Here is a 72,089-nt window from a genome sequence, read left to right as displayed (position 1 = left end):
CGCGGGTGGCGACACCTACAAGGTGCTGACATGATGCAAGTTTCCAACCAATTTCTCATACACAAACAGCAGTTGACCGGCGTTGCCTGGTGAAACGTTGTTGTGACGCCTTGTGTAAGGAAGAGAAATGAGTACCACCACCTTTCCGAATTTTATATAGCTCGGATTGTAGCCGATCGCGATTGCGGTTTATCGTATAGCGACACTGCTGCTCGTGTTGGTCGAGATCCAATGACTGTTAGCAGAATATGGAATCAGTGGGTTCAGGAGGGTAATTCGGAACGCCGTGCTGGATCCCAACGGCCCCGTATCACTAGCAGTCGAGATGACAGGCATCTTATCCGCATGGATGTAACGGATCGTGCAGCCACGTCTCGATCCCTGATTCAACAGATGGGGACGTTTGCAAGACAACAACCATCTGCACGAACAGTCAGAGTTGATAGTCCATGCTGCTGCAAACGTCGTCGGAGACCTTGACTGCGGTTACCCTTGACGCTGCATCACACATCACAGACTGGAGCGCCTGAGATGGTGTACTCAACGACGACCCTGGGTGCACGAATGGCAAAACATTTTTTCGGATGAACCCAGGTTCTATTTACAGCATCTGCATCCGTGTTTGGCGACATCGCGGTGAAGGCACATTGGAAGCGTGCACACGTCATCACCATACTGGCATATCACCCGGCGTGATGGTATGGGGTGCAATTGGTTACACGTCTCGGTCACCTGTTGTTCGCATTGACGGCACTTTGAACAGTGGACGTTACATTTCATATGTGTTACGACCCGTGGCTCTACCCTCCATTCGATCCCTGCGAAACCCTACAGTTCAGCACGATAATGCACGACCGTATGTTGCAGGTCCTGTACGGGCCTGTCTGGATACAGAAAATGTTCGACTGCTGTCCTGGCCAGCACATTCTCCAGCTGTCTCACCAATTGAAAACGCCTGGTCAATGGTGTCCGAGCAACTGGCTCGTCACAATACGCCAGTCACTTCTTTTGGTGAACTCTGGTATCGTGTTGAAGCTCCATGCACACGCTATCCGAGGTCTGTTTGACTCAATGCCCAGGCGTATCAAGGCCGTTAACACGGCCAGAGGTGGTTGTTCTGGGTACTGATTTCTAAGGAGCTATGCACCCAAATTGCGTGAAAATGTAATCACGTGTCATTTTTAATATACTATATTTGTCTAATGAATACCCGTTCATCATCTGTATTTCTTCTTGGTGTAGCAATTTTAATGGCCAGTAATGCATATTAGTGATGAAGAATGAAAGTATTGTGCAGACACGTACAGCTGTTTGTTGCTATAGCTACTGCAAAGATGGAACTGTAGTCATCTGAAGCGAACTAGCGAGACTGCATTCCATAGCGTCTGTGGAAGCCGCTGAACGGCAGGAAGAAAATGAGTTCGTGTGCATTGTCTTTTGTGCGTTTTCGCGGATGCATCTCCATCTCCGATACTACTACACGGTAGCGACGTTGTCCACGGTTGACAGCGGTTTGCCTGGGTGCAAGCAACACTACCGGTGGCAGGACACAACGCGCTGATGGCCGTGGCGGTGCAAGCAGTGTCTCGTCCCGACTAGCGAGTTCTGTCTGGAGGCTACTGCTCGCAAATGAGAAAAAAATGATTGTTTCGCACTGTTGGCCGGGAGTCCCCATTTGGGGATGTTCGGCACCCTTACTGCAAGTCCTTTTTAGCTGACTCCACTTCGGCGACTTGCAGTTCAATGATGATGAAGGACACACAACACCCAGTCCGCTGCCGGGAACCGAACCCGGGCCCCCTGCGTGGTAGGCGGTAACGCTACCGCTACGCGGACAAAGCGCCAGGCTTGTGGTGTGCCTGTACGATCGTGGCATCTCGTAGATTTCCTGTGTACATTTTGCAATATACGCAGCATTCGCTAAATTTATGATCATCACTATTTTTTGTGAATAAAGCATAGCAGCTCATAAGCTTACGGCAACACAAAAGAAAACCAAAAAGATGTGGTAGTACGGAATATTGCGTCCTCGCCAATGGAGCCAAATGGAGCTGGCGCGCTGAAACAGTTTCCGACTGACGCCACGGGCAGTGCTTTGAGGTTCGCGTCCAGCCACAAGTGCGGTCCAATCAGCAACCTCCGCGCCGCCGATAATGAGACGGACTTACGCTTTGTGATAACCGGCGGGCACAGGCAGCAACGGTTCAATTGAGCGTTGGCTTACGACAGTTCTAGTACGGAGTTCCATGACTGCTGTTTATAGCTACAGTGTGTAGTGCAGATCACCCTGCAAGACTTAGTCTATAAATGGAGCCGCCTACAGCCTTCGCATAGGGTCAGTTAGTTAGTTAGTTACGTGTTACTTCGATCAATCTCACGGTAATCGTTATGATGTGGAACAAATTGTTGTTAAGCTTAAAATTTTTATTACGTACGCCATTCCTCAAAGTGACAGAGAATGCATATATTATACCTATAGATTTATTTTTTCCTATTCAAGAATTCGCCTATGGTACAGAAGATGTTGTCAAGGAGATACAACTTAAATTTAATTTTGAAACTGTTACTGCTCTCTGTCAGACGTTTTATTTCATCTCGTAATTTATCAAAAAGTTTTACAGCATATGTTACCCCTCTCTGTGGCAAAGATAGGTTAAGTAGAGGATTGTGTAAGCCTTTCTTCTTTCTGGTATTATAATCTTTAATGTCACAGTTGTTTTTAAACTGATCCATGTTGTTGAGAACAAATTTCATTACTGAGTAAATGTACTGTGAGGCTGTTGTATGAAATCCCAACCTTTTAAGCAGATTCCTGCAAGATGTGTTACTATGAGCCCCACGCATTATTCTAACCACTTTTTTTTTTAGCACTCAATAATTTTGCCTAAGTCTTGAGTTACCCCAAGGTGTTGTTCCGTATGACATCAGAGAGTGAATTATGCAAATTATGTAAGCTTACTAATTTCTATATCCTCAACATTGGCAATTATTCTGATTGCAAAATTTGCTGAACCTAGTCGCTATAGGAGATCCAAAATACGAATTTTCCAATTAACGTTCTCATTTATATGCACACCCAAAAACTTAATATGCTCTACGCTAGCTTCTGACTTCTGTTGATGTATTATAGTTATTGAAGGAACTGTACTGCTGGCAGCAGAAAATTGTACTGTGTTTTTTCAAAGTTCAAAGCAAGCCCAGTCGCTGAAAACCAATTAATAAATTTTCCAAAGACATTACTTACAACATTTTCTATTGGAGTTTTCTGCACTGGATTAATAATGATGCTTATCATCAGCAAACAGCGTCAGTTTACCTTCTTGCTTCAGATAATAAGGGAGGTCATTCATATGTACGTATCAAGAACGGAAGAGGACACATGATCGCACCCTAATGTAATTTCACCCCAGTTACACGAAGTGGCGAACTTAATCATATATAAAGAAACTTTTTGCTTCCTGTCCTGTAGATATGAATTAAACCACTCATATGCTGTTCCATTTATACCACAGAATTGTAATTTCTGTAACATAATGTCACGGTCAACACAATAAAATGCCTAGGCTGTCACAGAAAATTCCTATTGGTGACATTTTATTATTTAAAGACTCTATTATGTGGACAGTGAAGCTGTGTAGTGCTGTCTCAGTGCAACAGCATTTCAGATATCCGAATTTTGATTGACGAAGTATCACATTACTGTTGAGATGGCTAAACACTCTTGAGTACATTACTTCCTCGACGGTTTTTGTAAATGCTGTAATCAAGGATACTGGCCCGTAATCATTGAATCTGTGGTGTCCCCGGCTTGTAGAGAGGCTTGATAATGGCATATTTTAACCTGTCTGAGAAAATATCTTGAGATAGTGATGCATTACATTTATGGCTCAGAACGTCAACTGCAACTGCTCCACATTGTTTTACTATCTTGTTATAGATGTCAGCTACTCCAAGAGGACATTTATTTTTCAAACATTTAATGATTTTACTTGTTTCACAAGAGATTGTTGGACGGAAATTAATCTGACTAAAATTTCTCAAAACTTGCTCTTCCACGTATTGCATAGCTTTCCTTTTGAACTATTATCACCAATGTTTTCACCTAAACTTAATGGTTGTTAAATGTGTACTGTTGGTTAAGATGGTCTCATTCTCTGTAATAGTAAGACCAACAACTTCAGTAGTTACTTTTCCTGTCTCCCTTTTAACAACATTACTTATTGATTTTATTTTATTGCCCAGGTTGTTAATTTCATCTCTAATATAGATATTTTTAGATTTTCTGACAACTTTTTTCATTACAATTTTTATAGTGTAAAATTACTTCTAGGCCTTTACTGTTTCCTGTGCGTCATGAAGTTTTCTTTTTCTTTCTAAGACACTTTAATACCTGTAGTAATCCAAGGTTCCTCTGAAAATTGTTTGGTGTTACATTTAGTCACTTGTCAAGTGTTTACTACAGTGAGTGACAGTGTGGCACCCAGGACGGACGTCGTCTTGTTGACATTGTATTCAGTAACGCACGCCTTGATAGGCCACTGCTTAGTTGTATCTGTTCCCAAGCACATCCAACGAAGTTAAATAGTAAAACGGAGTTTCCCTGGGTGCAATGATAAAATCATAATCAGAATTTCAGATGTGAACAGTAAGTACATCCATAGTTTACCTAAATACAGGAAGAATTTGTCACATCTCCTTTCGAATTATACAGGGTGTTTGCGGTATAAGTACAGATATTGTGAGCACTGGTATATTAATATGAACCAGCTTCACTGAATTAGTTGTTTTTCTTCTTACATATAACAGTCTTCCCACAAACACGTGACATCATTTGTTACCTGGTGTTTTTTGCACGGTCGTAGCTGCACCACTAAGTGGTCAGTATATACTAGACGTTTTGCCTGCACACATCAACACTTCAACACCTCACCTCCTGCTCAGGGGAAAATAAGCATTAATGGCTTGTCACATGTACTTTAAGATACTAACGACCTAAAAAAAGTGATAAATATAATTATTAGTCCATAAATGAAGTAAATACTCATGTAACTTTGTTCAGTACACCTCAGTTACTAGCAAAAATATTTGCGCTTATAGCTCTAATACCCAGTATATGTATCAGCTGCTTGAAACTTGAGTTTTAAATATATTTTACACAAACGTGCAGCTGTGATTGTAAAACTTGTTTTTGCTGTTTTAGCTGCGTGTACCCCACATTACTCTGAAAAATACAATATTCAGTCAAATTTACAAATATTTGATCAGAGCCTGGCTTTTGGACGCAATCTAGTGTCTTAACTGTTGCTTGAGAGTTCATATCGACAGACAAATGAACTCAGTATAGAATGTTATACATGTTCGCAAGTGCCTAAGCTCTGCAACTTTTATATTAAGGCTGGTAGTAGAATTTGGAGGTAACAAATCACTTAGCTTTCCTATTATCTATCAACACCGTCATCACCCGCACTTGTCTCGCAGTGCACTTATTGTAGTGCACCGAAGTGTGTAGTTCGTTCCTAACAGCAAATCACTGTTCCAAAACTATAGTAACATTCTTAAAAATAATGCAACAAGGAGAAATGATGTACACTATCCACCACTCAGTCTAGGATGCAGGCCTATGTAACCACAAACATTTTTCACACTCACTCACTGATGTAAAGAACGTAATGGATAACATTAACTTCAAATTCAGACCGTAATAACATCAACCTCTCAATTTCTTCTAGTCTGTTTAATAACTTCTTAATTTGTGTGTGTGTGTGTGTGTGTGTGTGTGTGTTCAAAAAATGGTTCAAATGGCTCTGAGCACTATGGGACTTAACAGCTGTGTTCATCAGTCCCCTAGAACTTAGAACTACTTAAACCTGACTAACCTAAGGACATCACACACATCCACGCCCATGGCAGGATTCGAACCTGCGACGGTAGCAGTCGCGCGGTTCCGGACTGCGCGAGACCACCGCGGCCGGCTGTGTGTGTGTGTGTGTGTGTGTGTGTGTGTGTGTGTGTGTGTGTGTGTGTGTGTGTGCGTGCGCGCATGTGTGTGTACGTGAGAGAGAGAGAGAGAGAAACAGAGAGAGAGAGAGAGAGGGAGAACATATAAATAAATTACGAAATGCAAAAAGGAAAGAGTAATGGAAAGGCTTCCGATATGACATGTCTGTATTGGCCGATCAATAGAGTGGGTGCGGTTCTGTGCGATTTCATCTGAGGAGAGTATGCGATCCTTTAGAGAGCGAGCTGACGGAAGCGTAAATGAATGGAGTTCCCAGTGCTCCATGGTCGTGGAAACTGTGGCTGAAGCCGAGAAAGTGATGTATACGGTTGAGTGCACCAACTTTGATTAAAAGTTAACTGTGGTAAAGTCGGCATTCAGACACGTTCATTACAAAATAACACAATCAAAATTAAACGACGTAGGCTGACCGCGGTTGAATTCCACCGTGGCTCATGCGCGGTTTTTTTGGGATGATCAAGATTTTATAATCGTACAGTATTAGGGTGGTGGCACGTTTCCATGTACTGAGAAAGTCTCAGATCACCGTAGATCGTACCCTGTAGTTGAGATAAACCCAGAAATTTTCTTAACTCATGAATCAAACTTACTAGGTGTAGAATTAAATTCTGCCTCTACATATGACCACAATGCCTGTTTTTCTCTGACAATGATGATCACATGAGCATCAGATATTTGTAATTTTTTATGTTAATGGAGTTTAAAACCCAAATATGCCACTCCCAAATCAGTTTCATGTAACTCTCAAAAATCTTCGAGATAATCGACTATAAGGTTTTCCGACCAAGTTTAATATGCTAAAGTGAAGTAGATTTTCCGAGAAGCAATGTGGATCTGCAATAGCACGCTTGCTTGATGCATAAGGAGCCTGGGTTCCATTCCAAGTGTATTCAAATTCTTAAACAAAGTTGTTTCTTCTATGAGCATTTGTGTAAAATACAAAAAGATAGAAAAAATCAATTTGTAGTTTTTTATTTATACAGTCTTTTATAAAACATCGGTAACTAAGAAATACTTGTTTGGAATGAAGCTGCCGTCTTTTCAATGCTGCTTATTATATTGCAATCAAATGTGGCGGCTCAGTACACCATCTTGAGGCCTTAACTGACGCTGAGCGGGTGGCCTCGAATCGTATACACTATCACATCAGTGACCAGCATCTATGATCTGGATTCTGTAGATTACTGTAAGAGCGATTTTGTGTCTCCAACCACTAACCACCATCTCAATCATGTTGATGAATGCTGACACAACATGATCGAATGAATTTTCTGTCTATTGTGCTCTATTGAGAGGCTATGCAGAACACATGATACATTAAAACCATCGTCTTCACTTTTTTTCAATTTTTTTAATCCAGCCTCGAAAGTTCTTGGACTGACAGAGTATTTATCTCCTGAGTCTGTATCCAAAATGTACGACCTTCATGCAAAAAATACAAAGAAGACATTTTTTGTTTGTAAAGAAATGCATTTATCGGCATTTGTTTAACTGTGAGTATAATTTGCCATTTTGTAAATTGAGAAGTGATACTTGGAATACGTGTTGCACATTTGAAAATTTAATTAAAGCCGAGCCAGACCTATAGGCAAAAATCAAATTTTTGCCGCAGAGTTGCTAAGAAAAGTGATGTATCGGATGCGAAAGAGAATTTACTGCATGTAATCACATTTCACTACAGATTATGTGTGGCACACTAATGCTGGCCACAAATCTCGTGTACTAAAATAGATTTGTATGCTGTGTTTTCGAGTACATGTTTGCAACACAGGTCAAATTTTCATGGCCATGGGGGAACACTGAATCATGCGGACCTTCGGAAACTGGTTCGTGTCTTAAGAAATTCACCCACTAACAGCCTCCGTATATCTGTCGTATAGTTGCCTATTGCGACAACTACGGTGGGCGACGCAGAAATAAGATAATGGCATGCTTTTCGCTTTTTATTGTTGCTAATACATCCACTGAAACTGTCGATTACAAGTTTCTAGTAGCAGGGCACAAATATCTTGAAAACGGTACTGACTTTACTCACATTCGGAAAGGAGAAACCGAAACTACGTTAACATTTATTTCTCGGGACTGGATGCAGCTATTTGACAGAAGGAGGTCTGCTTTCCATGTCTCTGAAGTTTTGCCAGATAATTCCTTTTTGTTTAAGAAATCCAACGGTTTAATTTCAAGCAGTGAAGGAATGTGGTGGGTATAATATAGAAAGTTAAAATTAGAAGATAAAACAAAGACAGTTTAAATATCTACAACTAGCCCATGCATATTATAAAAATGGATGTACGTATATGTATATATGTATTCTGTATGTTACACACTTCCTCGAAAACCACTTCACCGGCTTCAGTCAACTTGTTATACATACCACTTACTGTCTCGAAAACTTCGCAGTGGTTGCTTGGGTGAAAAAGCAGTACAGCCCACGAAGGGCGAATTCCCGTATTTTAGTTAGCCAGTGTTTGAGATTAAGAGCACTTACAGGCTTGCAGCAAACATTACACACAATTTCGAATCCTTACGAAACTTTTTCTTGCTGACAACCCCCGCAAAATTGTGAAAGAAAATAGTTCATCCCTTATTACAGTAACTACTGCAGTACAACTATTGCATGACGTTTCAATTTATTATTTCTTTGTTACTATTTATAATCACGACGCATTTTGTGCTCAGTATTCTCACATGTCGCTGAATGTACTAGCAAAATTATATCCCTGTACGACTTATCTTTCAAAACGTCATAAAAACTGATATGTATGAAAAAACGAAGCATCATGCAAAACGATTATATTTAGTCTTCGTTGCTGCTAACGCCATTCGCAACGTTTTTTACAGACGGTATCCTCTATGCCTCTGAATGCAGCTATACATATAAGGGTGGTCAATTAATAGTGACCGGGCCAAATATCTCACGAAATAAGCATCAAACGAAATAACTACAAAGAACGAAACTCGTCTAGCTCGCAGGGGGAAACCAGATGGCGCTATGGTTGGCCCGCTAGATGGCGCTGCCATAGGTCAAATGGAAATCAACTGCGTTTTTTTAAATAGGAACACCCGATTTTTATTACATATTCGTGTAGTACGTAAGGAAATATGAATGTTTTAGTTGCACCACTTTTTTCGCTTTGTGATAGATGGCGCTGTAATAGTCACAAACGTATAAGTGCGTGGTATCACGCAACATTCCGTCAGTGCGAACGGTATTTGCTTCGTGATACATTACCCGTGTTAAAAGGACCGTTTACCAATTCTGAAAAAGTCGATATCGTGTTGATGTTTGGCTGTTGTGATCAAAATGCCCAAATAGCGTGTGCTATGTATACTGCTCGGTATCCTGGACGACATCATCCAAGTGTCCGGACCGTTCGCCGGATAGTTACGTTATTTAAGGAAACAGGAAGTGTTCAGTCACATATGAAATGTTAACCGCGACCTGCAACAAATGATGGTGCCCAAGTGTGTGTTTTAGCCTGTGTCGCGGCTAATCTGCACAACTGTAGCAGTCAAATTGCGCGAGAATAGGGAATCTCATAAACGTCGGTGTTTAGAATGCTACATCAACATCGATTGCACCCGTACCATATTTCTATACACCAAGAATTTCATGGCGACGACTTTGAACAATTCTGCCACTGGGCACAAGAGAAGTTACGGGACGATGACAGATTCTTTGCACGCGTTCTATTTAGCGACGAAGCGTCATTCACCAACAGCGGTAACGTAAACTGGCATAATATGCAGTACTGGGCAACGGAAAATCCACGATGGCTGCGACAAGTGGAACCAGCGACCTTGGCGGGTTAATGTATGGTGCGGCATTATGGGAGGAAGAATAATTGGCCCCCGTTTTATCGATGGCAATCTAAATGGTGCAATTTATGCTGATTCCCTACGTAATGTTCTACCGATGTTACTAAACGATGTTTCACTGCATGACAGAATGGCCATATACTTCCAACATGATGGATGTCCGGCACATAGCTCGCGTGCGGTTGAAGCGGTATTGAATAGCATATTTCATGACAGGTGGATTGGTCGGCGAAGCACCATACCATGGCCCGCACGTTCACCGGATCTGAAGTCCCCGGATTTCTTTCTGTAGGGAAAGTTGAAGGATATTTTCTATCGTGGTCCACTGACAAAGCCTGACAACATGCGTCAGCGCATTGTCAATGCATGTGCGAACATTACGGAAGGCGAACTACTCGCTGTTGAGAGGAATGTCGTTAGACGTATTGCCAAATGCATTGAGGTTGACGGACATCATTTCGAGCATTTATTGCATTAATGTGGTATTTACAGTTAATCACGCTGTAACAGCATGCGTTCTCAGAAATGATAAGTTCTGAAAAATACATGTATCACATTGGAACAACCGAAATAAAATGTTCAAACGCACCTACGTTCTCTATTTTAATTTAAAAAACCTACCCGTTACCAACTGTTCGTCTAAAATTGTGAGCCATATATTTGTGACTATTACAGCGCCATCTATCGCAAAGCGAAAAAAGTCGTCCAACTAAAACATTCATATTTATTTACGTACTACACGAATATGTAATAAAAAAATGGGGGTTCCTATTTAAAAAACGCAGTTGATATCCGTTTGACCTATGGCAGCACCATCTAGCGGGTCAACCATAGCGCCATCTGGTTTCCCCCTTCAAGCTAGACAAGTTTCGTTCTTGGTAGATTTTTCGTTTGACGCTTATTTCGTGAGATATTTGGCCCGGTCACGATCAATGGACCACCATATATATATATATATATATATATATATATATATATATATATATATATGTGTGTGTGTGTGTGTGTGTGTGTGTGTGTGTGTATGTGTGTGTGTGTGTGTGTTTGTGTGTGTGTGTGTGTGTGTTATTGTATCACACATAGTTCAGGAGATATGATGCCATAAACACTGAGATGCGTGAAAAACTGCCGCATCGTGCATGTCGTTTTCATTCATTACTTCTGTTGTAATAACTCAACTCACAACACATTCCGCAGCCACATATACCTCTGTATCTACCTGCAAAATTATATCATAGTTCAGTATATTGTACATTGAGCTGGATGAAAATGAAACTGCAGGGCGAAATTCGCTAGGGATAAAGTTGAAACATGTATACAAATGCGGGTGAAATGCGTTACGTGTATGCGAAAGATATTTGATGCGTAGATACGTGGGTTAAACCACAGGTAAAAAAGCTATTCCTAAGCCTATGGAACGATTTCAACGAAATTTGGTACAGGTGTGAGTTACTATCAGCAAAGAAATACTGGGGCGGTAAGAACTACCAGCCTCGCCAGAATAAGCGAGGAGGAGGGTACAGGGAGGGAGCAGAAAGAGATGGACACAGAAAGTGAGTGGGAGATTAACAGAGACGGGAAGGAGGAGCTGGGCAGAGAAAGTAAGGAAGATGAGGTGGACGGGGAAAGGAGAGGAGAAAATGGACAGAGAAAGGGAAGAGCAGAAGATGAACATTGGAGGGAAAAGCAGGAGATTGGCAGAGAGAGGAGAGCGGAGGAGATGGACAGAGAGAGAGGGGAAAGGAGAAGATGGACTAATAGAAAATTGGAATAAATACATACCAGGGCAACGTCGGTTGCTCAGTTATTTTTGTTAGATAAATCATGGACGACCACATAGGAAAGATGACTTACACACATGTCTTTGTCACCTATTCTCAAAGGAACTAGGACAAAAGAGCATGGTACTTGCTTATATTTCATTTTCCTTGTTCATCACACTTTTTCCAGGAGTTTATGGTTATTGCAGTACAGTGTTGCTCACAAGTGCCTCCGGGATTTCAGGCGATGACTGCACGAAAACTACAAGACCTACATAATAGTGACGCACTTCAGAGAATAATGTTTCGATTCGTAATATGCGCCCTCGCGTAGTTGCTGAGTGCACGAGTGTGGGGCAGGGTTATCGAAACATGTGGACAAGTCATCTGAATTAGTTCGTGCCTCTGAACAGGCAACACGATGATTAAATTCCGGAAGCGGGCTGCTGCCGTTTCTCACGCACAAATTGCATGCCCATCGCACGTACGTATTAACGTTGGCTTTATCGACGTGCTATGCTGAGAACCTGTAATCTGAGTTCAAAACTTTGTGAAATGCTTTATCCAATGACGTGTATCTGTTCTCTATGACTTGGGATTATCGCGCAATCGTCTTATGAAGCCCCGAGAACCTTACGAATAACTCGGTGTTATCCTTCATTCATTTCAACGCACCTTTCTCTGAACATAAAAATATTGCTTATACCGTTATCGTTTTCAACCCTTCAATATATATCAAAATCGTTAATATTTTCTCATTAGTTTATGTACTAAATGAGTTGTCAACGAGCGATATACTTTGCCCGTTTCCCCATTTCCGACTCTGATAAACAAACTCTTTCCAAATTGGGACTGTCTAATCTATCCTGGCCGTGCTGTTCTAGGCGCTTCAGTCTGGAGCCGCGTGATCGCTACGGTCGCAGGTTCGAATCCTGCCTCGGGCATGGATGTGTGTGATGTCCTTAGGTTGGTTAGGTTTAAATAGTTCTAAGTTATAGGGGACTGATGACCACCGATGTTAAGTCCCACAGTGCTCAGAGCCATTTGAACCATTTCTAATCCATCCTGTTTTGTTGCGCTTGATATACGTACATTCACAACAATATCTCTCCTTCTTATACCTTTACGTACATGCACCAGAGCGTCATAATTCCAAATATTATTTAGCCGGCCGGTGTGGCTGAGCGGTTCTAGGCGCTGCAGTCTGGAACCGAGCGGCCGCTACGGTCGCAGGTTCGAATCCTGTCTCGGGCATGGGTGTGTGTGATGTCCTTAGGTTAGTTAGGTTTAAGTAGTTCTAAGTTCTAAGGGACTGATGACCTCAGAAGTTGAGTCCGATAGTGCTCAGAGCCATTTGAACCATTTTTTAACCAAATATTATTTACTCTCTTCATCGTCAAAACTGTAGCACCAGCATCGTGAGATACGCGCTAACGCGCTCATCAAACGGTACGTCAATCGTAATTTCAGTATTAAAACCAATAACTTAAGTCCGCAATTATAAACTTACGAAACTGCGCCAAATAATCATAGACCAGACTATACTATAGTAATGTAATGAATAGGTGTCCAACATTAATCTACACTGTTTTTACGTGCAACCTACAGTGGCAAATTTAGATCTTGCTAATTGTTCGGCTTCTTCAATTATTATAAGTTTTAGTGACAAATTTGGCATAGAGCAAAATGCGCTGCAAATCTTGGAAATCAAATGCACCCCAATAAGTTATTCTACACGTATTTTAAGCTTTTTATAGCGCTGTTGCCAATTCCTACATCGACGTTTAGATTGTGTGCAAAATGGTTTATTACAAATAAATGTAAGTGTCTGTCTCTGTGTGGAGATGTGCGTAGTGTTACTCCTGAGGTCAGATGAAAGCACTCCACGATGGCTTTTATTTGAGCCCTTGTATCTTTTGTAGCATTATTATATGAACTGTTATAATTTACAAAGGTCTGCATATTCAACTAATTCTGTGTGCCTGTCATATGCAAATATAACAGAATGCGCGTTAATATTAGAATAACTATCTTTGAGTGTGCTTTCTTAATCTGATGCTTTCTTAATCTGACGATTCTTACTTGCAAACACACTGCTCCCGTTTATTTCTTTGTTCATCACTTTCGCATCTTCTTCGGTCTTGACGAACTATCAAAAAAACCCATTCTGAACTTTTCGTAGAGCACGTGCATTGTTCCATCTTGCCAACATTAAAGGAATAAACTTTTGCGTAATAAAAGGTTTTAAACGCTAACATGTACAGAATCTAGTAATATCTTAGCAAAGACAACATCCCCGAAACACTGAATATAATGATGAAACTGTAAAACTAAAGTTACATTTCTAAAGGAAGATATTAAAGATTTTAACACCTGCTAAAATTACATAGAATGTTTGTAAGTCAGCAAACTCAGGTACTATTAACAAGCTAAGAATAAAGTGAAGTTAAGCTGCAGAGCAACTGAGTGACGTAATTACTACTTGTCCCCATAAAGAAGGAAATTCGTGGCGAGAGATGTGTCTCGAAAATTTTGCCTTCCTAGGAAATGAGGAAGTCACCCTCCCACTTTCTACGTCATTAGGTGTGCACATATTCATAAACGTCAAGTGGCTATTGGCGTAACAAAACACCTGCAGGACAACACAAACGCGACAAATGCTTACTCCTTCAAATAATGTATTTACCTTTTTATCCATGTTCAGAAACTGTATATCTGTTTGTCAAAGTAATCAGCAACCAACTGCAAAAAAGATATTTTATTCCTACACAGGTTTCAGGCACCTAGTGTCCTCCTTCAGAAGAATGTACAAAAATTTATCACAAATAAATACACGTTAGACGGGAAAATTATAATTTAGAAAGAAAAATTTAACTATTTATGGATAAAAATATGGCACATACTTGTAAGTTCGCGATATTAACGAGCGTTGAAAATAATGTGTCTGCAACATGCTACTGTAGTCCTAAAATGTACACTGTTAATGCAATAATTAAGCCATTAATTAAAAAAGAGCTCAAGCATAGTATAAGGAAACCAAACAACAATTGCAGATATCTTGCTAGAGCTGGAGCTAATCAGCTAATGACATGCATCTCTTCAGGCATGTCTCACACTTGGGGTAAAAGTACAAAAAAATAATAAACTGAGAATTGTTTCTCAAATTACTCCAGTTAAAGCTTCCAGCCCCATAATACGCTTCGCACTTAAGACAGGTTCCTTCCCAGCAAGATATTAAAATCGTTACAACTGTTTCGGAGATCAGTTCCCAATTCCTCTCCTTAGCGCCACATGTCTTTTGCACTAACTTATTGATCACAGATTACTTAATACGCTTGTTTTGCACACAAACATTTTCGTTTATCTATTATGGCAGCTACAGTGAGGTAAGCGCTTGTTTCATTTTTCTATTTTACTTTTACCCACCCCACCCCATCCCCCCGCTTGTACATTTTTGTAGGTACATTCAGTGAGAGAAGTGCATTTGGTATGTAAAAAATTTGCGAACAGAGCTAGTGAAACCAAGGTAATAAATCTCTTACATGATATCTCAGCTTTGCATACATCTTAATGTTTAAGACGCCATATCTCGTGTACCACGTGTCGTACAGTGTATAATTTTTCTGAAACATTTGGTGCTAATATAAATACTGTCTGCAAAACGTACGAACTCAATTAGTAGTAAAGAAGTAAGAAACTGAAACTTCCTTCTCCGTGCGGCTGCTTTACTACATGAACAGAGAAAATTTAGTAAGCGATAAACTTCCTTTCATTATTTTGTGGTTGTCGTCTCCATTAAAAAGTTTCATATAGGTTGAAAATTGTATAAAGTTTGTTGCAAGTCTATATGTGATTTCATTCTCCAATACTGAATGACTAAAGTATGGGTATATGTGCGTCTTGGGCAACCACCTCACACCCACTCCCACCCCCTTGATGAGTAGCTGATTCTTTCCCCCAAATTCTTGAATTTCAGACGTTAAGTGGTATGTGTCCCTAGATTGTTGAAATCGGTTCAGTGGCTTAGGAAGGGGTGTGGACCGTACTTACATACATCAATTTTTATACACGGTGCACATAGTTCAGCAGGTACAACAGCACAAACATTGAGCTACAGAATGAAATTCTCTAGAAAAAAGGTGAAATATGTATACAGATGTGCGTTAAATGTGTACGATCACCAACTATTTTCGATATCAACTTGGACTGACCATCCACAGTGACAGGACTAGCAGTAAATTGCATATAACGCGTGTCGGGAAGACATGGCAAACAGTGCAATTATTGACATAATGCATAAACGGAGCAGTTTTTTCTGACGTCCAATAGGGCATGATAATTGACATTTGGACCACAGGTGGAAGGATTTCCTAAACGGCTAAGTTTTTAAACTGTTCACGCGCCACCGTGGTTAAACTGCACCACGTATGGCAAAAGTCCGCTATCCAAAACCGGTGTAGTGGTGCACCTTGCGGCACAGATGACAGGTGTGAACGCCGCGCGGTGTAGGCGCGCGGTCTCGGGCGCCTTGTCACGGTCCTTACCATACTGGCATCACCAAGCAGGACACTGCAACGGGTCATACACCTCGCAGGGTACGTGCGTGGTTTGAAGAGTACTAGGGTGAGTTTATCGTTCTGCACTGGCCACCACACTCAGCGCATTTAAACCAAATGGAGAATGTGTGTGATCTCCTCGATCGGACTTTTCGCACCATGAAGCGAGAAATCTCTCGCAACTGGCCAGGGCACTGCAATCGGTATGGCTCCACATCCCTCACAGTACCCTCCAGATCAGCATTGACTCTCTTTCTGCACGTCTTAAATAGGTCCACGCTGCAAAAGGGTTTTATGACAGATGGTCGCACTAATATGACTGAACAGTGTAATGTGTATGAATTTAAGGTTCACCTAACCGTAGGGAAGTTGGAGGACATATAGTATCTCAAAATGTAAGTTACATTAAGAATACAAGCTTTCATTTAATCTACTCGCTGCGCCGAGTAGCTGTGCAATCTAAGGCACCTTGCCACAGTTCGCGCAGCTCCCCGCATTGGGGGTTCGAGTCCTCCCTCGGGCATGGGTGTTTGTGTTGTCCTTAGCTCAAGATAGTTTAAGTTGGATTAAGAAGTGTGTAAGACTAGAGACCGATGACGTCAGAAGTTTGGTCCCATAGAACTTACCACAAATTTCCAAAATTTAATCTAATCAAGTGAACTACGAAGGTTGGAACTTAAATAGTGGCAACTATTTATTCACAACCGATACAAAAGAGTTACGTATTTGCACTTGTTACTGTCCTTCAGAGTAGTCCCCAGCGTTGTGTAGAGCCCGTTGCCAGAGATGTGAAAGGCGTAGTATACAGTTAGCAGAGCCTGTTCTATTGATGGTGGCAATGGAGCGGTCTACTGCCTGTCGAATCTCTGGAACAGTTCTGAAGCGAATACCACGAAGTGGTTCCTTCATCTTCGGAATCAAATCAAAGTCACAAGTACTTCAGTACGGAGAGTATAGTGGATGGTACAATACTTCCCAGTCCCATCGACCGAACAGACCAGCCACAACTTGCGCTGTATGCGCCCGCGCATTGTCGTGCAAAATGATGGGTGGGTTGCGCAGAAAGTGTCGCCGCTTCTTTCGCAAAGCTGTTCGCAGGTGATGCTCCAAAAACCAACAGTAATACTGTGCATTGACGGTCTGCCATGGAGGAAGGTAATGCGTTAGGATAACACCATCACAGTCGTACACGAGAATCACCATAGCCTTAGAGCGCTCCATTCGCACCATCATCAGAACAAGCTCTGCTAACGTTATCCTACGCCTTCCACATAGCTGGAAACGGGTTATACACAACGCTGGTGACTACTTTGAAGGACAGTAACAGATGCAAATATATAACTCTTTTGTATCGGTTGTGAATAAATAGTTGCCACTATAAGTTACAACCTACGTATTTACAGTACATAGTACAGAGCCATGTTGTGAAAATTTCTGTACACCAAAATAAAATAACAGTAAACTCTGCGAGAACCACATTCTATTGGAAGACTGCAGGGAGAGAAACGCGTAAGATTTCCATATCTGGAGAGGTCTAAAAAGCAAGATAAATAAAATACATTCAACACAAATACGTTAGGTGAGCACGCAAAATGCTAACCACATGAGTTAAACGAGAGCCGCTCAGAAGCTGGAATGCGCCACAGACAAGAGCCGGGAATCGAATCCTCTCCCTTGGAAGATGTTTTCTCTACAAACCCCACAATTCCCAAGCTCCACTTGGAAGGTAGATCGAATACTGTTCCTAACCTGATGAACGAAAATGTTCCCCTTTCTACGCAAATTAGGGGAAGGCAACGGATACTTCCTCTTCAAACTTTGCAGAAAGCATCATTATTTTTCAGGAGTTTGGTACTGGTTTCTAACAGTCTCTCTCCATCGGTGAGCACCGACCACGCTGCGTCTCGTGGTGGGGTGCACCTAGTGTCCGAAATTGGAAATAACTTTTTACCCTCTGTTCCACATCAACGCACTGGAATATCTACCACGTTTCGCTTTTAAACGATAATTACAGACCACACTGGACCTCCGTCAGTAGCTGCACTTTAATTTTAATTATTTCAAGAATGACGTAGATGACAAAGAGTACATTTCGATGGGACTGGCTGACATTATATCCATCGTTAGATTATTCTAAAGCAGTTAAAGATGCACTTTGTAAGTTGTGTGTGCTTTTTTTAGTCACGTATAGCACATGAAAATCATAGCATATTCATAAGCCAGCCATTCACCAATTTCAAAATGTTTCGCGAATCTGGTAAATAGAATATAAATACCGGACGGCATTAAGGTGCAGTTGAAAAGCCAAGTAATTTCGTTAATGTTATGATAAAGAAAACTAAGAGAGTAGGAGAAGTCATTTGTAAGAATACTGCGAAATTACCGTGAAGTAATCGCGCTGAAGTTCAAACCAGTTGAATCTTGTTTATTGATTTCTATATTACTTGATCCGCCTTTAAGATCAGAAACAAATTCAAATGCTGTTTTTGATGATACACTGTTGTTGACCAGCACAGTAAAGTGGCGGAACATTGCGGAAACATTTCGAAAATGCACCTCCAAAGACCACATCTATTTCTCATAAAACCCAAAATGAATTATTTTCGAAAACTAATTGAACCGTTCTATGTCATATATTATACTACAGGCTTTGCGTGAACGGAAATACAAATCGGTTCTAAAATCGATGTTAAACCTTGTAGTTGAATTTCAGAAGGCCAAAATGTCGACAGTGTTATCCACTAGAGTCTTTTATTAGCAGTAAAAGAGTTAACTGAGAGAACAGAGCTGATGACGAGACCAACAGAAAGTAACGTAACTGGTGGGAAAACGTGAAATCTGGGACTTCAAAAGCAGATTTTTACCATGCTTATAATGTTACCTTGTTTACTATTGTAACAATGACCAGGTACCAAAACTGCATTGCAGAAACCAATATGATAAAATAATGAGCTGGTAACAATGTCCTCAAAATTTCTACATCATGTGCATGAAATATTTAGTCTCTACAGCCATGTGAACCTGCGGGCGCCCTAGCAACAGCGTTGCTATATAAAATAGCTATATAAAATAGCCTCGTCACAACTAAATGGTCGAAAGTACACTTGTTGTGATTTCAAGCTGCAACCGAAGTTACTGTGCTGACGTCGCTTATACGCAGGGAATAAAATTAGTCCCGGGATTTTGTGGGTGGACCATGTGATTTTTAGTTAACTGCGGCTTGAGTAATGTTTACAATCAGTAGTATGGCTTGCAATACTTTCTTGTACTAAATGAAGCCAGCCTCCTGCGGTGACAGCAATATCTGCCCCTCGTCTCAGAAGGAGAAAGCCTCCCATTTCCTGGAAGTTTAATACAGAGATGTAATACCGGTAACTGCTTTCCAGACAAAACACCGTGTTTACAAGAACTGAAAAATCAATGCGACGTCCCGCAAATACTCTGAGACCTCCAATAATCCGCTGTTTGTTTGGCGCGCCAACATACTTATTAGTAATTGCTTTCAAACCCTGTAAACAGGAACATGGTGAGGAAGAGGTGCAGAACGACTCCTCTGCATCGTAGAAAACTGTTTTCCATCTGGGTCATGTCTATGCTTCTTTCTTTGCTTTGTGGGAACTGCTCTTTTGGCGCTCAGGTGTACTGAGTCACATTTCGCTATGAAGGAAGTCTATATTTGCCAGGAACTTATTTTCCAATATCTTTCGTAGCTTCAGGGGTGATGAAAAGGCGTGATTGTTTTTGCTGAAAAGGATTTTTCTGTAGCAGAAGCATTCGCCTGTCACAATCCCTTCGTATTTTCCTTTTGTTTGCATTCCACGACTCAGTACATTTCCTTCCATTCTATAAGAACAACTGTTTCGACGTTGAGGTAGTAAATCTGTCCAGCAAGATCTGAAACTGTTGTGATGAGAAGTAGTTACGACCGACAGATTACATTCACCCGAGGAAGCGATGCAGGGGGTGAAAATAAATGAGGAAATACGAAACACACAACACTTTACCATGCCTACCTAATTCGTTGTAGTCCCACTGACACTGAATCAATTCCCAGTCGTCTTGGAATGTGTGAAAACCGACCCTGTATGGTTTTCAAACGAATCTTATAACTTTGTTTCTGCAAATAACGGCAAGTTCACGTAACGAAGATAGGGGTGAACAGCGATCACACACTCTTCTCTCCAAAATAAACAACAGAGGCTCAATAATATTCTGGTCTGTTGATTTTCGTTCGCGTCGTTATTTATCGGATGATGTTTTTCTACTTTCCATGTAAGGGGTATATATTTTTGATACAGCGCCCTTCAAAATACCTTCGGTTACATTGGTTTCAGAAGCACCAACCGTATTGGCACCAATATTTGTCCTCGTTCGAATGCACTAACAATTGCACAAAATACTCTCCTGACCACGACTGATGCTTTCAACGTATTTGCATGGGTGCTGTTCGTGATCCAATACATAAGAGAAAACAACAGACTTAAATAGCACCTGCATTTGTGTTTAAGCATGCATTTCTCGCGTTGTTTGCATAATTTTACCCACCACCTCTATCTACGAAGACGGTATTCTAGGTAATTTTCAATTATACACAAGTTCGTTGTGAAAATTTTTACGGCAGATGTTGGATAGGTTATACTACTCACTGTATCACACAGTAAACCACACAGTTTTAATTTCAAACATGTACATGTATTTAACAACCTTTCGCAAAATAACTGTAATTAATTCCTATTTATAACAGTATTTCCTATGTAATTTACACTCAACAGAAGTGAAATTTATTGTGTCTGAACTGCCTGGGCAGTTCACCGCCAGTATAAGTCATTCTTTCGCAAATAAGGGGTTCTGTCAGAGAACTTCTTTCTTTTTTTTTTCTTTTTTCTTTACGGAGAAATGAGAGGCCTATACCATCATATAAAGAATTTATGCCCAGTAAACAATGCTCTCATTAACATACATGTACTTCACAAATCATTAACAGACAAAATATCTTTCTTTGACCAGTACTTTTCCTGAAATTTAAGCAGAGACAAGATACAAATTGATATCTAACAACGTTGTTAAACAAATGTATATTTGGTTCACAGGAAACTGTCAGGAGGCTAGCAGTTGATTTACAATGCTACTCTGGAGAACAAAAAGTACGTGAAATGAGGAAACATACAGCATAATAGCACCTAGGACCAGTGATAGATGTTGTGTAAGAGCACAAGAGCACGTAAACACCCTGACTTTTGAGTTATTGGTTATTTTTCTCTGAATGCTGTTAAACGTAATATGGATACGCTATTCTGAAATACATGTCTCTAAATTTACCGCGCTGTGCCACATCGCTACTCCTCTAGACTGCGTGAAACTTGTCATCAGGGTCGCTAGCACACCTTCAATTGTCACATTTTTTGGAGCTTTTAACCATGCACAACTGGCGTTACGTAATTGCCCTACAGGCATAATAGTTACGGATTTGATGAACAAAGTGCATGGTGTCCACAGCTAGCCCTCACCACTCACCTACAAGATTATGTCAATGGCACACCAGGTTGTGGCACACTGCAGCAGACTTCTATCCCAGTTCACTTGGCATAGGCGCCACTAGACGGTAGAACACTTCTCAGATGTGCCAATTCACTAACTGTACAGTAAAATTAAATTGGACATCAATAGATGTCATAGTTATACTGAAAGGAAAACTTATTTTGAAGGTATTATAAATGATATATGACATATTAAGTTTTGGATTTTATCATAGAGTAATCCATTCGAGGTGCTGTGAACCATGAAGCACATCATCGCCGACTGTGAGATTGTAGCATTTATTCATGCTTCTGATATCTGTTGATCTTATAGAGGGTCAGGTTTATCTGTGCCGTAGGCCCACATTGTATATACGAACATTCACGAAAAGCTTTCTCACTGGTTTACTTGGTATCCAGTTAAATGTGGGATCGAGGATGGTGTCCTTTTGGACCTTGTGGTTCTCAGAGCTTTATTTCGATTCTGGTGAACTGATCATGTTGGTAGACAGTACTAATTGAATTTAATCATTTCCACAACTAATAGTTTGTGTTTGGAGTTTGTTTGTTTACTGTGCTGGAATCTGCTTTCGTGTGTAGTGTCAACATGAGCTCTGTTGACTCTGTTTCAAGTGCCTACAGAAACGAAAATTACCAGGTAAAGTTAGCTCCAAAGGAATTAGGACCTCCCGGAGCAGATCCATTGACTGAGAAAGTGACGAAATCAAATAAGCGTGACTACAAGCGAACAGAGAAATTTCTAGTAATCGTAAGTTTATGTGTGGGTGCAAAGTAAGAATATCTGATTTTCAGTCTAGAAATTAATTCGTTCACTAATATATGTGTCATGGATCTTGTACTTCTGTCAGAAAAAGTAAATAAGCCCGAAAGCTCCCACTTAGACAGAAATGTGAAACGGAGAGCGGCGAAAGTTTATACGTTATTTCGTTGTTGCCATAAACTGTACTTAATTATGTGCAAAATAGGAAAATTATCCAAAAACAATTCTTTCTTGTTTCAGACAAGTTATGCATATTATTACTATTACTATTCCTACTATTGTTATTATTATTATTATTGGCAGTCGCTGTTGTATAAATGTGTTGATAAGCATAACTGTTACAAAGGAGATGTTGTTGATTTTACACTCTAATATTTATCTGAATCTAAAGATTTGTGAACATCCAGAACGTAATATTCACGAGCCGCCGCTGCCTGGGATACATGTTATGTGAAATGCAATAAATAGGTCTCAGGTAAATGAGCTGGAGAGACTACTGAAGCCACAAAAGATTTCTTGAAGCAGCATCTATTCACAATGCAGTAAGATGTATTTGGGCTTGAAATATTCACAAAATTTTTGAGATATTCGTAATCACGTGTCGACGTATTGCCCCACGGTTTTAATCTCAGGATATTCGGCTGAAATTTGTAAATGTTTTTTTTGACGTTTCTCCAACACATGTGGATGACATTGCCAAACATTCATCCTCCAGTGTGGGTGGCCAACATGGTCAATGAGTATAGTTTTCCGTCGAAATCTTTCTTTAGGCCTCGTTACACAGAAACTGATTAGAAAAAGACTTGCTTTGATGCTCATTAATGTTCACGTGATACTCTAAGTTGCGAATTACATGAAGAATTTACTTTTCGAATGGGACAAGTATACACAATATTTCACTAAATGTCTACGTAATCATTTATGCAACACATGGCAGTAACGTGGATTCTGCAACGTCACATTTGCTTATACAGGCGAAAAGAGTAAGGAAGTCTCACCATTAAGCTGATACTTCTATCTACGGAACATTGCATATTATGTAATAATTCTTCATTAACTTTAGGAACGAGCGTGAGAATGTGAAACAAATAACCTGACTGAAGGCAGTGCAGGCGTCGAATCAGCGCCACTGAGACAATGGAAAATTACAAAAATAGACACGAATGATTGTACCATCTATGAAAATAACATGATTTTATAACGCAGTTAACACACACTCTCAATATAGGTACATTTCAACGTCCTGTAACAATTCTGATTCTTGGGGTCCATAAGCTGTGATCACGAAAGATGCAGCAGTTGACACATGGCGTCATAAAGTAGAGTGAGGCCCGAATAAAACATGGTACTGCAACACCTATCACTGGAAACTGCGTCAAGCGAACAGTCTGATTGAAACGTGTGATAGAATATGGAGGATTTACCCTCAGGACGGCCTGCCAAAACCTTTATTTTCATGTATTATCTATTACTAAAATATCATTCAGATTTTGTTTAGAATGATAGCGGACGAGGTCTTACCACTGAGCTGTCGCCACATAATCGAAATTCCAACTTTTAGGAAACATTTGCGTAACTTGAGAGAACCGAATCATTAGTGTGTCATCGGTTGCGCGCCGAATGACGAACTAGCGAAGCGATACACGTTTGCAGGCGCCTAATCGTATGGATTACAGTGCGTGTCTAAGATCCCGGCTCTCTGAGCAATGCAAAGAATAACTGAGACTAGAAGTGTAATTTTTATTGTGAAATACTATAATATCTTCTATAAAACCTAAGAATGTGCAAGGGCCATAATTTTGAATATAAGAATGACTAGCGACTTAAACTGTGAATCTTGTAGGCGTTCGCTTTAGCACATATTATCCATGATCAATTCTGGCTTTTGTCTTACGCAATTTTCGTGATAAAATAGTGATGGCGTGCCAATAAACTTCAGAGCTATTTATTTCAGCAAAAGAGAGCCTCAGCCTGTTTATTAGCTTCACAACAATTTACGTGCTACCTCTGTACTTGGACGAGAAGACCACGCAGTGACGCCATGTTATCGGACTTTTAAGAAATTCTGTATTTTACTTCGATGCAGCAAGATACAAATACTTCCCTTATATTTCCTTCTACTACAGTACAAAGAGAGACAGTGTCGTGCCCTCTGTTATACAACAGACTTCAGAGATTCATATTTCGTGTGAAGATAGAAAGATCTGTTCTCTATGGTTTCCGAACAAATTGACTGATTTTAAAAAACAAGCAAGTGCCAACTGGTGCAGAGGAAATGCTCAAATAAGTAATCTGGAGTAACGTTGTAAGATGAGATGGAAGCACTCCTACGAGCAGGAAACTAAGAAACAGACAACTGTTTCAATGTTCCACAGCAAACCGATACACACAATAATAGTTTATTCGCGAAGAACTTTGAAGGTAATGATCGCTTGTGGGTTACATTAGAGATGTCACGACTATTACTTTAGCGCAGATGTTCCCAAACTGGTCCTCTGAAGGTACACTTTGAGAATCCTAGTACTCTTGTGGGACACCTTGTTTATTTTGAAGGTTAACAAGATTTTTAAAAATGAGAAAATCTTGTTTTGTTGAGTGGTTACTTCGATTTTAAATCGTAATTAACTACGCAGAAAACATTAAGGATTTTAAAAAATAATTCGTATCGTTAAAATAATAAAGAAACGCCATATTATTAACAGTTTTACATCCAGCATTTTATTCACGTACCGCGAAACACCAGTGTGTTACAGTTGGGAAACCCTGCTTTAGAGGATCGAAGAACAGTCTGTGGATATAAAATTTGTCCCTAGCCATCGCTGGAATCAAGAAAAATATATTTAAGACGTCTCATATTTTTCAACGCAGTTCCAGCTATCCCACTGATTATTTCATGGAGGAACGCAATGATTCAACGTGTCGTTGTCCGAATCCACCTGATTTGTCGCTTATATTTCATTTATCCCTTATATCAAACAAAGCAAGTGTTTACAGCGAGTTTCAGAACCTCAAGAAGCTGTTGCATCCATCCAAAATCACGTTTCCGAGGTAGCAACGTCAGAGTGGAAGAAATGTTTCCTGAGCTGTCACAAATGCATATAAAAGTACATAAATTTTAAGTCGAATATTTTGACAAACAAAGTTAGTCTTTTTTTTTTTCAAACCTTAAAAACGAACCTCGTAATACAATTGCATGTAGCTGCTCAACTTATCTACAGATACACACTAAGTCCTGGGATGGGATGATACCAATGGATACTGTGAACGGCATATAATCAGTACACAGTTTCTCCTGTTGTTTGTCAGGGTGCCAAAGTTTCAAAATAAATTTTGCCCGGCAACATTACGGCCACACGAATTGCAGCCATGTATAATGCAATATTATCGGCTACTACTGCTCGACAATGTCTGCGGAAATACATTTCCAGGCCAAAAGTGATTACGAGGGGCCACACTGTTACTACAAAATGAACGAACACAAGCTAGGGGAAGCGAGTGCGGCTCTGTTACATGAGAAAGAACATGGGAAGTCATGCTTTGTCAATGCGTTCTTTGTTAAGTAAGCGGAATGCAGAGTTGGGGAGTAATGCGTTATTAGTAACGGTTACTTTTCGATCGTAGCGGTCGGTAATGGTGTTATCATTTCTGTAAGGTAACTGTAACTGAACCTAAGTTACTTTCATCGGTAACGATTTGATGAAAATGTCGTTACTTTTTTAGTCGCACGTAACATATTTTGTCGTGACAATCTCAAGTAAACGTAATACCGGGCTTTATCCTAAAAATAAAAAAATAAAAATATACTCGTTTCGAAATTAAATCTTTTCAACACTGAGAGCGTTGTGCTTGATGGGAAGGTACACGTCTGTTGTGCATCGGAACTATGAACGCACTAAAGTCTGTGGTCAAGTTAGAGATATTCTAGTTATTATACGTTAGAGACATACATCTCAGTAGACGTTCTCTGCGACTAATGGTGCCACCCCAGGTCACGTAGTGATCTGGCGTGCCACTTTTCCTTCCCGAAGCCCAATTGAACGCCGCGCCTTACCGACATTTTCGTTTTACAAGTGTTTCTCCACCTTTTTCTTCCTGACGTCACTTAGTCAACAACATGTTCGTTATTTGTTAAGTGTTATCACTTGCGCATAATATTTAGAATCGTACATGAGAAGTGTTTGTTGTTTGAATTATGATTTTTATTGCAAGTATTACATTTAACTGTTGTTCACTCATTCGTAACATTTTGATTTGAAATTAATATACGCAGCAATCAGTGTATTGCAGTCACATGACATGTCACACGTGAATAACACGCAATCTCCGAAGTTAGATTCATTTCCACATCGTCGGAACATGGAGATGGAAGAGGAGCCCGCATTTCTTGGTTATTTTACGCTTAAGTGTTTGAATTTTTGAGGTCGGATGGAAAAATGATTCCTTTCTTTGCTAATTGTCAGAAGCTGGGAAAAGAATACAAAGCAGTTGGAGCTCCAGAGAAAATTTAGAAGAAAACATGCAGAGATAATTATTTTGTTTGCTGTTAGCGTTGCGTATTTAAACAGAAGTGTGACTGATACCATTGATTTATTTAAATAGGAAGTATTTTCAACATTTGAAAAATATGTAAAAAAATTTCAAATTTGTGTATACGGTTTCTGCAAACGTCAGCCATGTTCAGAATTGTATTTTCAACATTTATAACTATACCCGTAAAAACTAATATATTCAATTCTCACTTTCGTTAGAACAAACATCCACATTCCGTCAAATAAATGGAGTACAACAGTAGCATTACCAGTACATGTTCAGTGTCGAAACAAACAACACTTTAACTCTTGAAGCAACTCTTCACACCTGAGGGATGAAATATTTGAACAAAATACGCATTTCAATTGAGATGCCATGAAGTGGAAGAGGCTGTGGACAATGTATTTAATTACTGACTGGCGTTAGTGGTTGTTTCAGTTCGTCCATATAAAAGGTTCTTTATTAATTTACAGATGAGATAAATTTATGATTTGTGAAGGTAACGGTAAAAGTAATTGTAACGATAGCTGTAAATAGTACAGTTACTATCGATGAATAGTAAGTATATCTGCAACTAAGTTACTTTTACTTGAAAGTAACTGTAACTGAAACTTAATTAGTTTCAAAAATTAACTTTCCCGACTCTGGCGGAATGCTTCAGTAAATTTAACTGATGAACAGATATTGGTTACATATCTGATCCAGAATTTTACAACATTGTCGAAACACGACTGCGAATGTCTTGTACAAACAATTTGTCTGCGAACAACTAAAGCAAGTAATAAAATTAAAGACTGTATATAAGTTACAACCCAGTTCGGCTTTTAACTGTTTGTGATTCGTAAAGAAGTTTAATGTATCTGTTTAAAGGTCATCACTCATCAGTAAGCCTCATGTATGCTATGCACTGGTAGAAGAACTTAAAGATTTCACTAATGGAAGTTTGAAGTAGGAATACAATTCTCATTTTTATTTTTTTATTTTTGGTCATCAGCACACGCCACTGTTTACACTGTCAGAACCAACTTCAGATAAGTCTCGAAATAGTATGAAACTCATAAGTCATGACATCAAATGCAAATCATGTAGATGAAGAGCCATCTGCACTCTCGTTTTTCCGATGGACCTTTTTTGCGTCGCATTTTGGCATAAGCTTCGGAATTTTTTGTATGCTTCATCAAGCGTGAGTCCGAGTTCATGGCTGCCGGTTGGCAGCTGCTTTTTTTTTCTTTTTACGGTCTTTGTATACATGAATTTCGACGTCCCATTACTCTGGTCGCTGAAGAGTTGCATTTGTAAAATTCATTGTTCTTTCGTTTGTCCACTTCTGCAGTGCAGCACACAACAACCTCACTACGACAAACAAGTACAAAACATGTGACATGTACGCGTGAACTTGCGGACAAAAGCGAAATGATATTGTTTTCGCTGAGACACGTGACTGCAGCGCTTTCGGTGAGAGAAGTAGAAAACAAAGACGAGAGCGAGAGGGTTACGTTTACAGAAGAGGGCAGAGATATATATTGTCCTGCAATATGAAATATTCTCCAGCCTTGGTGGACAACGCCGCCAACACCTCCGCAATACATCGACAACTGCAACAGTCTGCAGCACCAACAATGTAGCTCAGCCGTAACACAAACATCTCGCCCATTGCAGTATTGTTGTTGACAACGCTATTGCCGCCAAATATGGCCGAAAAATACTGTCTATTTAAACGCACCTTTACACTAAATGTCTGATATTGCGGACTGTTTTTTGAACATCTTCATCTGCACATACTCTGCAAGCTACCTAACTGTGTGTGGCTGTGGATACTTCGGGTACCATTAACTGATCCACCTTTACTATTCCACTCGCGAATGGCGCGTGGGAAGAATGACTGCGGTTAAACCTCTCTATTAGCTCTAATTTATCGAATTTTCTCGTAGTTGTCGTGTAGGTGGAAGGAAGTAACATCTTGCCCGATTCTTACCCGCATACTTGATTTTGATAATGTTGACTGGAATACGCTCAGAGTCCAAAGGTGGCATATGAGTCGAGGGGCATGAAAGGGAAGCAGTAGTTGGGAAGGGAGTGAGACAGGGTTGTAGCATATCCCGATGTTATTTAATCTATACATTGAGAAAGCAGTAAAGGATACAAAATAAATATTTGGGGTAGGAGTTAATATCCATGAAAAAGAAGTATAAACTTCGAGGTTTGCCTCTGACATTGTAATTCTGTTAGAGACAGCAAAGGGCCTGGAAGAGCAGTTGAACGGAATGGACGGTGTTTTGAAAGGAGGCTATAAGATGAACATCATCAAAAGCAAAACGAGGATGCTGAGGGAATTAGATTAGGAAATGAGACACTTAAAGTAGTAGATGAGTTTTGCTATTAGGGGAGCAAAATAACTGATGGTGGTCGAAGGAGGGAGGATATAAAATGCGGACTGGCAATGGCAAGAAAGGCGTTTCTGAAGAAGAGAAATTTGTTAACATCTAGTATAGATTTAAGTGTCAGGAAGTGGTTTCTGAAAGCATTGGTATGGAGTGTAGCCATGAATGGATGTGGAGCGTGGACGATAAATAGTTTCGACAAGAAGAGAATAGAAGCGTTCGAAATGTGGTGCTACAGAAGAATTTTGAAGGTTAGATGGGTAGACCATATAACTAATGGGGAAGTACAAAATAGAATTGGGGAGAAGAATTTGTGGCACAACTTGTCTAGAAGAAGGGATCGGTTGTTAAGACATGTTCTGAGGCATCTAGGGATCACCAACTTGGTGCTGGAGGGCAGCGTGGACGTTAAAAATCGTAGAGCGAGACCAAAAGATAAATACACTAAGCACATTCAGAAGGACGTAGGGTGCAGTAGTTACTTGGAAATGAGGAAGCTTGCACAGGATAGAGTAGCATGGAGAGTTACATCAAAGCAATCTCTGGACTGAAGAACACAACAACAACAACATGCTTTTGACACACTGACTTAACATAACTGGTACATCGCAACATGATCCATGTGCCTGACTTGCGGTGAAATGTAAAGTACGAAAACATACGGCACACACGGGTACGGTCTCATGTAACAATGGTTCTACGATTACTTTTGACTGATAGCAAGCGCTGGGTTCTAGCAAAAGAAACAATGAGTAGAATATGGAACGCAAAACTGAAATTTTTTAGAAGAACAAACAGCTTCTTTAGAGCATGTAACAAACTATGCGTCAAGAAAGGAAATTGTAAACAATTGATTGCAGAATAAGAATGCAATGAAACAAGTTTCATATAGAGGTTAGATAGTAGAAAGTCTGGTATATTGGTGTTATACGGCACACAAACACTTATTCATACATGTATCGACGCAAAACGCAAAACTGTAAACTTTGGCGGCCGATGGATGAATGTGCGATGCTGAAGCGGAATTTCGTCAGGCAGCTGGAAAGGAAACAGTGCAAATGTCGATACCAGGGCATAAAGTCTTTGTGAGTTTCATTCCGTGTACTCAGTTGGATAGCAGCTATGCCTCGCAGACGTGAACGTGAACAATGCATGCAGATATCAGCATTTGAGACAGGACGTGTAGTCGGACTCGGCGAATCGCTCGACGTTTGAATACGAGGGATGACACTATACGACGATGGTGCCAGGAACCATGGCCGAGCACAGCGTCAAAAATGAAGCGGTCGACCTTGAGAGCCGACAGAACGAGGAGACCGAGCAATCGTCAGAGAAGTACTCATAGCTCCAGATTCATCATTATCTTCGATCAGACGTGCAGCTAATGCTTCAGTACCCACAAGGACCATTAAAAGGCGAAGCACTGAAAGGGGGCTGAGGTCATAGCGCACCTTGCGCGGACTACCAATGACTTCTGTACGCCAACATGCCAGTTTGCGGGGGTGTCGGGCACGTTCAGTTTGGAATATCACTGCAAGGAGTGCAGTTGTCTTAAGTGATTAGTCCCGCTTCGAACTGAGACCCGATGACATGTCCGTAGGTGCCCCAGAGAGCGGCGAGGTATCAACGTCGCCTCGCCCTATCACCCAATAACCAGGAGTGATGGTCTGGTGTGGTGTGCCATTTCTTTTCACAGAAGGACCCCTTTCTTTGGCATCCGCAGCACCCTTGCAGCACACGGTACGGTACGAAGATAAAATTCCCTTCATAGGATGCCATCCTTCGCTTACATTTCAACAAGGCAATGCCCGCCCGCAGGCGGTGAGAGTTTCTACTGCTTGTTTTCGTGCTTGCCGAACCCAACGTTGTCGGCAAGGATGCGGGATCTCTCCACAACTGAGAATGCTTGGAGTAATATGGGCAGGGCCCGACAACCATGTCGCGGTCTTGACGATGTCACGTGCCAATTGGGCAGAATTTAGCACGATATTCCGCAGGAGGGCATCCAACAACTCTATCCAACATTGCCGACCCGAATAACTGCTTGCTTAAGGGCTAGAGGTGGACCAACGCGTCACTGGCTTCCTTTTGAATAAATCATACAATTTTTCAGAAATTTTAATTATTTGTTTGTGTGCACACGTACATTGCATCTACCGATTTCCGTCCTGTTCGTATAGTTCCTTCGTGGTGCGAAGTTTTTTTTGTTTTATCTCTCTCTCTCTTTTCCCGAGGACGGAAAGAGTGACGTAACACTACTTTCCATGGCCACAATTCATGACGTATGCAACTAAAATTTTCTTTCTCATTAAAATCGTAATAATAAAATGATAGTAATGTGATAAAACCGTAACAGATATTCAGTTTAAACTCTAGAATTCATTACACATTACTAAATTCTGCAGACACGGTCGTTACTTTCGCAGACTTTATAAACGTTATTCAATATGTTGACAGGTAGACAAAAGTTAAGTAGCTGGAGTTAAAGTTTGCGTATCTGAATGTCTCCCAGACAAATTCTCAAAAATAAAATTTGTTGGTAAAACGTCGAAACGCTTCAAAATAAACTGAGGAATGTGAGGAACGGACCAAGGAGATAGCGGTTCTCCAGTACGTTTCAACTGTGTTTGCATATAATCGTTACAGTCTAGAATTGAAGCTGAGCGGAACATAATATTTAACCCTAGGTTCTGGGAAGAAAGAACATATATGTCTGATTGCATTGTGCACCATTTCAAGATGATTCTGCCATAGTTTCAGACACTCCAATATATGCCACGATACAAATCAATAACTTGGAAGTGATAGACAAGAAAATGGGCAGAAAATGCACAATGTTTCCCAAACATAATATCTCTAATACTTGTAACAGCAGATGTAAGGTACATAGATAATTGAAAAAATCGGTATTTGGGAGGAAAATGTTGAAGCTATGGCCTATATAGAAGAAGCGATTCACGAGATGGGAAGAGTTTATAGTCTCAGGAATAATGCTTGTAACAATATATGCTTTACTAAGAACTTTAATACTACAATATTTTATAACACCTATATCGCAGTGAATGCCTAATATTGATTTAGAAGTTCGATAAACTGGAAAAACATAAAGAGGGTATGGTGAAATAAATCAGGATGCAGAAAATATAAACCAAACAATAAGAGAGTAAAGACTGATGTTTTATGACTACAAATTAACTAAGTAGATCCTGAAAAGAATCAACTAAAATGGGTTGAATAGGCTGTAAATATTTACAAAGAAACGTAATAAAAGAAGAAATTACAATAGTAATAGCTATTTTTTGATAGAAAATCTACAGATAGAGTGATTAAAAGAGAAGAAGAACAAGAAAACACTCAAAATGGATTGAGAAGAGGAAAAAGTAACACAGTGAAAGGACAAAAGGCGTACTGGAGACAAAGCAAAAGTAAACCGCAGAACGTGAGGAATTGAAATTGGTATGTGGTCATTTCACTAAATGAGGGAAAAAAATGATAAAACATTTAGTTTCGAATATAAATTTATTGGGGATACATAATGCTAATGCTTTAGTGAAGAGACCACCTCAGTACTGGAAGATGAGCTGTCTTTTGAATATCGCCCTGTAATAATTTCTCAGTCTTGAAAACTGCACGCTGTTTACACATATATTTTGGTGATGGTTGTCCTGGTGGCTGCGTTCCAGAATCATCTGCCAGTGTAGCACTCCTGCCTTCTCAAGTATTTATAAGCAGGTAATGAACCCCGGTCGCCAGGCAGATAATTTTGATTTAACATACGGAGCGTGAGTGAGTAATCGGATTTGGCGCCTGTGGAGAGTGAATTCTTTATTTTGGAGTGTTTTTGACATTGACGAGCATCCGAAACGAGGAAGATAGTGAAAGTACGGTCTATTTTTTAGAAAAGGTAGAAATACTGTCCTATTACAAGGAGTGATCAAAAAATTTATGTTTGAGGGAGCTGCTGCAGCGTATATGCAATGTAACGCCACTCCGATGCGTGTAGACAAGCACCGACATGCAGGCAAGGGAATAGTGTGGTTTCATGTCTCTCTGAAGTGCTGTGGTTAAAGAGGAAACATGAATTGTGTCTACGTTATTACTAAATGCATCCACACAGAAGCAATGTGCAGTTATACTCTTCTTAACTCGTAAAGGACATACATAGGCAGACGTCCACTGGACAATGATGAATGTGTAAAGACAGCATGTCTGTCGAAAGCCACTGTTGTGGAATGCTGCACCAAGTTCCACCATGCTGGCAGCGATTCTGCATAAGACGCCGGTCGATCTGGAAGGCGACCCTAGTCCATTATGGCAGCTCAGATGGGAGACACTCGAGCACCTGCACTGTAGTCACAATTTCTCCCCATTGGTTATCACACCATTAGTCCTTTAAACGGGCCTTGAAGAGTCCTGGCACAAAACTGGTATCTTCCACCTGATGCCTATGTGGAATGATTGCCTCAGTGCTCAAGGCGATTTTATCTCTGAACGCCTTATCGATTCTGGATTGTATGGCCCTCGAACGGATTTCGTGTTAGTTTTTTGTGAAACATGCAGTAATAATTTACATCATACGTATGCAGCAGACAATTTAGTTTACACAAAAATGCTCACTTTCTCATTTCAGATACCGCTAAATTTTGTTGAAGGAATACATGTCACCAAGCTTGTTAAAAAGTTTATGTTCCACAACTGCGGAAAACGTGTAAATGCAAATATATCTGTCATACAGCTTCCAGTACATACATCATCTTGTAAAACGAGTGAACCATATTGCACGAACGAAAATCAAACTATGACAGCACCAGTCAGACTCCAGCAAATGTGATGTCAGATCATCATCCGGATGAGATACCTAGCTTGCAAATTGTTCATCAGAATAAAATTCAGAATAATAGGTAAAAAAGACTTCGTAAATAGTGTAGGGGGGCGGGGGGACGAATGATCCACAAAGACTGCAAAAGCTAGCCAATAGTAATAATAATGAAAAATCCCGAGAGATGATTTCGGTGAGGCTTACAGAATCGTTGCAAGGGCCTACGTAAGCAGACGTCAAAAAGCAGTTACGTGTTAGAAAAAATTATACAAGGGCGAACAGGTATCAAGATTTGTTGTGCGGGGGAACTTTTAGCTTGGCTGTACAATCCGTTTGCATAACAATCGATTAAAGTTTGAACACAGCTGAGAATGAAAAGTAGTGCAAAGTAAAATGGTGACATACTAAAGATGACAGCTATGACAGAAAATGAGTAACTAAGGATCAGTGTTTCGTTACATGGTAGGAACAAGAGCTATAGCACTGGACAGCAGCGTAGATGTACTCGTACACATGACAGTCTGGTACAGCAATTATGGGAAAGAAATGCAAGATGCCATAGTTTTCTATTTAAGTTGAGAACACGTAGATGAGGAAATGTTAATTCAGAACTTGCGGTATTCCAGATCTGTTCCAAGAAGCCACAACATTTTGTTCTCTCGACAGAATTCGCTGGTATTATCTAGAATATACTGGTGCTATCTACATTATTCTGGTATTATCTACACATAAACTGCATGTTAATAAAACAGATAAAATGACACAAAAGAGTCAAGTTCACACACTATAGGTTTCTGTTTAACTTGCAAACATGTACGTATGTAAGGAAATATTACTTCAGAAATTACATATTCCAGATCTCTTCCAAGAAGGCACAAAATGTTTTCTGCAGACAAAATATGCTGGTATAATATATGGATATAGTGCATTTTAAATGAGGAGGTAGTAATTCGAGACCGTCACTGTAGCTGAATAAACAACGTGCGGGCGTCATAACGAAAGTGTCTCATGTTTGAATACATATGATTTTTTTTTCTTCTGTCATAAGAGACATGTTCTTCCGGTTCAGTATCCACTGAGTTATATAAAACATTCCGATGATGTACAGCTAACTTCTCACAGACGATGAGACAGAATTTGGCTATAAATCAATGAGTGTCACCTCCCAGGCGTCGAAAATTTAAATTTACTACCTCCGTTTGATGTATTACATGAGACCAAATAGATTTATTGTTATTACATCGCAACAGACTTCAAGTCTCCCCTGGCGACGTATGTCTCCAAGCGTACCATTCTTCCTACAGTGCAGCAGCCATTGGCAATACATGAACGATTCCAAATACCTGCACTACACAATGGCAACTTGGCACAGAAAGCAATTAAGCCCCTCCCCGAACACACACACACACACACACACACACACACACACAAACACGTCTTTTTAATTTTGTCAGGGACATTGAATAACATCAACTCACAGAAATAAATCAAATGTAATCCCAGTCCCGCAGTTCTGTAGCGCAAGTACTACTCTCATTTTATCCGCAAATCTGTAAGTGTGTGTGGAGGAGTGTTGCAGCAGCCTTTGATAGCTGGCAAGTGCTGGGTTTTGTCATTTTGCTTATAGCAACACAACTGTTGAATTACTTCGAGACAGGCCAGGCTTGCTCAGTACAGCAGTAATGCATTGTCCTATCACTACAGACAAACGGATTTCTCCATCGAACAGTTTCGGTAGTGTTATCGAAAACTTAAATAGAAGCGGCACACTGGCGTAACAAAATCTTTACTCTCTTGTATAAATAGTTGCCATTTTTGTAGAAATTTCGTTCACCACCCAACAGTCCAACAACAACGATGTGGATGCTTTGCCAGATTAAGAAAATGTGTGTGAAAGCTTATGGAACTTAACTGCTAAGGTCATCAGTCCCTAAGCTTACAGCCGGCCGAAGTGGCCGTGCGGTTAAAGGCGCTGCAGTCTGGAACCGCAAGACCTCTACGGTCGCAGGTTCGAATCCTGCCTCGGGCATGGATGTTTGTGATGTCCATAGTGCTCAGAGCCATTTTGCACCTAATCTTACACACTACTTAACCTAAATTATCCTAAGGACAAACATAAACATCCATGCCCGAGGGAGGACTCGAACCTCCGCCGGGACCAACCGCACAGTCCATGACTGCAGCGCCCCTGACTGCTCGGCTAATCCCGCGCGGCGCCAAATTAAGAGACCACATGGAGCTACCAGGAGCAGTCCTGAGTTCCAGTCTGCATCGTGGTACCAGCTTCCTGCACTAAGTCCACCTTGTGGAATTAGAGGCATGGTGCAACTACCAATCCCAGCCTCATTTCATCGGCCAGCCAGACTCCTGCCCAGGGGCAGCAGATCGTATTCCATTCACGGCAGCTGTATTCCTTCCACTGGCGCAACGCTCGTCAATGGCCACTGGGGTGCGGTCATTCATCGCAGAGCTGCCTGACGTAGCAAGATTCCCGAAAATCGTCGTGTGCTGCTGACGCGATATGTTCGTAGCACGACTCACGTGACAGAAGTCACGTGCCACACACTGAGCACAGGTGTCAGCAAAGCCGGGCGTGTGTATTACTGGGCATGCGTGCTACAGCCAGCTGGCTGGACGCTGGTATTCATCTCGACGGTCATCCTGATCACCCCTTGCGGAATGGGAATGTCGTCGTACCCCACACCAAAGCAGTATAGATGTACGACAACATAAAGTTAATTTTGACAACTGAGTCCTTCACCGGCGTGTTATTCATCAACCCTTCGCCACCAGCCATCCTGCATCGTAGTCAGCCCCCCAAACCCCCGGGGCCCATCCTGCGTTGTAGCCACTGCTCCATCCCCCGAAGTAGGCTGTAGATCAGACCAAGGTTATAAGAAGGTTTCTCTTAGTCATCAAGCAAATTTCGGAACCGGAAATCCCTCCCACATGTCTACAACTGGGAATCCATCTTCTCCACTCCCAGGTTAGTGAATATTTGGATAGAGAGAGCAAGGTTCTAGAAAATCCCGGCGAATTCTCATGCATATATGGTGAAGGAGGAGCGAAATAAAATTGATTCGTACATTAAAAACTGCAGGCTTAATTCTTTTCTTTAACCTACTTCTTTAGGGGAAGGTCGGATACCATCCGAGACGTAAGCTCTTTCGAAATTATAAATGTTTCTTAAGATTGTATTAGCACATTTTTCTTACTAATATACTATGTACTATGATACTATAATATATTAACCAACTGAATTATAAAACTCGGGTCCTAAGAATAGAAGTTCAAACCCTTTTTTTACGTGATTTTTCAACTCCTTGCACTTCGGTCGTTAAAATTTTTGAGGGACTGTATCGGGCATGGAACTTGATTTTAGTTAGAAAAAATTTTAATTGGAGCACAGGTTGTTACAGATTTAATTACTTTGTTTTAATATCTATTGTGAGCATCAATTTAAAGTTTGCTGTAGAATAAGCCTTAATGAGAATATTAGTTACATTTTTAGTGAACCATGTATCACACATACAGTAAAGATTGTTTAGCTTTAGGTGAACACAGTTCTCATATGCCCAAACCTCACAAATGCGGAATAGAATCCAGTCTTCTTCGAAAGCTTCACTGATAGTAGAATATTTTCTTTCATCACATGAATGTTCTCAGGAAAAAAAAAACCATTGTTATCTGCTAAAACAGATTTCACGGCCACCACTTTATTTCCCCATAAAGCATTAAGTCTATCGTCTAACGTACTTTTTGGAACTGAATATTCCTCACTTGCTTCACTGATTATCATTTAAACCGGTTTGACGTTTTTTGCAGCATCCTTAATGTTATTTTCATTCTATTTAAGTCACGACTTCCCCGTACTTACCTGATAAAATAACAAACCGTAAAAGATAAACTTTTTATGATATCTGTTTTGTATGGTACAACCCATAATTGCTTTGCCCGATACCAACCGAGCTTACCACTTTGGTGGTTTAACATTTCTGTCGGGGCCAGAATGTGTCACAGCGCATAATATTGCCATTGCGAAACGCACTGTTGATTTGATTCAAAGTTCGGCTGTCGCGGCGCTATAGGTGCATACACTAGCGTTAGAGTTTAGAAACAGCTCTTGATCGACACTACACACCCTTCTCGTAATTCACATACATCCTTCTTTCTCCTTTTTTCATGTGACATCTCGATTATCTCTCCTTTCTCAACATTTTCGCGTCCTCAGTGAGAAACAACATTCGTGAGTTGTAAGGGTTCCTTCCAAAACCATAGAAACATCACTGAGCGAAGGAAATAAAACAAACGACTGAACCAGGAAAATACGTGGTTAGAAGAAGCAGTTCAGTTGTTTAGGGTGTGCGGACACCTAAAGATCATGAAGCCACGAAAGTGTCAGGGATTTTTTTCCTATTTAGAAATCAAAATTTTTCCTGGAATAATCATGTATAATTGAATAAGTTTATCAGAGGTTGTCATCTATTGTGGGTGAATGCACCGTCTGCAATAGAATGATAGAGAAGGCAGGCAACATTTCCAGTATGGCGTAACGTACATACAGCAAGAAAAGTTTTGAGATACTATAAGGATTTTCGAATCGACATTGGAAGCCTGTAGAACTAAAATAGTAGAAAAGGATACATTTCCTAATTAGCTAGTGACAGTGTCTTAATTTCACCTCAGTCTACTGCATTTCTAGCTTTTTATGGGTCAGAGAGGAAGATGGTTAGTTTGGGGGAAGAGACCAAACAGCGAGGTCATCGGTCTCATCGGATGAGGGAAGGACGGAGAAGGAAGTCGGCCGTGCCCTTTCAAAGGAACCATCCCGGCATTTGCCACGAGATTTGTGAGTCACTCCATCACAGAAGTCCAGTGCCTCACCAATTTTGTTGTAACTACTGCACTCCCCATGCACGTAAAAAAAAAGAAAGGTCTTAAAACATTGTAAGCACAGTGGCGATTTATTTTTCGTCTCGATATCACAATCAAGATTAAATACACTAATGTTTCTTACGATTGTTTCTTCTCTGTAATGGACAGGATTGTGAGTCAAAGAAAAGGTTCAGTGACGAACTTAAACTGCAGTTAAAATAATTACCATACAGAGTATTTTCAGGTGCAGAAAGTATATCCCAAAAACTCTTCAAGTACGTTTAAAAGATACCGAGAAATTGTTGTGCTAAAGTGAATTATACCATCTTACAGAAAAAATTCTTAAGAAATATTCGTCACGTATTACCTAGAGTTTTCTTATAGGTGTTTTCAGCAAATTATCAAAATCTTTCCTAAATTTTGAACAAGGTGATATCACCTTGTGGTAACTTACCAAGAGAATTATGGTGTACCATTATATTAATCACTGTATGTCATCGTGCATGTATTTACTGACACATACGTTAGAGGCTTATCAGGAGAGTTATGATTCACCTTCATGCACATATTTTAATATTTAAGCCCGTTAAAGAACAGCACCTGTGTCTTCTAAAAATTAGACTAGTACCGGTATCTCAGGTAACAAAGCCTCTTAAAGGTTACCTGATGATCTCCCATTTTCGAGATATTTTCAGCGATTATCGCCATACAATTCTTTACCAGAACAACTTATCTTCGCAATTCGTAAATGACTGGAATAAATCAGTTTTATTCGACGGTTGCTGTTTCAGAATCCAGCGGAGTGTGCCATCTGTAGGGCGCACTTGCAAATGCAGGATCGATGCTGCAAAGCCTCTCCTGCCATCTAGCAGCTACAGAACGAATCTCTACTGTTGTGTCTAATACCGCGCAGTCCATGTCTTTGAAATACGAGATCACTCCCGACTTTCTGAGGTTTCTGAAAGCTTTCCAGACATCATAAGCTAACTAACATACAAAGGCACACCTGTCTTTTAATATTTTACCTTATTTTGCCGATAAACATTAATTCATCATATACACTTGCAAACCATCTGATGGAAGAAATCGTCGCTTAGGCCGGTATTACACTATCAAATCTCTTTGTCCAATATCTTTGTCCAATATCTTTGTCAAAGATATTTGATAGTGTAATAGGGACTTTGTCAAATGCCGTCCAATATTTGATCAAATCTAGGGCCTCGCTGTATATTTGATCAAAGAAACCGCTTGTCTTCTGTTTACTGCAATGTGACATGTTACCACATGGAGCGCTAGCATCGCTGCAGCGTTCTGTCGTCTGTCGCGTTTTTATAACCATTGCCGGTAAATACAATTGGTGTGTGCCGACAACTACAAAATTAATAGAGATGTTTGAAGCTGATGAGGCGCTTTACAACGTGAGGCACCCTGAATACAAAAATAGATTAAGAAGATTGGAGACCTAACCTGACCTAACCTAACATAACCCTCTCCTGTAGCAAGGAATCAGAGTGTTATAGTGAGCCTGTCTTCTGAAGATGTAGCATTTCTTAAGTGAATATTGTGCTTTGTGATATGAGGATACACTTCATTGAGCACATACAGAAATGTATGCTCTTCCATTCTTAAGTAATTGATGTACGACTTGACGTCTTCCACTGTAAGCTCACGTAACAAGTTTTATTGAATGCTTTTATCGTGTCGTCGTAAAACCCACGGCTTCACCCAGATTAGATTGGTTTTTCGTTCCATAGATCCGTGCTGAGGAGATCCTCGTGGATGTGGAACATGACGATTTTTTAAAGCTGAAATAACAATACTATTAGTATGAATAAATACAATACATCACCTGTTTCTATTAAAAATTTCGCCAATGGAGTAGAAGGAGTTGGCCAGTAGTAAGTATTTCAGGCTCCTTTTAAACTGATCTTTATTTCTAACTAAATTTTTTATGTTTCCTGGCAAATTGAAGATGAGTGTTCCTGACAAGGGAACCTCCCCATCGCACCCCCCTCAGATTTAGTTATAAGTTGCCACAGTGGATAGACCTTGAAAAACTGAACATAGATCAATCGAGAAAACAGGAAGATGTTGTGTGGAACTATGAAAAAATAAGCAAAATATACAAACTGATTAGTCCATGCACAACATAGGCAACATTAAGTTTACATAGAACCCGCGAGCGCCGTGGTCCCGTGGTTAGCTTGAGCAGCTGCGGAACGAGAGGTTCTTGGTTCAAGTATTCCTTCAAGCGAAAATTTTAATTTTTTATTTTCAGATAATTATCAAAGTTCAGGCACTCACACATAATCAACTTCGCTCTCCAAAATTCCAGGACATGTTCGGATCTGCTTGGTCATATGCAGGATTTGACGATCTACACTCGGAAAAATTTGAAAACGTGAAAACATATGTTTTGACAGAGCACAGGGAAAACTGTGCGACTGTGAGACTTTTGGATTCATTTGTTGCAGTTTATGTGACAAACTCTTACGTTTTCATCACTTTTTTGGGAGTAATTATCACATCCACAAGAAAACCTAAATCGGGCAACGTAGAAGTCTTTTTACCCATTCGCCAAGTGTACAAGTTAGGTGGGTCGACAACATATTCCTATCATGTGACGCACATGCCGTCACCAGTGTCGTATAGAATATATCAGACGTGTTTTCCTGTGGAGGAATCGGTTGACCTATGACCTTGCGATCAAATGTTTTCGGATCCCATTGGAGAGGCACGTCCTTTCGTCTACGAATCGCACGGTTTTGCGGTGCGGTCGCTAAACACAGACACTAAACTTATTACAGTGAACAGAGACGTCAATGAACGAACGAACAGGTCATAACTTTGCGAAAATAAAGAAAATTTTTTTTACTCGTGGGGAGATTTGAACCAAGGACGCTGCGTTCCGCAGCTGCTCACGGTAACCACGAGACCACGGCACTCCCGAGTTCGCAATTTCCTTGATGTTGCCTATCTTCGCGTGGACTACTCAGTTTGTATATTTTGCTTATTTTTTCATAGTTCCACACAACTTCTTCCTGTTCTTTCGATTGATCTGTGTTCAGTTTTTTAAGGCCTATCCACTGTGCCAACTTAAAACTAAATCTGAGGAGGGTGCGATGGGGAGGTTCCCTTGTGAGTAGTGGACCCCTTTTTGAACTAAAAGAAGTGCTTTTAAGTCCTTGTTCAGATCATTTTTGTTCCTGGTATTATATGTATGAACTGAGTTGTTTGTTGGAAAAAGAGATATATTATTTACGACAAATTTCATTAAGATGTAAATATACTGAGAGGCAGTAGTTAGTATACCCAGTTCTTTGAAGAGGTTTCTGCAGGAGGTCCGTGAATTTACTCCTCAAATAATACGTATTACACGCTTTTGGACCTTGAAAACTTTTGTTTGACTTCAAGATTTACCCCAAAATATTATCTCATATGACATTATGGAGTGAAAGTATGCAAGCTTTTTCATTTTTATGTTGCCTATCTCTGCTAACACTCGAATTGCAAATACAGATTTGTTAAGGCCTTTCTGCAGTTATGTGGTGTGCTCCTCCCAACTGAATTTATTATCAAGTTGTAGTCCCAGGACTTTGAAGACTGTCAACCTCGTATGTATGGTTCCATTTTTCCCCCCACTTCTTTTCCGCATGTGCACACAATGCAATTGGAGTACGTAGAACTGCTGCTGTTAATAACAAGTTGTTGTCAGCCATCTTGAACTTTGACGAAAAATTTGATGACAGTGTAATACCCCTTGTAGCGCTACGTCAAAGTTCTTTGTCAAATATATTGGACGGAATATTGGATCACATCTTTCATCAAATCTTTGACAAAGAAATTTGATAGTGTAATACCGGCCTTAACATATATTTTATTTGCACTTTACCATTGATATTACAGTTAAACATGCTTTTAAAATCATCTCTGTCTGACATTTATTCTTTCCGTCAGTGTTGACGTTAAGGCTAACTTTATACAGTTACTCAACGGCAAATTGAGAAATAAATAACTATACCGTAATTTGACGAAGGTTTTCCCGTCTCTAGACGGTTACAAATTTTAAGTCTAGTTCGTTTCTTCCCTCATTGACTCTCTAAATGGTGTGGTTAATGTGAAGAACTATTAGTGAATGTCGATATTTCAGGGTACTGCTTACCTGGAAAGACACTGTAGCGTTCTTTTACACTATATCTTTTAATACTTTATTTTAATAAGACTTCGACATTGTTTTACAGCTACACCATATAAGTTTACTTATTGTTTTCACGTCGAAAGGAAGTTAATTTTTGCCGCTCGACATATCTTTTGTTTGCACGTTACTACTTACAGTTTGGTTAAGAACACTTATATAACAAACTCTGCCTGTCATTTATTCTGTCTCACAGAACATTTCCTTTCAGTTATACCTCGCAATTTTGCATTACCGGAAGAAAGTTACTCTGAGTATACAATTCTGAATTTACGCTCCCAGATTTACATATATCGGAATTATTCGGAAAATAAGGACCGATCGGTCGCGAAATGGAAACCACAGTGAAAATCCGATGAAGTTTTGCACACGCGTGTTGGGCAGTGTCTCTAGTATGCCCTTCGATCGCGTTACGTCGTTCTTTTTAGTTCTGAGCACACATTGAGCACATAAAGATCTATATCTACATGGATAATCTGCAAATCACATTTAAGTGCCTGGTAGAGGGTCACATCGAACCACCTTCACATTTATCTATTATTCCAATCTCGTATAGCGCGTGGAAAGAATGAACACCTATATCTTTCCTTACGAGCTCTGATTTCCCTTATTTTATCGTGGTGATCGTTCCTCCCTATGTAGGTCGGTGTCAACAAAATATTTTCGCATTAGGAGGAGAACGTTGGTGATTGGAATTTCGTGAGAAGATCCCGTCGTCCCGTCGCAACTAAAAACGCCTTTCTTTTAATGATGTCCAGCCAAAATCCTGTATCATTTCTGTAACTCTCTTTCCAATGTTTCGCCATAATACAAAACGTGCTGCCTTTCTTTGAACTTTCTCCGTCAGTCCTATCTTGTAAGGGTCCCACACCGCGCAGCAGTATTCTAAAAGAGGACGGACAAGCGTAGTACAGGCAGTCTCCTTAGTAGGTCTGTTACATTTTCTAAGTTTCCTGCCAATAAAAACCTGTCTTTGGTTAGCCTTCCCATTTAAGTTGTTCGTAACTGTAATACCTAGGTATTTCGTTGAATTTACAGCTTTTAGGTTAGACTGATTTATCGTGTAACCGAAGTTTAACGAGTTCCTTTTAGCACTCATGTGGATGACCTCACACTTTTAGTTATTTAGGGTCAATTGCCACGTTTCGCACCATTCAGATATCTTTTCTAAATCGTTTTGCAGTTTGTTTTGATCTTCTGATGACCTTATTAGTGGATAAACGACAGCGTCATCTGAAAACACCCTAAGACGGTTGTTCAGATTGTCTCCCAACTCGTTTATGTAGATAAGGAACAGCAAAGGTCCTATGACACTACCTTGAGGAACGCCACAAATCATTTCTGTTTTACTCGATGACCTTCCATCAATTACTACGAAATGTGACCTCTATGACAGGAAATCACAAATCCAATCACATAACTAAGACGACATTCCATAAGCACGCAATTTCACTACAAACCGCTGGTGTGGTACAGTGTCATAAGCCATCCAAAAATACGGAATCGATCTGAAATCCCTTGTCAGTAGCACTCAACACTTCACGCGAGTAAAGAGCTAGTTGTGCTTCACAAGAACTATGATTTCTAAACCCATGTACACTGTGTGTCAATAGACCGTTTTCGTAGAGGTAATTGATAATGTTCGAACACAATATATGTTTCAAAATCCTGCTGCATATCTACGTTAACGATATGGACCTGTAATTAAATGGGTTACACCAACTACCTTTAATGATTGTTGGTGTAACCCGTGCAAGTTTCCAGTCTTTGGGTACGGATCTACCGTCGAGCGAACGGTAGTATATGATTGTTAAGTATGGAGTTAATGCATCAGCATACTCTGAAAGGAACCTAATTGGTATACAGTCTGGACCAGAAGACTTACTTTTATTAAGTGATTCAGGTTGCTTCGCTACTCCGAGGATATTTACTTCTACGTTACTCATGTTGGCAGCTGTTCTCGATTTGAATTCTGGAATATTTACTTCGTCTTCTTTTGTGAAAGCATTTCGGAAGGCTGTGTTTAGTAACTCTACTTTGGCAGCACTGTCTTCGATAGTCTCTCCATTGCTTTCGCGCGGAGAAGGCATAGATTGTTTCTTGCTGCTAACATACTACACATACGACCAGAATCTCTTTGGATTCTCTGCCAGGTTTCGAGACAAACTTTCGTTGTGGAAACTGTTATAAGCATCTCGCATTGAATTCCGCACTAAATTTCGAACTTGTGTAAAAGCTCGCCAATCTTGGGGATTTTGCGACTGTTTAAATTTGGAATGTTTGTTTCTTTGTTTCTGTAACAGTGTTCTAACCTGTTTTGTGTACCAAGGAAGATCAGCTCCGTCGTTTGTTAATTTATGTGGTATAAATCTCTCAATTGCTGCCGATACTATTTCTTTGAATTTAAGCCACATCTGGTCTACACTTATATTATTAATATGGAATGAGTGGGGATTGTCTCTCAGGAAGGTGCCAAGTGAATTTTTATCTGCTTTTTTGAATAGGTATATTTTTCGCTTACTTTTCGACGATTTGGGGTCACAACATTCAATCTCGCTTCGACAACCCTGTGTTCACTAATTCCTGAATCGGTTTTAATGCTCGTTGTTAACTCTGGATTATTTGTTGCTAAGAGGTCAAGTGTGTTTTCACAACCGTTTGCTATTCGCGTGGGTTCATGAACTAACTCCTCGAAATAATTTTCAGAGAAAGCGTTTAGCACAATTTCGGATGATATTTTAGGCATACCTCCAGAATTAAAAATTAATTTTCGTCAACATATCGAGGGTAAATATAAGTCACCACCAACTATTATCGTAAGAGTCGGGTACGTGTTTGAAATCAAACGCAAATTTTCTTTGAACCTTTCAGCAACTGTATCACTTGAATTGGGAGATCGGTAAAAGGACCCAATTATTATTTTATTCCGGTTGCCAACATTGACCTCTGCCCATACTAACTCACAGGAAGTATCTATTTCAATTTCGCGACAGGTTAAACTACTTCTGACAGCAACAAACACGCCACCGCCAACCGTGTTTAGCCTATCCTTTGGGAACAACGTTAGGTTCTTCGCAAAAATTTCGCCTGATCTTATATCCGGCATTAGTCAGCTTTCAGTAACTACAAAGATTTGAGCTTCGGTGCTTTCTATTAGCTCTTGAAGCTCTGGTACTTTCTCAACACACCCACGACAATTTGCAACTGTTATACCAATGGCTCCTGTATCTACGTTCTTCATGTGTTGAACCCCAAACCCAACCACCCTTTGGTGAAAGTAGAAGAATCTGCAGCCTACACGGTCGCAGAACCGTCTGAGCCTCTGATTCAGACCCTCCACTCGGCTCTGTACCAGAGTTCCGCAATCGGTCCTGTCAACTATGCTGCAAATGGTCAGCTCTGCTTTCATCTTGCAAACAAGATTGGCATCCTTTACCACTTCTGTCAGCCGCTTCAAAGTGACATACATCACTGGTACCGACGTGTGCAACAACCTGCATTTGGCTGCACCATGTGCTCTTCATGACATCCGGGAGGACCCAATGACTCCACCCGGTATGCACACGGAGTGCAGATTGGTTTTCTTACCCTTCTTGTCAGCCAAGTCCCTAAGGGGCCCCATAACGCGCCTAGCGTTGGAGCTCCCAACTATCAATAATCCCACCCTCTGCGATTGCCCGGATCTTGCAGGCTGAGTGGTTTCCTCTGAAACAGGACAGGCGACAGCATCTGGCTCAGCGACAATGTCAGCCGCAGACAGCACCTGGAACATCAGACCAACCGGGAAGGCCTTACTTGCGGCCGCATGGGAAGTCTTTCGCCGCCTGCTTCGCCCCGGGGCGACCTCCCACTCGACTACAGGTGAGGGGTCAGCCTCAGTGCGAGCACTAACTGGGTTGTCGAGCAGTAACTGGGATCGGTGAGGACCGATAGGAGGACTCTGACGTGCTGGACGTCCGTTGGACCCCCACGGCCGGCCCGCAACAGTGGTGCCCATCCACTGCAGCCTCAAGCTGTTAACCGAAGCTATCACAGCCTGAAGCTGAGAGCGAAGTGTTACCAACTCTTAGCTCGCATCCGCACACAACAATCGCAGTCCCTATCCATACTAAGGACCGTGGAAAACTAAATTAGCAGATAAACGGACTGTCGGTACGTGCTGCGCAACTCTACTGTAGACCTTGACGAAAACTCACGAACTGTGTCTAGTTATATGTAGATATTCATAAACCTAACTACCGAAGCACTCAGGTGAAACTAAATTGCCCCTGATTAGGTGCTTGTAATATGTCACAAAATCGGTTTACTTTCCGACGCAAACGAAAGCGCGAGAACTGTGGCTATTAGATATTAAATTTACACACGGAAACTCATGAAACTAAAGTATTAAAGCACACAGATGATATAATAAAATTCACTGCTGGTTAGGAACTCCTAAATGTCAAAAATGCAGTTATTTCCCTGTTGCTGCGTCTGTCTCTGTCGGCTACTACTGCCTGACTGAACCTAGAACAATAGTGTATCCTACCAAGAACGAGGGCCTGGTGAGAAATTTCGTATAAAGCTATGCAGCCAACATCAAATAACTGTCGTGCGTTTCCTTCTTCAAGACGATTCTCAGCCGCATTCTGCAGGGGCAATGAAGATGTTCCTGCAACGTTTTCAGTTGGAAATGTTTGATTATCCACAATACAGACCGTAATTGTCTCACTCTGAGTCTCCTCTGTACACACATGAACCGCTGGCTATGAAGACAACGTTTTGGCACAGACAACGAGCTGTAGGCCAGCGTAGATAATTGGCGAAAAGCACTGGTGTCTGCCTTTTATAACGAGGGTATTGGAAAGTTGGTACAACGCTACGACATACGTCCAAGTTGGAACGGCGACTATGGAGATAAGTAGCTGGGAGTTGTAGCTAACTGTTGCAAATAAAGCAGTTTTGATTTTCACTGTGGTTTCCATTTCGCAGACCTATCGTTCCTTACTTTCCGAATAGCCCTCGCAGTATCCAATTAACTTCATACAGCAACTGCTGCATTATAAATCGGAAGCAATAGTGTAAAAACTGAAAACTTAACATTACAATTTAATTAATCCTGCGCTCAACGAACCGGTAATAATTTTCTTTTTCTGGCGTTAAAGATGATCTGACGTGCCACATACCACCAGTTCACTTCACTAGCGTTCTTAAAGAGAATATAAATGCGTAACTTAAATCGAAAATCGCCGCGAATGTTTTCTATCTGAGAAAGTTGCAGGAGCTAAAATAATACTGTCGATTAAATTCTTTCACTGCAGGCAGGGTCTAACGAATCCTACCAAGATTCAAACTTACTGTATGTATCGTCAGAATGCTTTTGCCCATAATAATTCGAAATCCGGCAGCTCCGTAACTTCATACTAAGAGCTTTTCTACGAGCTTCTTGAACTCAGAGAGATTTTTCTCCTTTGGAAAAGGTTATTTCCTAGTGACAGACACTTCTTTTCGTCCCTAGTAGTGACAGTCATGCTAGTCTGATGTTATACGTCGAAGCGGCAAATTCAGATCGGTGTTCCGTTCAGTGGTTTCACAGAGAATGGGACAATGAAGACCTGTAAAACAATCCGTAAGCTCTCCACACCCTACGGAAAATTATGAATTCAAGTAACAAACAGTTTTTCTTACTGAGAATTCTGGCGGGATCAGATTCAAAAAAATTAATGTTGTTCTACCTAGCTGTTGCCCTCTACCACAATCACATGTCAGATTATCCGATAAACAGTTACCTGTAGAGAAGATGAGACAAAATTTCCATATCCAAGTTAATGTATTCGTTCAAATGGCTCTGATCACTATGGGACTCAACTGCTGAGGTCATTAGTCCCCTAGAACTTACAACTAGTTAAACCTAACTAACCTAAGGACATCACACACATCCATGCCTGAGGCAGGATTCGAACCTGTGACCGTAGCGGTCTCGCGGTTCCAGACTGCAGCGCCTAGAACCGCACGGCCACTTCGGCCGGCTAATGTATTCGTAAGGTATTTTGTCCGTAAATAGGCACGCCACAAATATTAGCTTTTGCAGTTTATTGACATGATAGTTTGAGGACTTTCTGGAGGTAGTATCAGTTACCTTTACGATGGTATAGTTGATTTTCATTGTCTGCATCATATACGAGTAACAATAAATGCAGGAAAACCAGAGTGTATACTGGAAAGAGATTTTGTTTCTATTCAGTCGCTTTTGTGATAATCATGCGTTTTCGTCTTCCTTTTCTATTACTAGCATTTTGTTTGCAATTATCAAACCGGCGAATGGCAAGATAATATATGCATTACAAGAGGTAATTAACTACAGTTCTGCTAATCACTTGCTGATTGGACACTACCCCACTTTTGTTTCCTCATTTAACACATGAACTTTTTGTGCCTGATAGACTCAACGACCTCATTAACGTGTGAAACAGATTCCAGGTAATGTCTGTAACTACATTTAGCCGTCAACCTGTTGCGTCTAACACTCGCTTCACTCACTCAGGATGCGTTAGAACATGTTCTACCAATCTAACACTTTTTCGGTTGGCAGTTACCATTTTATTCTGCTTTGTCTATTCCAGCTTTTTATTCCACATAAAGCCCTTAACTCCGTTTCCTAAATAGTACCGTCAAGTAATTTTCATTTCAGATTATGAATGTTCCTTTCCTCCAACTTTTCTGTCGTCCATATATTATTACCACGTGTCTTGTTAAACGTGGACTTACTGCTTCCTTCATTCCTTCGATGACCCAGTGCAATCTGAACCATTTGATAAGAAAGTCTACTCTTCTTTTCGATTTCAGTATTTATTTGATAGTTTTCTCGTTTTTACTGCCCTTCATTGTCTTTGTTATATTGATCCAGAAAATAAATTAAATTCTGGAGACCCCGTTCATATCAGTAACTATTCTTGATTGTTTTCTAACAAAAAAGACATTTATATGTTTATCAGAGACATTGCTATCATACATACCTCATCTCATTCCAATTTCAAACCTTTCCTTCACTGCATCTTTGACATATTAGTGAGAAGAATCGCTGATAAACTAAACCGTTTCCAATACAAGACTTTGCACCGTTTTTTCAATGTGTATCTTGTAAATTATTCATGCACAGTTACACTAATGTAGCTTCAGAATTTTAATATCTGTTTCACGTTGCCTTATCCAAGGATCCGTCTATACATACCAAGCCCAGATTGTGCTTAGGTTTTTCTTTAAATTTCTTAAGTTGTCAATAGTAAAGTACTCATTGCCCTCTTCTTTGTAGTTTTTGGAGCAAATGCAACTCTAACTATTGATCATTTCTATCAAGTGATGTGGCTCAGTAGTTGAGACAATGCACACGTATGCACATGAAGAGCCAAAGAAATTGATACACCTGCCTAATATCGTGTAAAGCCCCCGTGAGCACGCAGAAGAGCCGCTACACGACGTAGCATGGACTCGGCTAATGTATGAAGTAGAGCTGGAGGGAAATACACTATGAATCCTGCATGGCTGTCGATACATCCGTAAGAGTACGAGGGGGTGAAGATCTCCTCTGAACAGCACGCTGCAAGGCATCCCAGATATGCTTATACTGTTCAATTCTGGGGAGTTTGGTGACCAGCGGAGGTGTTTAAACTCAGAAGAATGTTCCTGGAGCCACTCTGTAGCAATTCTGGATACGTGTGGTGTAGCATTGTTCTAATGGAATTGCGCAGGTCCGTTGGAATGCCCAATGGACATGAATGAATGCAGGTGATGGGACAGGATGCTTACGTACGTGTTACCTGTCAGAGTCGCATCTAGAGGTATCACGGATCCCATATCACTCCAACTGCATACACCCCAAATCATTACAGAGCCTCCACCTACTAGAACAGTCCCCTGCTTGCACACAGGGTCCATTGATTCATGATGTTGTCCCAATATCCGTACACATCCATCCGCTAGACACAACTTGAAACGAGACCCGTCTGACCAGGCAACATGTGTCCAGTTATCAACAGTACAATGTCGGTGCTGACAGGCCCAGGCGAGGCGTAAAGCTTCAAAGAATGTGTGCGAAATCTTATGGGAGTTATGTTCTAAGGTCATCAGTCCCTAAGCTTACACACCACTTAACCTAAATTATCCTATGGACAAACACACACACACACACCCATGCCCGAGGGAGGACTCGAACCTCCGCCGGGACCAGCCGCACAGCCCATGACTGCAGCGCCCTTGACCGCTCGGCTAATCCCGCGCGGCGCGTAAAGTTTGTGTCGTGCAGTCATCAAGAGTACACGAGTGGGCCTTCGGCTCCGAAAGCCCGTATCAATGAGTTTCGTCGAATGATTCGCATGCTGATACTTGTCAAGGGCCCAGCATTGCTGAAGGGCTGCAGTTCTATCACGTTAAACGATTCTCTTCAGCCGTCGTTGGTCCCGTTTTAGCAGGATGTTTTTCCGGCAGCAGTGGTGCCGGAGATTTGATGATTTACCCGATTCCTAATATTCACGGTACACTCCGGAAATGGTCGTTCGGGAAAATCCCCAGTTTATCGCTACCTGGCAGATACTGTGTCCCATCGCTTGCGAGCCGACTACAACACCACATCAAAATCCATTTCAGTCTACATAATCTGTCATTGTAGCAGCAGTATCAAATACTTGTCTTATATAGGCATTGCTGACCGCAGCGCTGTACTCGCCTTTTTACGTGTCTCTATATTTGAATACGCAGGCTTACACCAGGCCTACGCAGGCCTACCTTGGACGCTTCAGTGTTTGTGAGAAGAGTGGGGTTCAAACCACCATCGGATTGTCCTGGATTAGATTTTGTGCTGTTTTTCTAAGTCATTCACAGCAAATTTCAGAAGGGTTGCTTCAGAACTAATGTAGCATCCTATGTCATTCGTGTCCAATCGGAGGTTCTGCTCTAATGACGCCGGCCGCGGTGGTCTAGCGGCTCTAGGCGCGCAGTCCGGAACCGCGCGACTGCTACAGTTGCAGGTTCGAATCCTGCCTCGGGCATGGATGTGTGTGATGTTCTTAGGTTAGTTAGGTTTAAGTAGTTCTAAGTTCTAGGGGACTGATGACCTCAGAAGTTAAGTCCCATAGGGCTCAGAGCCATTTTTTGCTCTAATGACCATGTTGACAAGAAGCTAGACCTTCGTATTTCTATTATTTTAAAGTACTTCTTGTCTACCACGGTGAGTAAAGTGGGCTGTTCTTGACCTGGCACATTGCATCATCAGAGTCTTTTCAGTGAAATACCAGGTGATCTCATAGCTTTCTTCTTTGTGGGACAATGTACGTTTCAGCAGAAGCTGCAAACACACCACATCTACCTCAAGGTTTAGGTCAAGGACACCACCTCCCACAGTCACCTCCTGTTACAGTCGAAAGACTTATAAACCCCATCCCTCATCCCCTCCTCAAACAGCACTAAGAACGTCTGTGGAAAAATTACACTGTAGAGCAGAATGAGATTTTCACACTGCAGCGGAGTCTGCGCTGATATGAAACTTCCTGGCAGATTAAAACTGTGTGCCCGACCGAGACTCGAACTCGGGACCTTTGCCTTTCGCGGGCAAGTGCTCTACCAACGGGTTCTCAGGAGAGCTTCTGTAAAGTTTGGAAGGTAGGAGACGAGGTACTGGCAGAAGTAAAGCTGTGAGGACGGGGCGTGAGTCGTGCTTGGGTAGCTCAGCGTGTTCGGTCAGAGGGTTATCTGCCCTCTGTAATACAAAAAAACTGAGCTAATGGACCAATGACGAACTGAAACGGGTGTCTTGCGACGTCCGCCCCGAGCAGATGCAACGAACTAAAACTAACAAAATGAGACTAAAAAATAAAAAAATAAATTAAAAAATAATAAAAAAATTTAAAAAATATAAAAGTTGGTAGAGCAATTGCCCGCAAAGGCATAGGTCCCGAGTTCGAGTCTCGATCCGGCACACAGTTTTAATCTGCCAGGAAGTTTCATACACTGTATAGGTTCTAAAGTAATTTTCGATTCATAGCACGGTCTTTCTACGTAACAGTTACACTGTGGAGGCACCAAAACCATTTTTACACAAATTACACGAATAGCCTCCTGGGTCTATGTTTTAAAACAGTGGCCAACTATGTTTAACAATTGCTGTGCCCACCCCCTCCCCCCCCCCCCCCGACATATACAGAGCAACATGTCAGCCTCATATTAAATAATGGCTGAAGTAGAGGCGTTTTGTGTAAAGAAAGCCACTGTAGATGGATGGCTGGTTGCGAGGACATTGCCGACCATGTAAGGCAATGTATGCTGTAGGTGTCAGCTATGGTGCACCACTGTGACAGGACTGCGTTTTTTACTTCCAGACGGGAAGGGGATATCCCACTGGGTCTGGATCAAAGTAGTCTTCTGTCCAGCACACAGATATTGAATTTTACATACGTTTCTCTCCAGAGAAATGCTTCTGAAAGTTGGATTTTCCGATTTGTTATTCAGGATGGGGTTCAGTTCACGTTTATAGGTCTTCCACAGGTGTATGAAAAATGTAGAAATGTGGAGGAATGTTTTAATAGCACTCTACTGCAGCGCTGGAGTCTATGTGATCGCCGTAAGCTTATTGACACCAGTACTTACTAATTTAAGTTATAATTACAGCACCGAAGTTGGTCACTAAGTGACCGATAATCGATTTTGCGATAATAAACAAAAATATACGACCAATGCTGTCTCTCCTTCCAAGTATACCCATTATCTGGTCGTAGTGCACAGGACACTATGGAGTCGCCAATCAACAAATAATCCTTTACAACAGTCTCCAGAAGTGCGAATTCTGTCTCCTGATTTCTTTTGTTCGAAAGAGGTTTCGGAAAATACATAGGTAATGTTCCGTGATATTGATGTCTGCTGTTTGATAATGAAGCGATACTGTTATTTTCTGGTACCGACTGCTGTTCGCTTCTGGCATTTGCTGATGTTGGTTCCGGATTGTCCGGATTATTTGTCCAAAAAATATCGGAAGATGCAGGAGCAGGGGGCGCTAAGCGCCTGACTGACAATGACATTGATGGATGCAGCATTCGAACATGACGCGCTAGGTTAAATGTATTTCCTCCTTTATATGAAATACACTTAGAACAATAATTGCACTTTGCTTTCCCATCACCTAAATCGACGAAGAAACACCAAATTTCACTACTTTTACGCGATCGCGAGTTGCTAGCCATCATATTAGAGTGAACAGACACAAAAACTGCTTTCCGAATAAAATAAAGAGGGATTTTACCTGAAATCGTACCAGTACTACAGGTGACAGTTTACGTTTTGAATTTGGAGGGTTATTATCCTCAACAAAAATAAATTCTACAGGAAGACTTCTGAATAATTACTTAACGTGGGTATATAGACTTCGTAACAGTGGTAAACATACTCATTCTATTTTGCATTACATTTTAAAAGGAACATAAAATTGGACTGCATTTCGTTGGTAGCCCTAGTTTTCAGTTCATGAATACAACAAATAAGGTTTCACTTGGCAGATAAAGACGTTTTTGGGCGCTTCATGAGAAAATGTCGAGCAAGATTAAATGTAATACCTTCATTATATGTGACAGGTTTCTCTGTTTATCTTTCCTTTGTACCCTTCGACCATGCTCTATTTAACTCTCAGACACTGTAAGAGCGTAAAACGTTGCGTGCACGTTACTGCATAGTTCGGCCATCTGTTGGTAAAATTATGAAGTATTACGAAGCTTTATTGTAAGAGCGAGGCAAAGCGAGCGTAGCCGCGGCTGAGCGGCGAACTGGGCAACTTCGCTAGGCTTCCGTGCTTCATGAATGAACTACTTCATTTGAACGCTTCACTGCAACGAGTGAACTGAATGAAGAAGTTCACGGGAATGAACGAGTTAGACCCATCTCTAGAAAGAAGTGTATAAACCTCTAGACAAGGTATGTTTCAATCAGTTCTTTCTTGAATATATCAACATAATCAACACATTGTTTGCATTAAACTCCTTCAATATTGTTGCTCATTCCGCTGTGTTCGTTCTATCCAGGCTTCCTGTAAATGCCGATATGCATGCCAATCATTGATCAAGAGCGACACCCTGATGCTGTATGAGGATTTCTCTCATTTTGCAAAATATGCACACGGCACATATTTAATCAGTCGAATTCAACTGACGAAGATTGCAAGAAGACGCCATGGGAGCTATAAAGATCCAGCAGACACTACAAGTGCCAGCTACGTACACTATTCCATCACGGCAAGGTACCGTACGGGTCTGTAACAATACGTTCTTAGTTGTATTCGGAATATCAAAAAAGAAAAACCAACTTCTCTTGGAACTTTCAAAGAAAGGAAATACAGTGTTCAGGGATGCCCAAGGCACCTCCGCCGCATCACACAAGCAAAAATATAATGCCACTGACACACATAACATAAAAGATCATGTACGATCATTCCCAACAGAAGAAAGCCATTATTCGAGGCAGAAGTCAGCAAAGCAGTACCACAGTCCTGAGTTAAACATTAATCGGCTTTATCATGCATTCATGGAAAAATTTCCTGAGAGAGACATATTGATGATTGATTTTATTGCAGAGTCTTCAAGAGAGAATTTCTCAATCTGCATTTAGAACACGTGCCTGCGATAAGTTCGCCTGTGAAATAAACGCCAGTAGTGGGGCGTCCAGATTAGCTGCAATTTCTGCAAAAGAGCTTCACCGTAGGAAAGCTGAGAAAGACTTCTTTCTGCTTCCATTAAATCTAGTCAATATCCTTCGAGATCCGTAGAGACTGTAGCTATCGATATGCAACATGTTATGTTCACGCCCACTTTAACACATAGTAACATGTTTAATACATAGTGACATGTTTTATGTGCGCCAGCTGTCGAATCACAACTTGTGTATTCATGTGAGAAATTCTGCAGTCATGTATATGTGACACGAAGGAATTGGAGGCCGTGGAGGCAACGCTATTGCATCATGTCTTTTAAAGGTTCTGTCCAATCGATTGACACTTAAGCGCCAGCTGGAAATATGGTGTGACAAATGCGCTGGTCAGAATAAGAACAAGATGGTGTTGCTGGTACTAATGTATCTAGTAGTGAGAGGATACTATGATTCCATTGAACTGAAGTTTCTGGTCTCTGGGCATTCTTATACACCTTGTGATCGAGATTTTGGCGTCATTGAAAGATGAAAACGCGTTCGCAAAGCCATGGTGCCAGAAGAACTTCAGAGCGTAGTGAGATCGTCGCGGTTACACAACCCATTTCAGTTGGTGCCAATTATAAAATCTGATTTCTTTGATGTCCCCTGTGCCTGTGCTGAGTTTATAAATACAACAGCATTACAGATCATTAACAAATTGTGGATCAAAGTGTCTGTGACAGACTTACCGCAAATTAAAACGAAGTACAACCTTCAATGAAATGGAAGCATGGGAGCATCATAATATTTTCAGGAAGGGAAAATATGAGGAATTAGAGAACATGTACGCCTTCAACAATGAGACACATATAATAAACATCAGCGATGCCAAGAAAAAAGATTTATTGGCTATGTTGGATTACCTAGATGCACTGAACTGCTATAATAATAATTATAAAAGATGGAAATTTTATTTACGCATTGTCTTTTAAATAGAAATGATGGTATCTGATACACAAGTACTAATTCAAAGAAACGTAATGATGCTAAAATGCTTTAACTTCTTGCTATGATTTAATTTTTAAAATTTAATAGTTCTCTTCCTGTTAATATTTAATTAATTAACTTAACGTCGTTCAGATTTCGTAACGCTGACGGCGTTAATATTTAAAGTTGTTCAGTCCCTGTTTTGTTTTCTTATAACTGTTGCGAGCCAGCGATGGTGCAATGCTGTTCGCTTTCAAGTCTACACATTTATAAAAATCAGGTCCAGGAAACACTTTTGTGATCACGGTTGCGATATAGACGGTATTCGCGTAATTGTACTGATTACGAGTTATCGTTTCCGAAAGATGCAGGTTCGATTAAAGCTGCGTGCACTTTTGCGCGTATAATGAAAATATTCCTAACACGTCGCATAACAAAAAGTAACATGCGAATCACAACCGTGGTCAAACGAAGAAAATTATGATGACATAAATGTTCTTCGCTGTTAATCAAGACAGGTTTAGATTAAACACCGCAATTTTCAGTCTTTAGAAATCACAAGACGATACACTTTAGAGATATTTGTTTTGAATAACTTGTATTTACCTTTTCTTATACAATATGGTGATTGTCGGCAAGGACTATCTCTCTCTCTCCTTTTTATAGCCTCTATACATTCAGATTACATACATCGATTAAGAAACTTTTCTTTCTCTACCGACTAGTACGAGAACAAAATCCGCCCAGACAAAATGTCTTACATAGAATCAGTTCTCACTTAACAATCATATATAGTTTCGTAGTACAAACAATGTTAGTCTATTCCGTGCAATATAAAGTCTTTGATTCACTGAGCACAAAAATTAAAATAATAGAAATATAATTACATTTTTAATGTCGTCAATTATTCTTTATATCACGAAAATAAGGTTTGACATCGTCGTAATATTATTTGTAGCACAATAACATGTACTCCTTCAGTAATGAGAAACATGTAATAAACATCAACGATGCCAAGAAAAGAGATTTATTGACTATATTGGATTACCTAGATCCAAAATATCATCAGTTCTACAAGGACATTTGCTCTTCATAACTTTTTATTGTTGTGTATAACAATGACTTTAATACCTTTTGTTAATATCTATAGTGAGTATTGTTCAAAACACACAATTAAATAGATTGTACCAAAAAATTACAAGAAATAAAGAATTTCTAAAGTCCCAGTTACATTTTCTTAACTCCTGGAAAATTTACTTTTTGGCACTTACATCCTTTTCCATGTCAGCTCTTCAAATATCTACCCCTTGTTCCTGTATTTTCGTGACTTGTGGAGTGTAAAAAATGAGAAACTCCAGTTATATTTATTTAGATAAAACCGCTGGCGTCTTACACACTATCGTCCCCAAATTGAACTCGCTTGTACTCCCATCAGTGTTTCATTTAGTGTCTGCGTTGAGTTACCCACCAATACTGCTCATGGTGTAAGGCACGTTTTTTCGGTGAAGTGCCACTAATTATGTTCTATTTCGATTAAGTGTGTCAGTATATGAAAACTAACGATTGTCTGACGATGAAAGGAGTAGTAGTTGATTTGTCAGCGCCGTAATTCGATTCAAAAAGCTTTTTCAGTTACGCTTCTTTCGCCGTAATAGGACCTTTTCATTCAGTCACGAGCGGATAGTAACAAAATATTCAGAGAATGGGTGTTATACGACCGGCAGTTTTTTTGTGTTAGCTGCTGGGTAACTTTCGACACCCGGTGATATTTTGCATCAAAGCTGCCACAGGATCTCATATTGCAGTTTTTGCTACCGTAAAACGTAAAAGTCATTACACTGAGAGTTCATAAAGCTGTTTCAACCCATACAGTCAACCACGCACATGCACAAAAATGCTTGTGTGTCTATTAGTGTGAGATCTAAAGAGAGAGAAAAACAGGGAGCTGATATACAAGAGTGAAAGCAATATGGGGAGACAGACAGCGGCTAGACGACGATACACCGCACACTAACGAATTGTTTGTCAATAATAAAATTGGGAACGATAATCCATCATAATTAATCACCCGAGCAGTGCTACGGCAGGTAATAAGTTTAAAAATGTTTCCACTGATGAACCGACCCTCTCATCGTGTAATGGACGGGCTGCATTACACAGATGGGGACTGTGTCCTGACGACGAAGTCGATACCACAAAACACACACACACACACACACACACACAAAATTCGTGTCCGTCAGCTCCATCGCAGATTTATTCTACAAATTACTCTTGTAAACACCGAGGAAAAGAAAGTTGCTGTTTGAAAATTTGACTTAAATTCGAAGTCTGAAATGAGGTGCTTGAAATAATTGGTGAGATGAGTATAGAAATCGACGCTGTTTCGTCTATAGAATATTGTTTTTACTGTTTTGAGAAGTGTAATGCTCCGAGTTCCGTATGAGTTTTGTTGTGTTGGCAGAAGAGCCATTACGATTGGAGGCCGAAATGCACGCGTTTTTGCTCACGCAGGCTGGCGTGAGGAGGGAAGAACTATACTGACGTGAGGTCTGGAACATGACAAGGAATTAGAAAATTCAGAAATCGGACATAATTAGTTTGATACTTAACTTTAATCCATTAATGATAAACGTCCCTCCTGACGGTACATGATTCACAATATTATCTGTTCAGAATAGTAACTGAATATGGCGCCTTGCTAGGTCGTAGCAAATGACGAAGCTGAAGGCTGTACTAAACTGTCGTCTTCGCAAATGAGAGCGTACGTAGACAGTGAACCATCGCTAGCAAAGTCGGCTGTACAACTGGGGCGAGTGCTGGGCAGTCTCTCTTGACTAGACCTGCCGTGTGGCGGCGCTCGGTCTGCAATCACTGATAGTGGCGACACGCGGGTCCGACGTATACTAACGGACCGCGGCCGATTTATAGGCTACCACCTAGCAAGTGTCGTGTCTGGCGGTGACACCACAAGTTACATCAATAAATGGATCCATTTCAAAATCCGGTGCAGTTTCATTTGTGCTCGAGCATACAACTGAACTAACTAAAATAAACTCCAACCGTACAAGCCTCGAAATGCCCAACAGCACCGACCGGCTGCTGTGTCATGCTCAGCCGAAAGGCGTAACAGGATGCAGATACTGATGGTCATGTGGTCAGCACACTGCTCTCAGTTTTCGTGACCGGTGTCCCTACTTCACAAGGGCTGAGTGCTCCCCGCTTGCCAACAGCGCTCGGTAGACTTGGACGGTGATCCATCCAAGTGCTAGGCAAGCCCGACAGTGCTTCACTTTGGTGACCTCACTGGAACCGGTGTTACCACTACGGCAACAACGCTGGACTTGAACTTCTAACCTCTAGTAAATTAAACAGACCACTTGATGTAAGAGGTGGTAGTCTTGAAAACGTAACAAGTCGGGCCACCCATAGCAGTGAAAAAGAGTTTTCAGTTTCTTTTCGAAAAATAAAAAAACAATGAACGAGACAGATAGTAAAATTATTTCAGGCGCAAGCAATTCAGCGCCCAGTATAGTGTAAGATAACCAACAAAAGTTTCACCATACTAATCAATCAGCAGTATTGTTCAGTCGTTATAAATATGGCCCATAAATAAGAGAAATGGATTCCACGTTATAGTTAGGTTAACATCAAAGAGAGTAGTAGGTGTTACGATCGACTTTGCTTCGATAATCGATTATCCATTATGATATTACATCACAAGACTTCTCATTATTTCATACTGAAAGCTTTCCGACCCCTTGTAAGGCTACTCAGTAAATTTTGCCTGTAATTAATACGCTCTTTTTATTTCCACAACCGACAGAATGTAAATTTTTGAAGGGGAGCGTGGTGGATTAGAGATTTCAATCACGAAGATGTTATTGTGGAAGGACTGTAGGCAAGGATTGCACCAGGGAGGAAAAGGAAGTAGGCTACGTCTTATTCAAAGGTATCAGTCTCACAATCATGGTCGATTACCAGAAAAATTTGATCTGATGAACTGGACGAGGAGTATAACCTAGCTCTTCAAGAAAGAGAATCCATGGCTAACTTTGCCTCCAGGGTGAATGGATCACAGATCGTATACAGGGTGTTACAAAAAGGTACGGCCAAACTTTCAGGAAACATTCCTCACACACAAAGAAAGAAAATATGTTATGTGGACATGTGTCCAGAATCGCTTACTTGCCATGTTAGAGCTCATTTTATTACTTCTCTTCAAATCACATTAATCATGGAATGGAAACACACAGCAACAGGACGTACCAGCGTGACTTCAAACACTTTGTTACAGGAAATGTTCAAAATGTCCTCCGTTAGCGAGGATACATGCATCCACCCTCCGTCGCATGGAATCCCTGATGCGCTGATGCAGCCCTGGAGAATGGCGTATTGTATCACAGCCGTCCACAATACGAGCACGAAGAGTCTCTACATTTGGTACTGGGGTTGCGTAGACAAGAGCTTTCAAATGCCCCCATAAATGAAAGTCAAGAGGGTTGAGGTCAGGAGAGAGCGTGGAGGCCATGGAATTGGTGCGCCTTTACCAATCCATCGGTCACCGAATCTGTTGTTGAGAAGCGTACGAACACTTCGACTGAAATGTGCAGGAGCTCCGTCGTTCATGGACCACATGTTGTGTCGTACTTGTAAAGGCACATGTTCTAGCAGCACAGGTAGAGTATCCCGTATGAAATCATGGCGGTGAATCGAGGATGTACAGTACTAACTGACGAAACTAAAATGAGCTCTAACATGGAAATTAAGCATTTCCGGACACATGTCCACATAACATCTTTTCTTTACTTGTGGGTGAGGAATGTTTCCTGAAAGTTTGGCCGTACCTTTTTGTAACACCCTGTATTAGAGCAGTGGAGCAAAGTGCATTTGAAATTTTTTTCTCATAACTATCTCTCTGCGATACTAAAATAACTTAAACTGTCATATCTTCACGAAAATTCACAACTATCTCTCGACATATTCGCACAGGTAGAGTATCCCGTATGAAATCATGATAACGTGTTCCATTGAGCGTAGGTGGAAGAACATGGGGCCCAATCAAGACATCGCCGACAATGCTTGCCCAAACGTTCACAGAAAATCTGTGTTGATGGCGTGATTTCACAATTGCGTACGGATTCTCGTCAATTGGGCCAACTGGCGATGAATCGAGGAAGTACAGTACATACTGACGAAACTAAAATGAGCTCTAACATGGAAATTAAGCGTTTCCGGACACATGTCCATATAACATCTTTTCTTTATTTGAGTGTGAGGAATGTTTCCTGAAAGTTTGGCCGTACCTTTTTGTAACACCCTGTATAAAGTAAGAATGAGTCAAAATGTTCCAGAAAATTCTCCTCTCCATGAAGCCACACTATGAATGTGTTGTCATTATACTGGTAGCTAATGTGATACAAGTACGAAATTATGACCCATGTACTGAAACTATCACATAAGAAAATATTAACAATTTTGGTTTTCCTCTCACTACAGTTTTAAGTAAGTCTATGTTCATTGCCACACGACTGTGCAAATTGTATGTAATACGAACTCTAGAAATAAGCATGAAAAATAGTACTTACTCATCACTGCTACGAAGAAGACGTAGGTCATCTTCAAATCCATAAAGCTGATGATCAGCAAAACACGCTGTCTGGAACAAACGGCAAAACATAAAGGTAAATAGATTTCATTTTTTTCGTAGTTCTATTTCATCAGTTTTATTTTATAAATAAGCTCGTTAAGTAAGAAACGTACCAAATGAGTATAAAGATGCAAATCAACTTACAGGCATAAAAAAGAAAAAGTGAAACTCTGTCACACACAGTTATCGACAGTATCCATCCTATGTATGTGTCTGCCCAACTTCTGGGAAACTGGAGGATGCCTTCCTGTAAGAGTAAGCATGAACAACGGAGGTAGAGGGGTGTATACTCAAGGGGAAGAGAAGTGACTGCTGGCAGCAATATGGAGTGTTCGATGGCCAGTTTTAGATAGGATGTGTGAGCGTTCCATTGGGCCGAACATAGTCTGAGGACTCTTATTGACGCTATAAAACTGCCTAGAGTTTAACTGACAGGTACTCGACCGCTGGAAGAAGCGAGCTCCCTCGAGGAACGGTTGCGGGCCTATGTCTTGGGCATTTTGTTGAGCCCTTTTTCCATAAAGGGCATTAATTTTGTTGTTAACTGGTGCGTGACCTGTGGTTGCTATTGGACCTAGCTGGCATTGTCGTATGTCCTCCGATATTCTGTTGTGAGTGATGGCGCTCATATGTATTTCTCTAAATTACTGTGTTTAGCCAATTTTCTAGACACGTATTCGTATTTTGTGGTGAACGTGGTTCGTGATTTGAATTTTGATTCCCATACATATGGGCGTGTGTTACAGCCCAGATTAGCTATTATTTATAACACAGTTTATTCAATTCAAGAGCGAACCTGGCAAAGGGCTTCACTGAAGGTTATAGTTGTTGTTGGGGGTTTCATCAAACTGTCATACGGCCGGGAGAGCGATGTGCTGACCACATTCCCCTCCATATCCGCATCCAGTGACACCTATGGCCTGAGGATGGCACGGCGGCCGGGCGGTACCGTTGTGGCTTCGCGGCCTGTTCGGGAAGAGTTTAGTTTAGTTTAGTTTGGGGGTTTCATTAAAACATTTTTGGTAATGTTAATTCCTCGTACAACTGTAGAGAAGTCTATCTCGGTAAGACAATTGGCCAGATGATTCTAGTAAATCAGCATTAGTCGTTATTAGCTGCCTGCAGATCTAGCCAACTGTGTAATGCTTATATTGTGATTTGTTTGTTTTGCTGTTGCTGCCAGCAGGATTAAGGTAATTCCTTTTATATATTTCATCGCCTACTGCGGTTGTCGCTTGTAACACCACAAGGTTAAGTCTGCCGTACTTTGGTGTTCTACATTTATTTTATATATTATACTGCCCTGGGGGCTGTCATATGTATACTTAATGTCCGTCATGATTTATTTTTTCCATGCAATTAGCCGTATAGGTGTGGCGAACTTCACGCCTTATACCCGTTGTTTTGATCGACCATTGCGCCGTAAAGCTGGTTGTGTTTATAAGCCTGCAGCCTCTCTACCCACGGAGGCGTTTCTGGACGTAATGTTAAGTTCCTTTAAAGCGATTATTAATGGGGAACTTGTATTATTAATCAAATTTCGTCTGAAAGCTGAAGAACCTTTGCCCACTGTAAAACGTGTTTGCATGGCCGCCGGACGCTGATTCTGTTATCCTGTGTCTGTCTTAAATGTTATTAAAGGTTATTCAGTAATTAAATTTTGTTAAATTAAGTGTGGTCAGGGTTGCCGTAAGCTGGTCTTCAGGCACGATGCATCTTGTTCCTTAATGAAATCTGTGTGCAAAATTGAATTACTTGAAAGTGCATAGCCGTGGTAGGAATTATCATCGGGCCTTAAGCCGTTTGTTCTGTTGTCAATTGTAGGTATAAAATGAGGTATTTTGAACTGTAATTGTCTGTTAACGAGCAACGCCGTGTGTTAGTTAATAATTCTTGTTGAACTGCTTACTACTCTTGAAATATTTTATACAACGGCTTAATGCTGAATGGTAAATGCCTGCCACGGCGAAGCCCTTTGAAGCTATCAGTCATAACACTGTCATTCAGTTTAATTGTGATAATATCTTGTACACTAGCTCATGTCATGTGCCTCATTTCACAGTATCCATCGCAGTTTTAGTCTTATTATCTGCAATACTAATTACTATCATGATGTTCATGTTTCTGGGAATTTTAATGAAATTCATTAAGATATTACACCATTTTACACTGCACGTAACGGTATATCTGCATCTGGTATTACTTTCATATTAATTTTGCTTTCCTATTACATTTTCATTCATTTAGTTATGAATGACTTAGTTTCTTTCAATTTTTAACAGATCTTCGAGACAATGTTTTTGTAAAGTTACTTTCAAATATAGACTCAAATTTACTGTCTAATATATTTAAATTCACAATTAACATGTCTTCTCAGATATATACCTCATCATATTCCATCTCTTTTAATGTATTCTTAAAATACTGTATTCACATTAACAATCCACGCTGTTTTGTACGCACATGCCTCAGCGCTGTAAAGTTCTAAATTGTTTGTTTCATAAACTGTTCACCACGATCATATAGTACATTAACAATTGAGTACGCAGTAAATGTCTCAGAGTGAGCAAATATCGTCAGTCATGGTTCTACTACCTTGCTGCACACGATCTGGAAAATTAACTGCAGCAATCAGCTGAAAAATCGAATTAATGTTTGCAGTTCATTTTCCTGTCCAGATGCTTCAAAAATGCTACATTGAAGTCCCCAAAAACCACTAACTACTTCTCCTTATCTGACAGGTAATTCAGTAATGACTCTAGGTTTCTCATAAATTGTTGAAAGTTTGTTACTCGAGGTCTATAGACTGTTACAATTACATAAGAAGTATTCTAATGCTGCCTGAAGGGAATAAATCTTCCTTTCCTATTCCATGATTCTCATGTGCCGGTTGCCTTACCTAAAGATCCATGGAGATGCCACATATGGCACTTCATCTGTCTCCCCTCTGTATTCGCCCAAATGAAACACTATCCCACAGTTCTGACATGTTTCTCCGAGAATAACTGACTTATGGCGATATGCAGATTGAACAAACGTGATTTTACATTTACAGTAAATTTAAGACCACTAACACACTGGTAAACTGCAATATAGTAAGAACCAGCGAATATTTATCTTCCGATGAGTTACACAACTAATGACTGGACAGCGGTGGACCTCAGCACGAGAATGTGAACACAATGCAGATATTCATTTCACATAAGGTCTAGATACCAGAGGAATGGACAGTATCAGAAAACGCACAGCGTTCGGAAATTCCTAATACAACTTCTAGCACTTGTAGAGGGGAATCAGTAAGTAATATTCTGAATACGATCCCTTGTCCAGGAATGTACGGTTCTACGACAGTTTCAGTTTGGATGTGTAACGCTTCCACATCTGCTGAAGAAAAGAGAAAATTCTCTGAGTTGCTTGTCCTGGTATGCAATACGGTAAACAGGCTCGCGTGTACTACGTTACGTTCTCAGAGTTGCTTGTCCTGGTATGCAATACGGTAAACAGGCTGGCGTGTACTACGTTATACGGTCAACTGATGTGACTCAACGTGTGTGAGGTCGTATGCAAAGGTTAATTTACAAGACTTCTGTAGAGACAGAGCTCCGGCCGCTGCACTAGAAATTGAAGAGACACCTGGTGAGATCGAGAGGGTGTACCACAACATGATTCGTAAGCACAGTGTCCGTAACAACGACAATCGTTGCCACATCGAGTCGCTGTTGCAATGCATCAGTGCTGCATTTTACTGCTTTATTTTCTTTTTTAAAATAATATTGTAAACGCTTAACGTCTAAGCGTTAATACAAGTAAATGTGGTTGACTGATAAATGGATGTCTCATTATGTTTCCTTTCGCCTTTTCAATTGTTATCTAATAATTGTACTGCTTAACGCCTAGTTCAGTTCCCCAAGTAGAAGTGAATGAGTTAAACATGTGAGATGCAAGCGTCGCTACTACGGAAATGGTATTGTTCCAGACATGGACTCCTTTAAAAATATTATGTACTCACTCCTCTCCCCAAGTAGTTGGTAACAGGTATTTTCGAACACCCTGTATGCTTTTCTCCTAAAAGCAATATAAGTAGTGCGTGGTTTGATTGTAAAGTATTAACTTTCATGTCCAGAAATATAACACTTATTATACACTCCTGGAAATGGAAAAAAGAACACATTGACACCGGTGTGTCAGACCCACCATACTTGCTCCGGACACTGCGAGAGGGCTGTACAAGCAATGATCACACGCACGTCACAGCGGACACACCAGGAACCGCGGTGTTGGCCGTCGAATGGCGCTAGCTGCGCAGCATTTGTGCACCGCCGCCGTCAGTGTCAGCCAGTTTGCCGTGGCATACGGAGCTCCATCGCAGTCTTTAACACTGGTAGCATGCCGCGACAGCGTGGACGTGAACCGTATGTGCAGTTGACGGACTTTGAGCGAGGGCGTATAGTGGGCATGCGGGAGGCCGGGTGGACGTACCGCCGAATTGCTCAACACGTGGGGCGTGAGGTCTCCACAGTACATCGATGTTGTCGCCAGTGGTCGGCGGAAGGTGCACGTGCCCGTCGACCTGGGAGCGCCACAATCAGGACTGCATACGACCGAGGCACACAGGGCCAACACCCGGCATCATGGTGTGGGGAGCGATCTCCTACACTGGCCGTACACCACTGGTGATCGTCGAGGGGACACTGAATAGTGCACGGTACATCCAAACCGTCATCGAACCCATCGTTCTACCATTCCTAGACCGGCAAGGGAACTTGCTGTTCCAACAGGACAATGCACGTCCGCATGTATCCCGTGCCACCCAATGTGCTCTAGAAGGTGTAAGTCAACTACCCTGGCCAGCAAGATCTCCGGATCTGTCCCCCATTGAGCATGTTTGGGACTGGATGAAGCGTCGTCTCACGCGGTCTGCACGTCCAGCACGAACGCTGGTCCAACTGAGGCGCCAGGTGGAAATGGCATGGCAAGCCGTTCCACAGGACTACATCCAGCATCTCTACGATCGTCTCCATGGGAGAATAGCAGCCTGCATTGCTGCGAAAGGTGGATATACGCTGTACTAGTCCCGACATTGTGCATGCTCTGTTGCCTGTGTCTATGTGCCTGTGGTTCTGTCAGTGTGATCATGTGATGTATATGACCCCAGGAATGTGTCAATGAAGTTTCCCCTTCCTGGGACAATGAATTCACGGTGTTCTTATTTCAATTTCCAGGAGTGTAATATACCAGGCTACTGCTTAATGTACGAGTTAGTTTTTTGGAGCAACCTAGATATCGTCCCCATGTGTGGAGTACTTCATCAAGGGTGGTTGTAGCTTCTAGGAAGATACTGTACAAAGCCTGGCTTGCTATTGTTGCTCGTCTCTAGCTACTGAAGCTTGTCGGTAGCGAGCCAGTTATGAGTTGCATGTTTACGGAAGGTGAAGATGTTCTCCACTGCTGAGAACGAAATGTCGGTTTTCTCCAAGGTATTGATTCGGCCAAAGCACAATTTCATAGAATATCTTAATAAGAGTATTTAGTTTGCTGACATCTCGTTCTTAGTCTGGCACCTCCACTGCACATCACAATTCAGTTCAGTAGATGAAACATGCGACAGGTCTGTTCCTTGACTGCGGCCTCATTGACTCGGGACATGCTTCAAACCCTGTATCCCGGATCCTGCTCGTGTAAAGAAATGAAATGAAATGAGCATATGGCATCATTGGCCGAGAGGCCCCTATTCGGGGAAGTTGGCCGCCAAGCGCAAGTCTTATTTCATTCGACGCCACATTGGGCGACTTGCGCGCCGGTGATGAGGATCAAATGATGATGCCAACACCCAGACCCTGTGCGGAGAAAACCTCCTGCCCAGCAAGAAATCGAAAACGGGCCGCTTGAATGGGAGGAGAGCAAGTCACCACCCATCTAAGCAGGCGGACCTCGGGTGTAGAAATATTGCAAGATTAAAACTCTCCCAATGCAAACGTTACTTGGCTCTGTACATTTTCAAACCAGTGCTACTTGGAAATGTGGATGAAATTGGAAACGACAAATTACACTGCCTGGAAAAAAAGTATCACCCAGAAGGGAGGGGCGGGGGAGGGGGGTACGAAACGAAACAGATCTTCATGGGTTGAGAGGGTATGTGATATTATTTCTTTAGTGATCATAAAATATGGCCAGTTTTACAAGGAACTTGGAACTTACCAATATCACGCTGCAGGCTGCACCATATCTGCCATTGTGCGTTCTCCTGAGGCAAGCTCGCCCACAACAGTTGTAACTATCCTTGATGTCCCAGATGCTGGTACTGGGACGGTGTTGATATCTGGGCTGGTCCCACACACATTTCATCTGGTGGTCTTACTGCCCAAGAGTGTACCACAAGATCATAGTCAGTTCATAGACACACGTGCCAAGTGTGAAGGAGCGTTATCCTGTTGAAAATTGGCACTACGATTTGGTCGCTTGATAGGTATATGAGGAAGTAGGATGACTCTGGTATACCATAATGCCGTCAGATCTCCCTCACGCACAACTAGCCGCGACTTCTCCCCAGGTCGCCACAACATTTCCCGACAATGGGTACCCAGGGCCGTAGTTCATCGCTGAACACAATGCGACACCATTCATCAGCAGTCCATGCTTCCAGGTCATGGCACCACTCAAAGTTCATCCGTTTGTGTTAACAGCAATCTGTACATGGCACGGGAATTCCCTAGCGGAGGTGGGACTTATTCTCCAGTAACTTAAAGCCATGCAAATTACGTAAGACTTAGACGCAGTAGGCCGGACATGGTATTGCCGACGTGACCTATGCTAACTGGTGCGAGAAAACGGCCTGTTTGAAGTGTATACAAGGGTGACGTTTACAATGAATTTACATTATCGATGATTAGGTCGCATTATATCTGCAATCAGCCGCCTTTGGACATCATTAGGCTTCTTAAGCGGATTCCAGAAGACGGGACGGAACGTTAAGTAGTCGTAGACGCTTAAGAGAAAAATGATGCCGCAAATAATCCAGGAAGTTTTACTTTCATTATCAGAAACCTATTGCTTTATATTTCAAGTCTTTACCTAGCATAATGTGCACATGAAACTAAACAGACATACCACACCGAAGAGCCAAATAAACTGGTACACCTGCCTAACATCGTGTAGGGCCCCCGCGAGCCTGCACAACGCCGCAACACCACGTGGCATGGACTCGACTAATGTCTGAAGTACAGCTGGAAGAAATTGACACCATGAATTCTGCAGATCTGTCTATCAATACGTAAGATTACGAGGGGGTGGCGATCTCAACTCAACGGCACGGCCCAAGGCATCCCAGAGTTTGGTCGCCAGCGGAAGTGTTTAAACTCAGAAGAGTGTTCCTGGAGCCGCTCTGTAGCAATTCTGGATGTGAGTGGTGTGGCATTGCTCTACTGGAATTGCCCAAGTCTGTCGGAATACATAATGGACATGAATGACCGAAGGTGATCAGACAGGATGCTTACGTACGTGTCGCCTGTCAGAGTCCTATCTAGACTTATCAAGGGTCTCATATCACTCCAACTGCACTCACCCCACACGATTACAGAACCTTCACTAGCTTGAACAGTACACTGCTGAAACACAGGGTCCATGGCTTCATGAGGGTGTCTCCAAACCGATACATGTTCATCCGCTCAATAAAATTTGAAACGAGATTCTTCCGACCAGGTGACATGTTTCCAGTCATCAACAGTCTAATGTCAGTGTTGACGGGCCCAGGCAAGCCGTAAAGCTTTGTGCTGTGCAGTCATCAAGCCTAAACAGTGTGCCTTCAGCACCGAAAGCCCATATCGATGATGTTTCGTTGAATGGTTCGCACTTTGACACTTGTTGATGGCCCAGTATTGAAATTTGCAGCAATTTGCGGAGGGGTTGCACTTTTGTCACGTTGAACGATTCTCTTCAGTCTTCGTTGGTCCCGTTCTTGATCTTTATCTAGTCACAGCGATGTCGGAGATTAGATGTTTTACCGGATTCCTGATATTCACGGTACACTCGTGGAATGATCTTACGGGAAAATCACCACTTCATCGCTAACTCGGAGATGCTATGTCCCATCGCTCGTGCGCCGACTACAAAACCACGTTCGAACTCACTTAAATCTTGATAACTTGCCATTGTAGCAACAGTAACCGATGTAACAACTGCACCAGACACTTGTTGTCTTATATAGGCGTTGCCGACTGCTGCGCCATATTCTGCCTGTTTACATTTCTCTGTATTTGACTTAAATGGTTCAAATGGCTCTGAGCGCTATTGGACTCAACATCTTAGGTCATAAGTCCCCTAGAACTTAGAACTACTTAAACCTAACTAACCTAAGGACATCACACACACCCATGCCCGAGGCAGGATTCGAACCTGCGACCGTAGCAGTCGCGCGGTTCCGGACTGCGCGCCTAGAACCGCGAGACCACCGCGGCCGGCTCTGTATCTGAATACGCATGTCTATACCAGTTTCTTTGGCGCTTGAGTGTACGTAAAATGAAGCAAGGCTAGGAGAGGCAAGTTGGTCCCGTCGACAGTGAGGTCATTAGCATAGGGTCGGATTACGAAAAGTTGGGGGAATAAATCAGCCGTGCCCTTTTCAAAGGAAGAGACCTAGAGTTTGCCTTGATTTAGGGAAATCACGGAAAATCCAAAGCTGAATGGCCGAATGGGTATTAGAACCATCAGCCTCCCGAATGACTAAAGTGAAATCAGTACCCCACTAAGAAAATTGAACTGAACATTATACGTTGGATACAATTGCTTAAAAATGCGCCTTGGAGACGTTGTGTTACATGGTGGGGAGTCTACCAAGCATGAACCAATTTATAGACATCATGAAGTATGTGATCAGAGACAACACATTAATAATACTCTTAGATTCTGGTTCAGTGGCTTCTTGCACCAGTGATGTAATACTGTTAACCAATCGCATAATATCTGGGTGCAAAATGTCGCCATTGCCTGGACGTGACTCAGCAATCCGTCGTTCCCTATTAACTCGCCTGCGACCAGAGGCGAATAATTTTTTTGCACATCGTAGCCCCCCTCACATCTGCGCCGGCCGTCCCAGAAAAAGATATGGCTTCCCTGCAACATTCTGTATCATCGTATACCATTGGTTGGGGACTATCCGCATCAGGACTTGGAATTACCATCACATATGTAGGATACCGCTAATAACTCAGCAAAATCGGCTGTCTTTGGAATGTTAAAGCGACTGAGAATCATGGACAGCTGTTAAATGGTGCTGCGTTGTGTTCATCGAAGGTTCTGCACTACGTTGAATGATCGTCATCGGCGAATATGTCGGCACATTCTTCCAGTGTTTTGGAGAGGCGTAGCGACGTTACTCCTGAATTGTAGGGAGGGGAGCCATCTGGTATGACCTGAGGTCACAGCCGGCAGTGACTTAAGGAATTCTGACGGCTCAATTATATGTCAAGAACGTCTTGCATCCGCATGTATTACCTCTCATGCAACAGATCTATGGCAGTTCGCTCACGACAGCTTTCTGCATAAACTGCCCGAATGGAGTTGAGGT

This window comes from Schistocerca piceifrons, chromosome 6 (assembly GCF_021461385.2).
Source record: "Schistocerca piceifrons isolate TAMUIC-IGC-003096 chromosome 6, iqSchPice1.1, whole genome shotgun sequence".
In the NCBI taxonomy this organism is placed as follows: Eukaryota; Metazoa; Arthropoda; class Insecta; order Orthoptera; family Acrididae; genus Schistocerca; species Schistocerca piceifrons.
The sequence above is the reverse complement of the archived record's forward strand: the minus strand, read 5'-3'. Positions refer to the sequence as shown.